At 39.5% G+C, this 72,089-nt stretch overlaps 1 protein-coding gene across 1 annotated transcript; it reads right to left on the bottom strand.

Moving 5' to 3' along the window:
• Window positions 1–28,280: 28,280 nt before the first annotated feature.
• LOC307122722 (uncharacterized protein) lies at window positions 28,281–60,456 on the bottom strand. Its single transcript, XM_079810902.1, has 3 exons — window positions 60,387–60,456; window positions 57,906–58,197; window positions 28,281–29,641 (listed from the first exon to the last, which is right to left on the bottom strand). Exons 2-3 carry the CDS (start codon window positions 58,138–58,140, stop codon window positions 28,731–28,733), a joined length of 1,146 nt encoding a protein of 381 aa, XP_079667028.1. The 5' UTR covers window positions 58,141–58,197; window positions 60,387–60,456; the 3' UTR covers window positions 28,281–28,730.
• Window positions 60,457–72,089: the final 11,633 nt, after the last annotated feature.

Genomic DNA, 72,089 nt, shown 5'->3' with positions numbered 1-72,089 from the left:
AGCACCGAAGGTGCGAAGGCACCTATTGAAACCGTTCCCGTTCCTATTATTATTAGGGGCCAAGCACCGAAGGTGCGAAGGCACCTATTGAAACCGTTCCCGTTCTTATTATTAGGGGCCAAGCACCGAAGGTGCGAAGGCACCTATTGAAACCGTTCCCGTTCTTATTATTATTATTAGGGGCCAAGCACCGAAGGTGCGAAGGCACCTATTGAAACCGTTCCCGTTCCTATTATTATTATTATTCATCTTCTTCTTCTTCCGCCACGAAGTCTATGGCAGCCCATAGAACCGTATGGTAAAAAGTTGTGAAATTTGGCACACTAATAGAGGACAGTCTGAAATGTCACCGTAGCAAATTTGGAGTCTCAAACTCAATCCCTCTAGCGCCACCATCAGTCCAAAATTTGACTCATGTTTATGCTAATAACTTTTGAACCATAAGGGCTAGAAACAAAATTCTTTTTTCCTCTGATCCCTTGGCTCAAGACGAAACGATTGAACCATATGACGTCATTTTCCGTCATAATAATTTTCCCGCCATTTTGAATTTTCCGAAAAACCTACTTTTGCGAACTCGTCCTAGACGGTTCATCCGATTTGTACGAAAATTGAACCAGATTATCTTCAGACCATGCTGACAAAAAATCTTGCAAATCAAGTTGATTCGTCAAATCATTTGCGATAAACGCGCAAACAAATTTTACGTAGCGGTTGCAAAAGCACTCTTAAGGCAATATCTCCGCAACGCTTTATCGTATTCAAACCAAACTTGGTGCATGTCATCACAAGCATGACTTGAGGCAACATGCAGTGTTTCGGCGCAGCGCCACCTACTGGTCCGGAGATACAAAAAATGGCTGTTTTTGCTTATAACTTTTGAACTGTTTGTCCAAAAATCATAAAAGTGGTCTCGTTACATTCAGGACGGCATGCCGAGTCGTCTGATATTCAATTTTACCATATCAGCCATTTTGGCTGTCGGCCATTTTGAATTATGTGCTAAAATGCTATATTTTACAAATGCATTAGTGTATTGTTACTAAACTCGGTATGTGACTTCCACTCCATGCCCTGAAGGTACTCAAAAAGTTTTGGGGCAGTGCCACCTTGTGGTCAAAAGTTATAACAAACTTGACAAAAATGCTAATAACTTTTGATTTAATTAGCTTAGTATAATGAAACTGGTCATAATACATTCATTGGCTCATGCCGATTCAATTGCACCCTATGATGTCATTTTCGGTCATGATAATTTCCTCGCCATATTTAATTTTCCAAAAAACCTACTTTTGCGAACTCGTCCTAGACGGTTTGTCCGATTTGCACAGAAATTGAACCATATCATCTTCAGACTATGCTGACAAAAAATCTTGCAAATCAAGTTGATTTGTCAAATCGTTTTTGATAAACGCGCACACAAATTTTGCGTAGCAGTTGCAAAAACACTCATAAGCCTATATCTCCACAACGCTTTATCGTATTCAAACCAATCTTGGTATATGTCATCACAAGCATGACCTGAGGCAACATGCAGCGTTTCGGCGCAGCGCCACCTACTGGTCCGGAGATACAAAAAATGGCTATTTTTGCTTATAACTTTTGAACTGTTTGTCCAAAATTCATGTCTTCCGCACCATGCTTTGAAGGTACTCAAAAAGTTTTGGGGCAGTGCCACCTTGTGGTCAGAGGTTATAACAAAATTTACAAACATGCTAATAACTTTTGATTAAATTAGCCTAGTTTAATGAAACTGGTCATAATACAGTCATTGGCTCATGCCGAGAACATAGATACTAATTTTGCCATATTTGGTCAAACATCCTGTCCTCAATGTTCTTATTTGATCAAAACCTACTTTTTCAAACTCATCCTAGACTGTTTGTCCAATTTCCACCAAAATCGAATCGTATCATCTTCAGACTGTGTCAACAAAAAGTTAGGAATTTTGCATCAATAGATGAAACCGTTTTTGTAAACCGCAGTGACGAAGTTGAGCCATGATGCCAAAGTGACTCTTGAGGCTGTATCTCTGCAATGCTTTGACATATTGGCATCAAACTTTGCATGTGTCATTGTTCCCTTATTCTGACCACACCACATCCATTTCGTAACTGTGCCACCTATTGGTCAAAAGTGATAAACCATTAACTTATATTATCAGTGACTCTATATATGATATTTCAGCCATTTTGCCAAAGCTTCTTAAACTGTATAATTGTTAATTGCTGCAGTTGGTCTGACACTCTCAGACTACAATGCATTTTCAGCCTTTTGCCTAAAATCATCTTAAAACGTGATTAATTTCTCATTGCTGCAGTTGATCTGACACTGCCAGCCATTTTGGCATGTCTTGTCTTCTTCTTTGCGCTTGGCCCCGGTATTGCTGCTTGCAGCTATATTTCATCTTCTTCTTCTTCTTCCGCCACGAAGTCTATGGCAGCCCATAGAACCGTATGGTAAAAAGTTGTGAAATTTGGCACACTAATAGAGGACAGTCTGAAATGTCACCGTAGCAAATTTGGAGTCTCAAACTCAATCCCTCTAGCGCCACCATCAGTCCAAAATTTGACTCATGTTTATGCTAATAACTTTTGAACCATAAGGGCTAGAAACAAAATTCTTTTTTCCTCTGATCCCTTGGCTCAAGACGAATCGATTGAACCATATGACGTCATTTTCCGTCATAATAATTTTCCCGCCATTTTGAATTTTCCGAAAAACCTACTTTTGCGATCTCGTCCTAGACGGTTCATCCGATTTGTACGAAAATTGAACCAGATTATCTTCAGACCATGCTGACAAAAAATCTTGCAAATCAAGTTGATTCGTCAAATCATTTGCGATAAACGCGCAAACAAATTTTACGTAGCGGTTGCAAAAGCACTCTTAAGGCAATATCTCCGCAACGCTTTATCGTATTCAAACCAAACTTGGTGCATGTCATCACAAGCATGACTTGAGGCAACATGCAGTGTTTCGGCGCAGCGCCACCTACTGGTCCGGAGATACAAAAAATGGCTGTTTTTGCTTATAACTTTTGAACTGTTTGTCCAAAAATCATAAAAGTGGTCTCGTTACATTCAGGACGGCATGCCGAGTCGTCTGATATTCAATTTTACCATATCAGCCATTTTGGCTGTCGGCCATTTTGAATTATGTGCTAAAATGCTATATTTTACAAATGCATTAGTGTATTGTTACTAAACTCGGTATGTGACTTCCACTCCATGCCCTGAAGGTACTCAAAAAGTTTTGGGGCAGTGCCACCTTGTGGTCAAAAGTTATAACAAACTTGACAAAAATGCTAATAACTTTTGATTTAATTAGCTTAGTATAATGAAACTGGTCATAATACATTCATTGGCTCATGCCGATTCAATTGCACCCTATGATGTCATTTTCGGTTGTGATAATTTCCTCGCCATATTTAATTTTCCAAAAAACCTACTTTTGCGAACTCGTCCTAGACGGTTTGTCCGATTTGCACAGAAATTGAACCATATCATCTTCAGACTATGCTGACAAAAAATCTTGCAAATCAAGTTGATTTGTCAAATCGTTTTTGATAAACGTGCACACAAATTTTGCGTAGCAGTTGCAAAAACACTCATAAGCCTATATCTCCACAACGCTTTATCGTATTCAAACCAATCTTGGTATATGTCATCACAAGCATGACCTGAGGCAACATGCAACGTTTCGGCGCAGCGCCACCTACTGGTCCGGAGATACAAAAAATGGCTATTTTTGCTTATAACTTTTGAACTGTTTGTCCAAAATTCATGTCTTCCGCACCATGCTTTGAAGGTACTCAAAAAGTTTTGGGGCAGTGCCACCTTGTGGTCAGAGGTTATAACAAAATTTACAAACATGCTAATAACTTTTGATTAAATTAGCCTAGTTTAATGAAACTGGTCATAATACAGTCATTGGCTCATGCCGAGAACATAGATACTAATTTTGCCATATTTGGTCAAACATCCTGTCCTCAATGTTCTTATTTGATCAAAACCTACTTTTTCAAACTCATCCTAGACTGTTTGTCCAATTTCCACCAAAATCGAATCGTATCATCTTCAGACTGTGTCAACAAAAAGTTAGGAATTTTGCATCAATAGATGAAACCGTTTTTGTAAACCGCAGTGACGAAGTTGAGCCATGATGCCAAAGTGACTCTTGAGGCTGTATCTCTGCAATGCTTTGACATATTGGCATCAAACTTTGCATGTGTCATTGTTCCCTTATTCTGACCACACCACATCCATTTCGTAACTGTGCCACCTATTGGTCAAAAGTGATAAACCATTAACTTATATTATCAGTGACTCTATATATGATATTTCAGCCATTTTGCCAAAGCTTCTTAAACTGTATAATTGTTAATTGCTGCAGTTGGTCTGACACTCTCTGACTACAATGCATTTTCAGCCTTTTGCCTAAAATCATCTTAAAACGTGATTAATTTCTCATTGCTGCAGTTGATCTGACACTGCCAGCCATTTTGGCATGTCTTGTCTTCTTCTTTGCGCTTGGCCCCGGTATTGCTGCTTGCAGCTATATTTATTATTCATCTTCTTCTTCTTCTTCTTCTTCTTCTTCTTCTTCTTCTTCTTCTTCTTCTTCCGCCACGAAGTCTATGGCAGCCCATAGAACCGTATGGTAAAATGTTGTGAAATTTGGCACACTAATAGAGGACAGTCTGACATGTCACCGTAGCAAATTTGGAGTCTCAAACTCAATCCCTCTAGCGCCACCATCAGTCCAAAATTTGACTCATGTTTATGCTAATAACTTTTGAACCATAAGGGCTAGAAACAAAATTCTTTTTTCCTCTGATTCCTTGGCTCAAGACGATTCCATTGCACCATATGACGTCATTTTCCGTCATAAAAATTTTCCCGCCATTTTGAATTTTCCGAAAAACCTACTTTTACGAACTCGTCCTAGACGGTTCATCCGATTTGCACGAAAATTGAACCAGATCATCTTCAGACCATGCTGACAAAAAATCTTGCAAATCAAGTTGATTCGTCAAATCGTTTGCGATAAACGCGCAAACAAATTTTACGTAGCGGTTGCAAAAACACTCTTAAGGCAATATCTCCGCAACGCTTTATCGTATTCAAACCAAACTTGGTACATGTCATCACAAGCATGACTTGAGGCAACATACAGCGTTTCGGCGCAGCGCCACCTACTGGTCCGGAGATACGAAAAATTGCTATTTTTGCTTATAACTTCTGAACCGTTTGTCCAAAAATCATAAAAGTGGTCTCATTACATTCAGGACGGCATGCCGAGTCGTCTGATATTCAATTTTACCATATCGGCCGTTTTGGCTGTCGGCCATTTTGAATTTTGTCAAAAAATGCTATATTTTACAAATGCATTAGTATATTGTTACTAAACTCGGTATGTGACTTCCTTGCTATGCCCTGAAGGTACTCAAAAAGTTTTAGGGCAGTGCCACCTTGTGGTCAAAAGATAGAACAAACTTGACAAAAATGCTAATAACTTTTGATTAAATTAGCCTAGTATATTGAAACTGGTCATAATAGAGTCATTGGCTCATGCCGATTCAATTGCAACCTATGACGTCATTTTCGGTCATGATAATTTCCCCGCCATTTTTAATTTTCCAAAAAACCTACTTTTACGAACTCGTCCTAGACGGTTTGTCCGATTTGCACAGAAATTGAACCAGATCATCTTCAGACCATGCTGACAAAAAATCTTGCAAATCAAGTTGATTTGTCAAATCGTTTTCGATAAACGCGCACACAAATTTTGCGTAGCGGTTGCAAAAACACTCATAAGCCTATATCTCCACAACGCTTTATCTTATTCAAACCAATCTTGGTATATGTCATCACAAGCATGACCTGAGGCAATATGCAGCGTTTCGGCGCAGCGCCACCTACTGGTCCGGAGATACAAAAAATGGCTATTTTTGCTTATAACTTCTGAACCGTTTGTCCAAAAATCATAAAAGTGGTCTCGTTACATTCAGGACGACATGCCGAGTCGTCTGATATTCAATTTTACCATATCGGCCGTTTTGGCTGTCGGCCATTTTGAATTTTGTCAAAAAATGCTATATTTTACAAATGCATTAGTATATTGTTACTAAACTCGGTATGTGACTTCCTTGCTATGCCCTGAAGGTACTCAAAAAGTTTTAGGGCAGTGCCACCTTGTGGTCAAAAGATATAACAAACTTGACAAAAATGCTAATAACTTTTGATTAAATTAGCCTAGTATATTGAAACTGGTCATAATAGAGTCATTGGCTCATGCCGATTCAATTGCAACCTATGACGTCATTTTCGGTCATGATAATTTCCCCGCCATTTTTAATTTTCCAAAAAACCTACTTTTACGAACTCGTCCTAGACGGTTTGTCCGATTTGCACAGAAATTGAACCAGATCATCTTCAGACCATGCTGACAAAAAATCTTGCAAATCAAGTTGATTTGTCAAATCGTTTTCGATAAACGCGCACACAAATTTTGCATAGCGGTTGCAAAAACACTCATAAGCCTATATCTCCACAACGCTTTATCTTATTCAAACCAATCTTGGTATATGTCATCAAAAGCATGACCTGAGGCAACATGCAGCGTTTCGGCGCAGCGCCACCTACTGGTCCGGAGATACAAAAAATGGCTATTTTTGCTTATAACTTGTGAACTGTTTGTCCAAAATTCATGTCTTCCGCACCATGCTTTGAAGGTACTCAAAAAGTTTTGGGGCAGTGCCACCTTGTGGTCAGAGGTTATAACAAAATTTACAAACATGCTAATAAATTTTGATTAAATTAGCCTAGTTTAATGAAACTGGTCATAATACAGTCATTGGCTCATGCCGAGAACATAGATACTAATTTTGCCATATTTGGTCAAACATCCTGTCCTCAATGTTCTTATTTGATCAAAACCTACTTTTTCAAACTCATCCTAGACCGTTTGTCCAATTTCCACCAAAATCGAATCGTATCATCTTCAGACTGTGTCAACAAAAAGTTAGGAATTTTGCATCGATAGATGAAACCGTTTTTGTAAACCGCAGTGACGAAGTTGAGCCATGATGCCAAAATGACTCTTGAGGCTGTATCTCTGCAATGCTTTGACATATTGGCATCAAACTTTGCATGTGTCATTGTTCCCTTATTCTGACCACACCACATCAATTTCGTATCTGTGCCACCTTTTGGTCAAAAGTGATAAACCATTAACTTATATTATCAGTGACTCTATATATGATATTTCAGCCATTTTGCCTAATCTTCTTAAACTGTATAATTGTTCATTGCTGCAGTTGGTCTAACACTCTCAGACTACAATGCATTTTCAGCCTTTTGCCTAAAATCATCTTAAAACGTGATTAATTTCTCATTGCTGCAGTTGATCTGACACTGCCAGCCATTTTGGCATGTCTTGTCTTCTTCTTTGCGCTTGGCCCCGGTATTGCTGCTTGCAGCTATATTTATTATTAGGGGCCAAGCACCGAAGGTGCGAAGGCACCTATTGAAACCGTTCCCGTTCTTATTATTATTATTCATCTTCTTCTTCTTCTTCTTCTTCTTCCGCCACGAAGTCTATGGCAGCCCATAGAACCGTATGGTAAAAAGTTGTGAAATTTGGCACACTAATAGAGGACAGTCTGAAATGTCACCGTAGCAAATTTGGAGTCTCAAACTCAATCCCTCTAGCGCCACCATCAGTGCAAAATTTGACTAATGTTTATGCTGATAACTTTTGAACCATAAGGGCTAGAAACAAAATTCTTTTTTCCTCTGATTCCTTGGCTCAAGACGATTCCATTGCACCATATGACGTCATTTTCCGTCATAAAAATTTTCCCGCCATTTTGAATTTTCCGAAAAACCTACTTTTACAAACTCGTCCTAGACGGTTCATCCGATTTGCACGAAAATTGAACCAGATCATCTTCAGACCATGCTGACAAAAAAATCTTGCAAATCAAGTTGATTCGTCAAATCATTTGCGATAAACGCGCAAACAAATTTTACGTAGCGGTTGCAAAAACACTCTTAAGGCAATATCTCCGCAACGCTTTATCATATTCAAACCAAACTTGGTACATGTCATCACAAGCATGACTTGAGGCAACATACAGCGTTTCGGCACAGCGCCACCTACTGGTCCGGAGATACGAAAAATTGCTATTTTTGCTTATAACTTCTGAACTGTTTGTCCAAAAATCATAAAAGTGGTCTCGTTACATTCAGGACGGAATGTCGAGTCGTCTGATATTCAATTTTACCATATCGGCCATTTTGGCTGTCGGCCATTTTGAATTTTGTAAAAAAATGCTATATTTTACAAATGCATTAGTATATTGTTACTAAACTCGGTATGTGACTTCCTTGCTATGCCCTGAAGGTACTCAAAAAGTTTTAGGGCAGTGCCACCTTGTGGTCAAAAGATATAACAAACTTGACAAAAATGCTAATAACTTTTGATTAAATTAGCCTAGTATATTGAAACTGGTCATAATAGAGTCATTGGCTCATGCCGATTCAATTGCAACCTATGATGTCATTTTCGGTCATGATAATTTCCCCGCCATTTTTAATTTTCCAAAAAACCTACTTTTACAAACTCGTCCTAGACGGTTTGTCCGATTTGCACGAAAATTGAACCAGATCATCTTCAGACCATGCTGACAAAAAATCTTGCAAATCAAGTTGATTTGTCAAATCGTTTTCCATAAACAAGCACACAAATTTTGCGTAGCGGTTGCAAAAACACTCATAAGCCTATATCTCCACAACGCTTTATCGTATTCAAACCAATCTTGGTATATGTCATCACAAGCATGACCTGAAGCAACATGCAGCGTTTCGGCGCAGCGCCACCTACTGGTCCGGAGATACAAAAAATGGCTATTTTTGCTTATAACTTTTGAACTGTTTGTCCAAAAATCATGTCTTCCGCACCATGCTTTGAAGGTACTCAAAACGTTTTGGGGCAGTGCCACCTTGTGGTCAGAGGTTATAACAAAATTTACAAACATGCTAATAACTTTTGATTAAATTAGCCTAGTTTAATGAAACTGGTCATAATACAGTCATTGGCTCATGCCGAGAACAGAGATACTAATTTTTCCATATTTGGTCAAACATCCTGTCCTCAATGTTCTTATTTGATCAAAACCTACTTTTTCAAACTCATCCTAGACCGTTTGTCCAATTTCCACCAAAATCGAATCGTATCATCTTCAGACTGTGTCAACAAAAAGTTAGGGATTTTGCATCAATAGATGAAACGGTTTTTGTAAACCGCAGCGACGAAGTTGAGCCATTATGCCAAAATTACTCTTGAGGCTGTATCTCTGCAATGCTTTGACATATTGGCATCAAACTTTGCATGTGTCATTGTTCCCTTATTCTGACCACACCACATCAATTTCGTATCTGTGCCACCTATTGGTCAAAAGTGATAAACCATTAACTTACATTATCAGTGACTCAATATATGATATTTCAGCCATTTTGCCTAATCTTCTTAAACTGTATAATTGTTAATTGTTGCAGTTGGTCTGACACTCTCAGACTACAATGCATTTTCAGCCTTTTGCTTAAAATCATCTTAAAACGTGATTAATTGCTCATTGCTCCAGTTGATCTGACACTGCCAGCCATTTTGGCATGTCTTGTCTTCTTCTTTGCGCTTGGCCCCGGTATTGCTGCTTGCAGCTATATTTCATCTTCTTCTTCTTCTTCTTCTTCCGCCACGAAGTCTATGGCAGCCCATAGAACCGTATGGTAAAAAGTTATGAAATTTGGCACACTAATAGAGGACAGTCTGAAATGTCACCATAGCAAATTTTGAGTCTCTAACTCAATCCCTCTAGCGCCACCATCAGTCCAAATTTAGACTCATGTTTATGCTAATAACTTTTGAACCATAAGGGCTAGAAACGAAATTCTTTTTTCTTCTGATTCCGTGGCTCAAGACAATTCGATTGCACCCTATGACGTCATTTTCCGTCATAATAATTTTCCCGCCATTTTTAATTAACCGAAAAACCTACTTTTGCGAACTCGTCCTAGACGGTTCATCCGATTTGCACGAAAATTGAACCAGATCATCTTCAGACCATGCTGACAAAAAATCTTGCAAATCAAGTTGATTCGTCAAATCATTTGCGATAAACGCGCAAACAAATTTTACGTAGCGGTTGCAAAAGCACTCTTAAGGCAATATCTCTGCAACGCTTTATCGTATTCAAACCAAACTTGGTACATGTCATCACAAGCATGACTTGAGGCAACATGCAGTGTTTCGGCGCAGCGCCACCTACTGGTCCGGAGATACAAAAAATGGCTGTTTTTGCTTATAACTTTTGAACCGTTTGTCCAAAAATCATAAAAGTGGTCTCGTTAGATTCAGGACGGCATGCCGAGTCGTCTGATATTCAATTTTACCATATCGGCCATTTTGGCTGTCGGCCATTTTGAATTATGTGCTAAAATGCTATATTTTACAAATGCATTAGTGTATTGTTACTAAACTCGGTATGTGACTTCCACTCCATGCCCTGAAGGTACTCAAAAAGTTTTGGGGCAGTGCCACCTTGTGGTCAAAAGTTATAACAAACTTGACAAAAATGCTAATAACTTTTGATTTAATTAGCTTAGTATAATGAAACTGGTCATAATACATTCATTGGCTCATGCCGATTCAATTGCATCCTATGACGTCATTTTCGGTCATGATAATTTCCCCGCCATATTTAATTTTCCAAAAAACCTACTTTTGCGAACTCGTCCTAGACGGTTTGTTCGATTTGCACGAAAATTGAACCAGATCATCTTCAGACCATGCTGACAAAAAATCTTGCAAATCAAGTTGATTCGTCAAATCGTTTTTGATAAACGTGCACACAAATTTTACGTAGCGGTTGCAAAAACACTCATAAGGCAAAATCTCCACAATGCTTTATCGTGTTCAATCCAAACTTGGTACATGTCATCACAAGCATGACTTGAGGCAACTTGCAGCGTTTCGGCGCAGCGCCACCTACTGGTCCAGAGATACAAAAAATGGCTATTTTTGCTTATAACTTTTGAACTGTTTGTCCAAAAATCATAAAAGTTGTCTCGTTAGATTCAGGACGGTATTCAGAGTTGTCTGATATTCAATTTTACCATATCGGCCATTTTGGCTCTCGGCCATTTTGAATTATGTGCTAAAATACTATATTTTACAAACGCATTAGTCTATCGTTACGAAACTTGGTATGGGTCTTCCGCACCATGCTTTGAAGGTACTCAAAAAGTTTTGGGGCAGTGCCACCTTGTGGTCAGAGGTTATAACAAAATTTACAAACATGCTAATAACTTTTGATTAAATTAGCCTAGTTTAATGAAACTGGTCATAATACATTTATTGGCTCATGCCGAGAACATAGATACTAATTTTGCCATATTTGGTCAAACATCCTGTCCTCAATGTTCTTATTTGATCAAAACCTACTTTTTCAAACTCATCCTAGACCGTTTATCCAATTTCCACCAAAATCGAATCGTATCATCTTCAGACTATGTCAACAAAAAGTTAGGGATTTTGTATCAATAGATGAAACCGTTTTTGTAAACCGCAGTGACGAAGTTGAGCCATGATGCCAAAATGACTCTTGAGGCTGTATCTCTGCAATGCTTTGACATATTGGCATCAAACTTTGCATGTGTCATTGTTCCCTTATTCTGACTACACCACATCAATTTCGTAACTGTGCCACCTATTGGTCAAAAGTGATAAACCATTAACTTATATTATCAGTGACTCTATATATGATATTTCAGCCATTTTGCCTAATCTTCTTAAACTGTATAATTGTTAATTGTTGCAGTTGGTCTGACACTCTCAGACTACAATGCATTTTTCAGCCTTTTGCCTAAAATCATCTTAAAACGTGATTAATTGCTCATTGCTCCAGTTGATCTGACACTGCCAGCCATTTTGGCATGTCTTGTCTTCTTCTTTGCGCTTGGCCCCGGTATTGCTGCTTGCAGCTATATTTAGGGGCCAAGCACCGAAGGTGCGAAGGCACCTATTGAAACCGTTCCCGTTCTTATTATTATTATTCATCTTCTTCTTCTTCTTCTTCTTCTTCTTCTTCTTCTTCCGCCACGAAGTCTATGGCAGCCCATAGAACCGTATGGTAAAAAGTTGTGAAATTTGGCACACTAATAGAGGACAGTCTGACATGTCACCGTAGCAAATTTGGAGTCTCAAACTCAATCCCTCTAGCGCCACCATCAGTCCAAAATTTGACTCATGTTTATGCTAATAACTTTTGAACCATAAGGGCTAGAAACAAAATTCTTTTTTCCTCTGATTCCTTGGCTCAAGACGATTCGATTGCAACCTATGACGTCATTTTCCGCCATGGTAATTTTCCCGCCATTTTTAATTAACCGAAAAACCTACTTTTACGAACTCGTCCTAGACGGTTCATCCGATTTGCACGAAAATTTAACCAGATCATCTTCAGACCATGCTGACAAAAAATCTTGCAAATCAAGTTGATTCGTCAAATCATTTGCGATAAACGCGCAAACAAATTTTACGTAGCGGTTGCAAAAACACTCTTAAGGCAATATCTCCGCAACGCTTTATCGTATTCAAACCAAACTTGGTACATGTCATCACAAGCATGACTTGAGGCAACATACAGCGTTTCGGCGCAGTGCCACCTACTGGTCCGGAGATACGAAAAATTGCAATTTTTGCTTATAACTTCTGAACTGTTTGTCCAAAAATCATAAAAGTGGTCTCGTTACATTCAGGACGGCATGCCGAGTCGTCTGATATTCAATTTTACCATATCGGCCATTTTGGCTGTCGGCCATTTTGAATTTTGTCAAAAAATGCTATATTTTACAAATGCATTAGTATATTGTTACTAAACTCGGTATGTGACTTCCTTGCTATGCCCTGAAGGTACTCAAAAAGTTTTAGGGCAGTGCCACCTTGTGGTCAAAAGATATAACAAACTTGACAAAAATGCTAATAACTTTTGATTAAATTAGCCTAGTATATTGAAACTGGTCATAATAGAGTCATTGGCTCATGCCGATTCAATTGCAACCTATGATGTCATTTTCGGTCATGATAATTTCCCCGCCATTTTTAATTTTCCAAAAAACCTACTTTTACGAACTCGTCCTAGACGGTTTGTCCGATTTGCACGAAAATTGAACCAGATCATCTTCAGACCATGCTGACAAAAAATCTTGCAAATCAAGTTGATTTGTCAAATCGTTTTCGATAAACGCGCACACAAATTTTGCGTAGCGGTTGCAAAAACACTCATAAGCCTATATCTCCACAACGCTTTATCGTATTCAAACCAATCTTGGTATATGTCATCAAAAGCATGACTTGAAGCAACATGCAGCGTTTCGGCGCAGCGCCACCTACTGGTCCGGAGATACAAAAAATGGCTATTTTTGCGTATAACTTTTGAACTGTTTGTCCAAAAATCATGTCTTCCGCACCATGCTTTGAAGGTACTCAAAACGTTTTGGGGCAGTGCCACCTTGTGGTCAGAGGTTATAACAAAATTTACAAACATGCTAATAACTTTTGATTAAATTAGCCTAGTTTAATGAAACTGGTCATAATACAGTCATTGGCTCATGCCGAGAACAGAGATACCAATTTTTCCATATTTGGTCAAACATCCTGTCCTCAATGTTCTTATTTGATCAAAACCTACTTTTTCAAACTCATCCTAGACCGTTTGTCCAATTTCCACCAAAATCGAATCGTATCATCTTCAGACTGTGTCAACAAAAAGTTAGGGATTTTGCATCAATAGATGAAACCGTTTTTGTAAACCGCAGCGACGAAGTTGAGCCATTATGCCAAAATTACTCTTGAGGCTGTATCTCTGCAATGCTTTGACATATTGGCATCAAACTTTGCATGTGTCATTGTTCCCTTATTCTGACCACACCACATCAATTTCGTATCTGTGCCACCTATTGGTCAAAAGTGATAAACCATTAACTTACATTATCAGTGACTCAATATATGATATTTCAGCCATTTTGCCTAATCTTCTTAAACTGTATAATTGTTAATTGTTGCAGTTGGTCTGACACTCTCAGACTACAATGCATTTTCAGCCTTTTGCTTAAAATCATCTTAAAACGTGATTAATTGCTCATTGCTCCAGTTGATCTGACACTGCCAGCCATTTTGGCATGTCTTGTCTTCTTCTTTGCGCTTGGCCCCGGTATTGCTGCTTGCAGCTATATTTCATCTTCTTCTTCTTCTTCCGCCACGAAGTCTATGGCAGCCCATAGAACCGTATGGTAAAAAGTTATGAAATTTGGCACACTAATAGAGGACAGTCTGAAATGTCACCATAGCAAATTTTGAGTCTCTAACTCAATCCCTCTAGCGCCACCATCAGTCCAAAATTAGACTCATGTTTATGCTAATAACTTTTGAACCATAAGGGCTAGAAACGAAATTCTTTTTCCCTCTGATTTCTTGGCTCAAGACGATTCGATTGCACCCTATGACGTCATTTTCCGTCATAATAATTTTCCCGCCATTTTTAATTAACCGAAAAACCTACTTTTGCGAACTCGTCCTAGACGGTTCATCCGATTTGCACGAAAATTGAACCAGATCATCTTCAGACCATGCTGACAAAAAATCTTGCAAATCAAGTTGATTCGTCAAATCATTTGCGATAAACGCGCAAACAAATTTTACGTAGCGGTTGCAAAAGCACTCTTAAGGCAATATCTCCGCAACGCTTTATCGTATTCAAACCAAACTTGGTACATGTCATCACAAGCATGACTTGAGGCAACATGCAGTGTCTCGGCGCAGCGCCACCTGCTGGTCCGGAGATACAAAAAATGGCTGTTTTTGCTTATAACTTTTGAACCGTTTGTCCAAAAATCATAAAAGTGGTCTCGTTAGATTCAGGACGGCATGCCAAGTCGTCTGATATTCAATTTTACCATATCGGCCATTTTGGCTGTCGGCCATTTTGAATTATGTGCTAAAATGCTATATTTTACAAATGCATTAGTGTATTGTTACTAAACTCGGTATGTGACTTCCACTCCATGCCCTGAAGGTACTCAAAAAGTTTTGGGGCAGTGCCACCTTGTGGTCAAAAGTTATAACAAACTTGACAAAAATGCTAATAACTTTTGATTTAATTAGCTTAGTATAATGAAACTGGTCATAATAGAGTCATTGGCTCATGCCGATTCAATTGCATCCTATGACGTCATTTTCGGTCATGATAATTTCCCCGCCATATTTAATTTTCCAAAAAACCTACTTTTGCGAACTCGTCCTAGACGGTTTGTCCGATTTGCACGAAAATTGAACCAGATCATCTTCAGACCATGCTGACAAAAAATCTTGCAAATCAAGTTGATTCGTCAAATCGTTTTTGATAAACGTGCACACAAATTTTACGTAGCGGTTGCAAAAACACTCATAAGGCTATATCTCCGCAACGCTTTATCGTATTCAAACCAAACTTGGTACATGTCATCACAAGCATGACTTGAGGCAACATACAGCGTTTCGGCGCAGTGCCACCTACTGGTCCGGAGATACGAAAAATTGCAATTTTTGCTTATAACTTCTGAACTGTTTGTCCAAAAATCATAAAAGTGGTCTCGTTACATTCAGGACGGCATGCCGAGTCGTCTGATATTCAATTTTACCATATCGGCCATTTTGGCTGTCGGCCATTTTGAATTTTGTCAAAAAATGCTATATTTTACAAATGCATTAGTATATTGTTACTAAACTCGGTATGTGACTTCCTTGCTATGCCCTGAAGGTACTCAAAAAGTTTTAGGGCAGTGCCACCTTGTGGTCAAAAGATATAACAAACTTGACAAAAATGCTAATAACTTTTGATTAAATTAGCCTAGTATATTGAAACTGGTCATAATAGAGTCATTGGCTCATGCCGATTCAATTGCAACCTATGATGTCATTTTCGGTCATGATAATTTCCCCGCCATTTTTAATTTTCCAAAAAACCTACTTTTACGAACTCGTCCTAGACGGTTTGTCCGATTTGCACGAAAATTGAACCAGATCATCTTCAGACCATGCTGACAAAAAATCTTGCAAATCAAGTTGATTTGTCAAATCGTTTTCGATAAACGCGCACACAAATTTTGCGTAGCGGTTGCAAAAACACTCATAAGCCTATATCTCCACAACGCTTTATCGTATTCAAACCAATCTTGGTATATGTCATCAAAAGCATGACTTGAAGCAACATGCAGCGTTTCGGCGCAGCGCCACCTACTGGTCCGGAGATACAAAAAATGGCTATTTTTGCGTATAACTTTTGAACTGTTTGTCCAAAAATCATGTCTTCCGCACCATGCTTTGAAGGTACTCAAAACGTTTTGGGGCAGTGCCACCTTGTGGTCAGAGGTTATAACAAAATTTACAAACATGCTAATAACTTTTGATTAAATTAGCCTAGTTTAATGAAACTGGTCATAATACAGTCATTGGCTCATGCCGAGAACAGAGATACCAATTTTTCCATATTTGGTCAAACATCCTGTCCTCAATGTTCTTATTTGATCAAAACCTACTTTTTCAAACTCATCCTAGACCGTTTGTCCAATTTCCACCAAAATCGAATCGTATCATCTTCAGACTGTGTCAACAAAAAGTTAGGGATTTTGCATCAATAGATGAAACCGTTTTTGTAAACCGCAGCGACGAAGTTGAGCCATTATGCCAAAATTACTCTTGAGGCTGTATCTCTGCAATGCTTTGACATATTGGCATCAAACTTTGCATGTGTCATTGTTCCCTTATTCTGACCACACCACATCAATTTCGTATCTGTGCCACCTATTGGTCAAAAGTGATAAACCATTAACTTACATTATCAGTGACTCAATATATGATATTTCAGCCATTTTGCCTAATCTTCTTAAACTGTATAATTGTTAATTGTTGCAGTTGGTCTGACACTCTCAGACTACAATGCATTTTCAGCCTTTTGCTTAAAATCATCTTAAAACGTGATTAATTGCTCATTGCTCCAGTTGATCTGACACTGCCAGCCATTTTGGCATGTCTTGTCTTCTTCTTTGCGCTTGGCCCCGGTATTGCTGCTTGCAGCTATATTTCATCTTCTTCTTCTTCTTCCGCCACGAAGTCTATGGCAGCCCATAGAACCGTATGGTAAAAAGTTATGAAATTTGGCACACTAATAGAGGACAGTCTGAAATGTCACCATAGCAAATTTTGAGTCTCTAACTCAATCCCTCTAGCGCCACCATCAGTCCAAAATTAGACTCATGTTTATGCTAATAACTTTTGAACCATAAGGGCTAGAAACGAAATTCTTTTTCCCTCTGATTTCTTGGCTCAAGACGATTCGATTGCACCCTATGACGTCATTTTCCGTCATAATAATTTTCCCGCCATTTTTAATTAACCGAAAAACCTACTTTTGCGAACTCGTCCTAGACGGTTCATCCGATTTGCACGAAAATTGAACCAGATCATCTTCAGACCATGCTGACAAAAAATCTTGCAAATCAAGTTGATTCGTCAAATCATTTGCGATAAACGCGCAAACAAATTTTACGTAGCGGTTGCAAAAGCACTCTTAAGGCAATATCTCCGCAACGCTTTATCGTATTCAAACCAAACTTGGTACATGTCATCACAAGCATGACTTGAGGCAACATGCAGTGTCTCGGCGCAGCGCCACCTGCTGGTCCGGAGATACAAAAAATGGCTGTTTTTGCTTATAACTTTTGAACCGTTTGTCCAAAAATCATAAAAGTGGTCTCGTTAGATTCAGGACGGCATGCCAAGTCGTCTGATATTCAATTTTACCATATCGGCCATTTTGGCTGTCGGCCATTTTGAATTATGTGCTAAAATGCTATATTTTACAAATGCATTAGTGTATTGTTACTAAACTCGGTATGTGACTTCCACTCCATGCCCTGAAGGTACTCAAAAAGTTTTGGGGCAGTGCCACCTTGTGGTCAAAAGTTATAACAAACTTGACAAAAATGCTAATAACTTTTGATTTAATTAGCTTAGTATAATGAAACTGGTCATAATAGAGTCATTGGCTCATGCCGATTCAATTGCATCCTATGACGTCATTTTCGGTCATGATAATTTCCCCGCCATATTTAATTTTCCAAAAAACCTACTTTTGCGAACTCGTCCTAGACGGTTTGTCCGATTTGCACGAAAATTGAACCAGATCATCTTCAGACCATGCTGACAAAAAATCTTGCAAATCAAGTTGATTCGTCAAATCGTTTTTGATAAACGTGCACACAAATTTTACGTAGCGGTTGCAAAAACACTCATAAGGCTATATCTCCACAATGCTTTATCGTGTTCAATCCAAACTTGGTACATGTCATCACAAGCATGACTTGAGGCAACTTGCAGCGTTTCGGCGCAGCGCCACCTACTGGTCCGGAGATACAAAAAATGGCTATTTTTGCTTATAACTTTTGAACTGTTTGTCCAAAAATCATAAAAGTTGTCTCGTTAGATTCAGGACGGTATTCAGAGTTGTCTGATATTCAATTTTACCATATCGGCCATTTTGGCTCTCGGCCATTTTGAATTATGTGCTAAAATACTATATTTTACAAACGCATTAGTCTATCGTTACGAAACTTGGTATGGGTCTTCCGCACCATGCTTTGAAGGTACTCAAAAAGTTTTGGGGCAGTGCCACCTTGTGGTCAGAGGTTATAACAAAATTTACAAACATGCTAATAACTTTTGATTAAATTAGCCTAGTTTAATGAAACTGGTCATAATACATGTATTGGCTCATGCCGAGAACAGAGATACTAATTTTGCCATATTTGGTCAAACATCCTGTCCTCAATGTTCTTATTTGATCAAAACCTACTTTTTCAAACTCATCCTAGACCGTTTGTCCAATTTCCACCAAAATCGAATCGTATCATCTTCAGACTATGTCAACAAAAAGTTAGGGATTTTGCATCAATAGATGAAACCGTTTTTGTAAACCGCAGTGACGAAGTTGAGCCATGATGCCAAAATGACTCTTGAGGCTGTATCTCTGCAATGCTTTGACATATTGGCATCAAACTTTGCATGTGTCATTGTTCCCTTATTCTGACTACACCACATCAATTTCGTAACTGTGCCACCTATTGGTCAAAAGTGATAAACCATTAACTTATATTATCAGTGACTCTATATATGATATTTCAGCCATTTTGCCTAATCTTCTTAACCTCTTAACAAGCGCCCCATTTTTTAGGAATTCTTTGAAAACGATATACCCAAATCAAAATGTCTGCAGCTCTTAAACCCTATGGTCTATATTCATAAACCTGGTCTTATTTTAAACTAGACACTTGAAATATTGCTACCCAAGAGTCATAATAACTCAAAGTAATATGGGAACAGAGCAATATACATGTAAATATACATGCAAGTGACTCACGTTTTTTGTTTTTTGTTTTCACTTAGGGAAAAAAATATTATAATTTAATGTTAAGAGCCTGAAAATAACTTAAATATAAAACTGAATGTCTAATCATGTCATGATTCAAATATGAGGATGATTCTCTCAGTAATGTAGCTTCTGTGAGCTTTTATGTCAAGAAAAGTCTAGGCGTCATTTCAAAAAGGCCATTTATTTCAGAACATTTGCTATTGTAAAGAGTAGTTTTTCATTCAAATAAATCTGCAATAAACTGCAATATACTACTAATTATAATGGATAAACAGTTACTGAAAAACTAAAGCAACTATTTACAGAGATTACAAAGTGTAAAAAACTCATTTAGCTGATGGGAAGCGTCAGTGAGAGACTGCGCGCTCCACTGCAGTTGCGCCATGGAGAACGCGCAGCCAGCGCAAAAACAGTATTCACCAAAGCCTACTTACTACAAACTGCGCAAGGTAATGCCTTTTGATTGGTTACTAAGTCCATCAATCAAACCTTTGTTGGAAAGGCATTGGCTGGGCACCGAGTGCCTTTATCCAACGAAAACCATGGGCGCAATGATTGACAGCTCACCAAGCCTGTAAGGCACTTCCTCTATATGATGCATCCCAGAAGAGTCTCTGATTGAAGGAGAGAGACGAGGGAGGGTTTAAAATACGTGGGAGAAGCTATTCTAGCAGGGGGAGTTTGCCAGACACGGAATAGAATCGATATTTCATTGAAAATGGACATGATTGATCACGCTAACTCAAAACTCTCTTGCAAACAACGGAGGATTTTTAGTTTTTTCCCTATTTTTTCGTTGTTTTGGATTAAAAAGTGGGATGCATTTTGAAGAATGGACTCTTACACAGAGATGTATGCGGGTGTTTATTGGATTCGTCCGATCTGATCTGAACGACAGGAGATGAAAGATGAGTAACGCTGATATTATGCTAATGTTTACATGGACGGTCCTTTAGCGTTTCATTTAACCCTTTCCTCTCTGGTGTATTTATTGCAAAAACAAGTTCAGAACATGAATCTTGAGTGTTTTAGCTTTCAAATGATGCATAGTTTGTGATAGTTGATTGAATATTTTTTATAAAACAAAAGTAAATAAAAGTACACACCCCCCCACTTCCGTCAACCCCCCCGTCCACGATCCGATGCGGGTTAAGAAGTTAAACTGTATAATTGTTAATTGTTGCAGTTGGTCTGACACTCTTAGACTACAATGCATTTTTCAGCCTTTTGCCTAAAATCATCTTAAAACGTGATTAATTGCTCATTGCTCCAGTTGATCTGACACTGCCAGCCATTTTGGCATGTCTTGTCTTCTTCTTTGCGCTTGGCCCCGGTATTGCTGCTTGCAGCTATATTTCATCTTCTTCTTCTTCTTCCGCCACGAAGTCTATGGCAGCCCATAGAACCGTATGGTAAAAAGTTGTGAAATTTGGCACACTAATAGAGGACAGTCTGAAATGTCACCGTAGCAAATTTGGAGTCTCAAACTCAATCCCTCTAGCGCCACCATCAGTCCAAAATTTGACTCATGTTTATGCTAATAACTTTTGAACCATAAGGGCTAGAAACAAAATTCTTTTTTCCTCTGATTCCTTGGCTCAAGGCGATTCGATTGCAAAAAAAAAAGTATTTTGAACTGTTTGTCCAAAAATCATGTCTTCCGCACCATGCTTTGAAGGTACTCAAAACGTTTTGGGGCAGTGCCACCTTGTGGTCAGAGGTTATAACAAAATTTACAAACATGCTAATAACTTTTGATTAAATTAGCCTAGTTTAATGAAACTGGTCATAATACAGTCATTGGCTCATGCCGAGAACAGAGATACTAATTTTGCCATATTTGGTCAAACATCCTGTCCTCAATGTTCTTATTTGATCAAAACCTACTTTTTCAAACTCATCCTAGACCGTTTGTCCAATTTCCACCAAAATCGAATCGTATCATCTTCAGACTGTGTCAACAAAAAGTTAGGGATTTTGCATCAATAGATGAAACCGTTTTTGTAAACCGCAGTGACGAAGTTGAGCCATGATGCCAAAATGACTCTTGAGGCTGTATCTCTGCAATGCTTTGACATATTGGCATCAAACTTTGCATGTGTCATTGTTCTCTTATTCTGACCACACCACATACATTTCGTAACTGTGCCACCTATTGGTCAAAAGTGATAAACCATTAACTTATATTATCAGTGACTCTATATATGATATTTCAGCCATTTTGCCTAATCTTCTTAAACTGTATAATTGTTCATAGCTGCAGTTGGTCTGACACTCTCAGACTACAATGCATTTTCAGCCTTATGCCTAAAATCATCTTAAAACGTGATTAATTTCTCATTGCTGCAGTTGATCTGACACTGCCAGCCATTTTGGCATGTCTTGTCTTCTTCTTTGCGCTTGGCCCCGGTATTGCTGCTTGCAGCTATATTTATTCATCTTCTTCTTCTTCTTCTTCTTCTTCCGCCACAAAGTCTATGGCAGCCCATAGAACCGTATGGTAAAAAGTTGTGAAATTTGGCACACTAATAGAGGACAGTCTGAAATGTCACCGTAGCAAATTTGGAGTCTCAAACTCAATCCCTCTAGCGCCACCATCAGTCCAAAATTTGACTCATGTTTATGCTAATAACTTTTGAACCATAAGGGCTAGAAACAAAATTCTTTTTTCCTCTGATTCCTTGGCTCAAGACGATTCGATTGCACCCTATGACGTCATTTTCCGTCATAAAAATTTTCCCGCCATTTTGAATTTTCCGAAAAACCTACTTTTACAAACTTGTCCTAGACGGTTCATCCGATTTGCACGAAAATTGAACCAGATCATCTTCAGACCATGTTGACAAAAAATCTTGCAAATCAAGTTGATTCGTCAAATCATTTGCGATAAACGCGCAAACAAATTTTACGTAGCGGTTGCAAAAACACTCTTAAGGCAATATCTCCGCAACGCTTTATCGTATTCAAACCAAACTTGGTATATGTCATCACAAGCATGACTTGAGGCAACATACAGCGTTTCGGCGCAGCGCCACCTACTGGTCTGGAGATACGAAAAATTGCAATTTTTGCTTATAACTTCTGAACTGTTTGTCCAAAAATCATAAAAGTGGTCTCGTTACATTCAGGACGGCATGCCGAGTCGTCTGATATTCAATTTTACCATATCGGCCATTTTGAATTTTGTCAAAAAATGCTATATTTTACAAATGCATTAGTATATTGTTACTAAACTCGGTATGTGACTTCCTTGCTATGCCCTGAAGGTACTCAAAAAGTTTTAGGGCAGTGCCACCTTGTGGTCAAAAGATATAACAAACTTGACAAAAATGCTAATAACTTTTGATTAAATTAGCCTAGTATATTGAAACTGGTCATAATAGAGTCATTGGCTCATGCCGATTCAATTGCAACCTATGATGTCATTTTCGGTCATGATAATTTCCCCGCCATTTTTAATTTTCCAAAAAACCTACTTTTACGAACTCGTCCTAGACGGTTTGTCCGATTTGCACGAAAATTGAACCAGATCATCTTCAGACCATGCTGACAAAAAATCTTGCAAATCAAGTTGATTTGTCAAATCGTTTTCGATAAACGCGCACACAAATTTTGCGTAGCGGTTGCAAAAACACTCATAAGCCTATATCTCCACAACGCTTTATCGTATTCAAACCAATCTTGGTATATGTCATCACAAGCATGACCTGAAGCAACATGCAGCGTTTCGGCGCAGCGCCACCTACTGGTCCGGAGATACAAAAAATTGCTATTTTTGCTTATAACTTTTGAACTGTTTGTCCAAAAATCATGTCTTCCGCACCATGCTTTGAAGGTACTCAAAACGTTTTGGGGCAGTGCCACCTTGTGGTCAGAGGTTATAACAAAATTTACAAACATGCTAATAACTTTTGATTAAATTAGCCTAGTTTAATGAAACTGGTCATAATACAGTCATTGGCTCATGCCGAGAACAGAGATACAAATTTTTCCATATTTGGTCAAACATCCTGTCCTCAATGTTCTTATTTGATCAAAACCTACTTTTTCAAACTCATCCTAGACCGTTTGTCCAATTTCCACCAAAATCGAATCGTATCATCTTCAGACTGTGTCAACAAAAAGTTAGGGATTTTGCATCAATAGATGAAACCGTTTTTGTAAACCGCAGCGACGAAGTTGAGCCATTATGCCAAAATTACTCTTGAGGCTGTATCTCTGCAATGCTTTGACATATTGGCATCAAACTTTGCATGTGTCATTGTTCCCTTATTCTGACCACACCACATCAATTTCGTATCTGTGCCACCTATTGGTCAAAAGTGATAAACCATTAACTTACATTATCAGTGACTCAATATATGATATTTCAGCCATTTTGCCTAATCTTCTTAAACTGTATAATTGTTAATTGTTGCAGTTGGTCTGACACTCTCAGACTACAATGCATTTTCAGCCTTTTGCTTAAAATCATCTTAAAACGTGATTAATTGCTCATTGCTCCAGTTGATCTGACACTGCCAGCCATTTTGGCATGTCTTGTCTTCTTCTTTGCGCTTGGCCCCGGTATTGCTGCTTGCAGCTATATTTAAAATGAATATTCTGCCCAGGGTTAATTTCGTCAGCTCAATACTCCCCCTTCCCCCGCCCCCTAATTATTGGAGCAAATTACATTCAGCAATAACTAAATTTCTGTGGCATGGCAAACGACCTCGCATTAAGCTCACCACTATGCAGCGAGAAAGGCAGGCCGGTGGCCTGTCTCTCCCAAATTTTAAGTTCTATGAGTGGGCGTTTATACTTGGACCTCTCCTATCCTGGTTTCAATCTGATGCTCAAGTGTCTTGGCCAACTTTGGAGGAACGAATGATAGCTCCATACTCTTTTACTATCATTCTGCATGCTAAAATCTCACCCCATCAGTGCCGTTTGAGATTTGGTCCTATGATTAAATATTTGTTATTGGTATGGAGGAGGGTAGAGAAATTGGCTGGTTGCTCTTATGTTTGGGACTCACACTTTCCAATATTTAACAATTAGAGATTGTTGATTGGCGGTTGTCCTATTCGATTTCCTGATTGGGAAAAAAAAAAACGTTTGGTTCCACGTGGTGATATTTATGGGGAGGAGGGTCTACTCACTTTTCAGAACATTTGTATTAAGCATAGTATACCACGTACCTCCATTTTCTTTTATTTGCAGTTGAGATCGACTTTAAAAAGCAATGGTGCCCCTTTACAGGCCCCTCTCACACCCCACCCACTTCGAAAATTGTTTCACTCTGTCGGGAGTACAAGGGGTTTCGTCTCGAGACTCTAATGGTTCTTACTGAGGTATGCTTATAGACCTCTGGCGTTGGACACCGTGTGGAGGAGAGATATTCCAGATTTGGCACCCACATTTGATTGGGATAAAGTGTCGATCAGTATGGGTTTAGCTTCCAGGAACCCTGATCATCAGCAAATACATTATAATTATGTACATAAGGTTTATTTAACCCCTAGGAAGCTTCATATGATGAAGGTTATCGACGATCCTACATGTACTTTATGTTCTTTCAAAGTGATTGGCAGTAACTTCCACATGTTTTGGGAATGTACCCCAGTGGCCGATTTTTGGAAGATGATTACCTCTAACCTCTCTAGGTTGTTTAAAGGGGTGGTAAACCACGATTTCACTATTCTAACTTTAACTAGCGTGTAATGTTGCTGCTTGAGCATAAACAACATCTGCAAAGTTACAACGTTCAAAGTTTAAAGCAAAGGGAGATATTTGCTTTTAAAGAAATCAGTTTCTAAGAACTACAGCAAACGGCCAGTAGGCGACTACAGACATTCCTCCAGGGTTGGTGACATCACCAGGCTCAATATTTACAACCCCTCCTCCGAGAATATTAAATAGGGGGGGGTCATTTTGTATCGCGGCGCTGTTGTGGTATAGTTAGGCTGGAGTGTTGTTGCCGCGATGCCGAGGAAACGCTGTTATATTCATCTGGATTGCAGGTCTGGGGTACTTGCTTTGTCCTGCCTTCATAGGGACAGGGGTGCGTTGCAGAGCGTTTAACATACAGCATGTTATATGCACGTGTGTATGAGACAGAAGGGAACAGGCGCGTGCGGGGCTCCCGCAGCACATCTCACAGAGGAAAACATCCACCGTCTTCGCGATTTCAATGCCGGATTTGCACAACGTCAGCTGCGTGAAAAAAACACTGCCAGTGCGTGGATGCACGACGCGCGCGCTGCACATTTCACGGAGGACAACTTCCACAAACTTCGCGAGTTCAATGCAGGATATGCACAACGGCTTGTCCTGAAAGCTGGATTTACAAACAGAAGCTGTTTACGGGCCACAACCTGTAAGTCTGATTTATTTTTCATCGATGTGTTTTCCTGTAATAGGTTGTAGCAAGGAAGTAAACAGATGACAACACTGTTCTGCAAACCAGTCTGTTAAATGCTCATTCATACTTAACGTTATCTGACGAACACCTAACGTTACAAACACTAACGTTAAAATCTCAACAGCGAACCTGGCATTAGTGTAAATGATTCTTTGATTTGAGCTTTTATGTATTGTTTATCTACAGGCTTGCTAAACATGGTTCTGTGTGTGATTTGGCTAACTTACTAGTTAAAGCCAGTGCTTAGTGTTCGATTTGGGTTAGTTCTTGCGACAGATATTTGGCTATAATCGTTCTAAAAATACAAAAGTTAAAGTGCCATTCAGTAGCGATTATAGATCCGCAGTCTTTACTCTTGAGGACTGGACAGGTTCTGCTCGATCATCTTCACTCAAATGTTCTGGGTCTGATTCGGGCTCATATGGTTTTATTGACGCCGTTGTTTCTAATACTGACCAAAGCACAGCCTCCGGTAAAGGTAAGGGGCGTGACGTTTCCGACAAACGTGCACTAGGCGGTTAGCTAATCACAACACACATGGCCAGCTAACCAATCAGAGCCCATCGCGTATTTTTGAGGGACTGGCTTCATACAACCCGGAAAGCATCAGACCGTTTTACAAGGAGGGACAGAGCAGTGTAGAATAAAGGTCAAATATATGAAAAATAAGGCTTTTTTTTTTTTTAAACGAAGCATGAACACATGTTACAGTGCACCCCACAAACACAGTCAAGCCTTCAAAAGAATGTGTTTTACCACCCCTTTAAGATTAGATTGCCCTGTACGCTTGCTACACTCATTTTGAATGATCTTTCAAGGTTGGGTTTGACATTGGATAAGAGAAGAGCATTGCTCGCTGGACTTACGGCTGAAAAAAAAACGAATTGCCACACGTTGGAAACCTCCACACTCTCTTTTCGAGCCTGGGTTTTAACATATATGGATATTGTTTACTTGGAGTTGTCGACAGCTAGAGTCCACGGTGCAAAAGAGTCAGCCATAGAGGCTTGGCATTCACTGCTAACCACTCTTCGTGGGCTTCAGATTTAATTTGTAACTGAGATTGGGAGATCTGGATCCAGGGTGTGGGTGGGTTATACCTGGGGGTTTTATTTTTTTATATTTATTTTAATTAAAATGTTTCTATTTTAATTTTCTATTTTATATATATATATATATATAATTTTTTTTTATTCTTATATTTTGTTAATCATATACTCTATTATATATGCTTATATATAGGTATGTATGTGAATATATATATTTATACTCTAATTTTGTGGCTTGTGTATACCTGTATGTATTGTTTCTCTAAAAAGAATATGTATAAAAAAAAAATTTTGATCACAAAAGAAAATAGAGGTCTTCGCGGAGCCCCCGAGACCCGTGGACCCGACCCGGGACCCATACGGGTTCGGGTCTATATTTCAAATGGTCAGCCGGGTCCGGGTCCGGTCCCAATCTATTACTTCGGATCCCGGTCTGTTTAACATTTGTGTTTAATACCAGAGTCGATCCGGACTCGAAGAACACTGCCCGTGATCAGAGTCAGTCAGCACTGCTTGTGTGTTTTTTGTAACTTGCAATTTGTAAAATTAGGATAAGAAAAGTGTGAGCCGGGAAATAAGGTTTAAAAAAAGAAAGCAACGAGCGATCTCTCTCTCTTAGCCATTGCAAGCGCACGGTAATAATGGATACCTTCATGAGTGATGTGCGAAAAAAGCTAAAAAACAACGAACATAAAGAAGTTAAACCCACGACACCTCTTCTGTCTGGGCATCCTTCGTGCATTTTGTGGACAAGCATGAGAAAAAAGCAAGTGCTGTCAAATGTATTACGTGTGACGCACTGTTGAAGTTTGATTTGAACTTATATTTAAATAATATATTTCAAATCAGCAACAAAATCTCAGGTGAATTGTCCCAAATGTTTTCTATGACACTCAAATTGCGTAAAAAAGCTCATATTTCAGGTTGCTCCAGCCACTGCGCATGTGCAGTCTCAAGCGCGTGTCATGTTTCTATGGCAACCCGAGCTTCCGCAGTGACAGGCTCACAGAGATAATAGCAAATATATAATGCTGACGTCAGCGGCCACCGAACTAGCAATCGTTATTATAGTTCAAAAAGGCAAACAGTCAAAGTTATTAACTCGAGTCGAAATGCAAATCTGCAAAGATGCTTTTGTCATCCGTCACCGTGACATAAAGTGGACTTTTACAGCTGAAATGATGAGTGAATTAAGCATGCTTGGAATAACAAGAGAGGAATAACATGGATTTAACTTTTTGGCAAAGATGTAATGCATCACAATCAAGTAACGTTACAAGGAAGGGAGACGACGGCTAGGTAAGACAAAAAGTTATATTTTTCATAACTTGTTTATTGACTTGTTAATATCAGTTTATTGACTTGTTAATATCAGTTTATTGTGGAATATGTGACAATCGGGTCCAGTCGGGTCTGTGTCTTCGCGCCGGGTTCGGTTCCAGCTTTTAAATAATAGACGGGTCCAGGTTGGTTCCAGGTACTAAATTGTTGGCATTTCTCGGATCTGCACGGGTCAGGTCCAGCTTTTGAAATAATAGACGGGTTCGGGTCGGTTCCGTTTAGTACATTATGGGTCTCTTCAGGTTCGGGTATGAATTTTTGGACCCGTGAAGACCTCTAGTGTGAACGCAGCATAAGGTAATTGAATACCGTAACAATAATCAGCACATTATACAGTCTCCCAAACATGAGGCATTTCCTGTCTGTGAAATTAATTCCACAATGATGACTTATGAAACCAGTTCTCTCATACATGAGTACTCATGTGGTACTCCAGGGCTTTTTTATAACTAAAATTTTTCCCACAGTGTCCACATGTGTACGGCTTCTCTCCAGTGTGAACTCTCATGTGCCTGTTAAGGCTTTCTTTTCGGGTGAAACTTTTTCCACACTGTTGGCATGTGTAGGGCTGCTCCCCAGAGTGAAGTCTCATGTGACTGTTAAGGTTTACTTTTTTAGCAAAACTCTTTCCACACTGTTGGCAGGTGAACGGCTTCTCTCCAGTGTGAACTCTCATGTGGACTTGAAAGTTTTCATGTTGATCAAAACACTTTCCACAGTGTTGGCAGGTGAACGGCTTCTCTCCAGTGTGAATTAGCATGTGGACTTTAAGGGTTCCTTTAAGGTTGAAACTTCTTCCACACTGTTGGCAGGTGTAAGGCTTCTCTCCAGTGTGAATTCTCATGTGTCTGTTAAGGCTTCCATTTTCAGCAAAACTCTTTCCACACTGAGGGCAGATGTAAGGCTTCTCCCCAGAGTGAAATCTCATGTGTCTGTTAAGGTTTACTTTTCTAGCAAAACTCTTTCCACAGTGTTGGCAGGTGTAAGGCTTCTCTCCAGTGTGAACTCTCATGTGTCTTTTAAGGCTTGCTCCTGGAGCGAAACTCTTTCCACAGTGTTGGCAGGTGTAAGGCTTCTCTCCAGTGTGAATTAGTATGTGTCTGTCAAGGTTTCTTTTTAGAGTGAATTTGTTTCCACACTGTTGGCAGGTGAAATTACTTCTAGTTTCCTTATTTTTAGCCTTTTTTTGTGACAAAGTCTTTTCAGGCTGTGAGCAACTAAAAGGTTTTTCTCCAGTTATTAAATCATGATTCTTAAATTGATCTTTCTCTTCGATTTCATTCAGTACTTCACTCTCCTCTTTCAGCACCGTCAGGTCTAAGGTGAAAAGAGACAAATGCAAATTAACAACAGTTTAATGGCACAAAGCAACAAACAAAACATTTAGACATGTAAAGTATCAAAAACAACATACAACTAGATCCTATTCACATCGGCATCACGCCAGGGTGTGGGTGGTGGTGTGGGGTTGGGGAGATAGCACACACATTGCTAGTGCGGAGGGCCCAGAAGTTTATGGAGGGACATTGATATAGAGTACACACGTTTTCTGAAGCTGATCATGAAATTACTGACATAATCTAACACATTTGTTTTCTGACACCATGTCCTAACTACACACGCCGCGACACGCGATAAACACGCAATCTTTTCCATGTTAATTAGAGTTTTTCTCTTAACCAGCCGCGACACGCGATGAATCTATTTTAGAAACGGTTTCTATGTGTCTGCGACGTCGCGGCTGGAATAACAACACAAAACATGGCAAGGATAATCTCAGGTAGTGTATATGTGTTTTATTTAATGTCAAAAGCATGTAATGTGACTTTGAATATCATTAAGTACTCCCAGCTTTGTTAGTCGTACTAAAAGCAACAAGGGATAATTCACCTCAGATCTTGAAATTAAACAAATTGAAACAAGAACGTTCAAACTGTGAACAAACAAGTATATTCTATGACAAAGATTGTTTTAGTAACTCAGTAAGTATTTTAGTAATGTTTAAATGGTGTAATATTTGTGAATTTGATTATGTACTTTTTCCTTCCTTTTTCCATTTCCTTACCCGTCAAGATTAATCTCTGGTGCCGTGCACTTGCCGCGAGAGCCCGCCCACACGCTGTTCTGATTGCCTGTGGTTTTTGATTGATTTATTGCATCTCGCAGTCGCGTCACGTCTGGTGAGGACAGACATGTTGCTTATCGCTGGAATCTTATCGCTTCGCGTGTAGTTAGGACACGGTGTTAGAGTCCTCAATGCCGAATATTTTCTCTTTCAGTGGTCCTCTCACAGGATGGCCAAAGACCAGCTCTGATGGGCTGAACTTCAGAGACTCCTGCACCATTTCACAGATTGAGAATAAAAGCAAAGGAACTCCTTCATCCCACTCAGACCATGTCTCGAGGCAGTATATCCTAATCATTGCTTTTAAGGTCTGATGGAACCTTTCAACTGACCCCTGGCTCTCTGGGTGATAAGCACTGGATATACGATGTGTAATATTGAGCGATTTAAAGACTTGAGCACACAATTAAGATAGAAAATAAGCCCCCTGATCAATCTGGACGTGATCAGTCTCAGTAGAATAAAAATGGTAAAGAACTTTGTTAAAGGGTAACTAAACCCCTGCTCAGAGCTTAAATTTTAAAAAATGCTGGAAAAGTGGGCAGAGCCCAGCGGAGACAGAGGGGACGAACCGAGGGCGGGGCTGAGCGGAGGGTGTGCACCTGAGACCCGCAGTGACGGGTTGATTGACAGCTGTCAGACTCGCGAGTCGCAAAGATGGAGAATGACTGGAGTGACACCAGCTTTGCAACAGAGCGGTCATTTCTCCTACCTTCACCTGAAGTGGAGGAGGGTGAATTGTCAGTAGACACAGACCCAGAGCCTTATCAATGCGAGCCACTGGCTCAAACTGCGTTAACTCCCGATGCCGACGATGCTAGTGAAACAGCAGAGCTGTTCAGACCTAAAAGCCTATTATAAACAGATTTTCTCAAATAAGTTAATACTATATACGCCAGCACGTAACGGTATTGTTGTTCGTACCGCGTCCACGGCAACCACTTGCGTGTCAGGGTTTGAAAGCGCGTCTCATGTATGAAAATTATCTATACACATGACAGGCAGCAATAATATCGCAAGAAAAGCCTGATGTGTACTGACAACTGCATTATTTAACCGTATTTTCTTCAATACAATGTTAAAGCAAGTGTCAAGTCAGTTTCATTCATAATGTTTCTACTTCATGTAACATGACAGTTCATACTGGAGTGAAGCCGTTCTCCTCATGTGATTGGGGGAATCATTTCTGAGGGCGTGGTGAGCTCGTGCCAGGGGCGCGGATAGTGAGCCGTTGGAAGTACCATCCTACTTCACGATGTACCACAACATCCAACAGGAAAATTCAACTGCAGTAGCCACCGTTCAACCTTAAGAGGGCAGCACTTTGGCGGTTTTACACCATATTTTATAGAATTAAAACACTTTATACTCAAATGTCCAAACATTTACTGGAATCAATGAACAGCATTAATAAAGCCCCAGTATTACAGATCATTAACTAAAAAAAGTTGGTTTAGGGTTTAGTTACCCTTTAAGCTTTATCAACTGCTCGGGATGTGATTTTTTCGTTGTGGAATTGCTTCCGGGTATCTGGTAGCTGTGCACATAATAGTCAATAAAAACCGGTTACCAAATAGTGGCATGGATTAATAATGATGCTGAAACAGAATGGGTTAACATGGAACAGTGCTCTAGAGACAAACTTCCAATACACAAGGACATTGACTCACAATCAATCTGTCCCAACTACTATTTCTCCTGCATTTTATGCATGTCCTTTATATTAGCCTAGTTATGATTCTTTAGTTATGTTAGTGCAACTTCAAATGCTGATATCCAAAGATGATATATCATTGCTTTAATGTCTTCAAATCCCCATCTTGCTTGGTATCAAAAGAAACCTTTAATTTTTGATTAAAATGTATCATAATATTTCTGCCATACCTTTGTGTAAAAACTGCACAAATTCTCCATGCCACCATAAACATGCAGATAGGGATAAGATAGAACAAGACTTTCTGCTGGTCATCTTTGATTGGTCACCTCACCAAATGGGTGTAAACTGATGGGGCCTTTAAAAGAACAACTTTCTGGGACTTTAGCTTATTAACTGTATTCCCCAGAGTTAGATAAGTCCATACATACCATTCTCATCTCTGTGCGTGCCATAACTCTGTCTGACGCACCCACCGTTAGCCTAGCTATTGCAGTTGTTCCCGTGCTCCATGTATCCCCTGTAATGTTAGTATTGTGTTGTCACAAACACACTCTGACTGTCACAGTAACAAATGAGCGGTGCCAGAGGTAATTCGGCGTCTTGTCTATCAGCTTCCAAAGTTTGGAACTCCTTGTCTGTGTATTCTGGCTCAAAACGATATGGTTCTGGATTTTGGTTTGATACAAAGTAAAAATCCTCTGACAATTCCTCAAAGTCAGCCATGCAACAGTCACGTTCGCTATCTTCCTAGTCACGTTGGTTTTGTTGTAACAGCGGGGCTTCTCCGGTCCTGTGAGAAAATCACTCCGCCCTCCGCAGAAGTAGAGCAGTGCTGCGCCTTCTGAGAATATAGTCCCCAGTGTGTATACGTTTATAATATGGCTGTGTCTCATGTAACCTTGTTATTTGTACACGCTGTGACTATACACATCACAACATGTAAATAGGAAATTGTTGGCGTTATTTTGTCACTTATTGAGCAGTAGGCTAGCTGGAGCCATTTACCTCCAGTCTTTGTGCTAAGCTAGGCTAGCGGTGGGTGCGTCAGACAGAGTTATGGGATGTACGGAGATGAGAATGGTATGTATGGACTTATCTAACTCTGGGGGATACAGTGAAAAAGCTAAAGTCCCAAAAAAGTGGAGTGTTCCTTTAACAAAAGAAGAGATTGTGCTGGACCAACAAACAAATATCCTAAGACTGCTGCAACATCGGGAGGTCCAGGTGCAGCCTTTGGACATTGAGGAGGGTTTATTGCCACTGCGAGACCTTACCCAACTGCTCAGTCTGGAGCAAAGGATGCAGCTCAACCCAGACTACAAGCAAACATTGGTGAGACTTTCTTTCTTTATTTCTAGTTCTTATTTATTTTATAATTCCTAGGACATTCAATGCTTGGGTCACTTTTTCCAAAACTCTTCATACAGTTCTCCTTACCAGCTTGGCACAGCAATAAAGTTAGAGTTTTGATGCCTGTAGTTAGAGTTTTGATGCCTGTAGTTAGAGTTTTGGTCATGTCAAGAGAAAACAATTAATATAATTTGAAAGATGTAGTCATTGAAATTGTGCCAAAGTAATGATAAATTATCCACAGTTTAGCCCACATTGACCGTTGTTGTGTTCACTGTGAAGAGGTTTGAGAAAACTGTAAATAATTACTTGCAAAATTACACAGATACTGAAAGTATGCAAAATGACACCCGCATATATCAAAAGTGGTGTTGCATGTTTGGGTTTGAGGAAACAACTATGACCTTTGGTGGAGGAGAAAACATGGAAAACAGGGCAGGTTTACTACCAGAGTAGACCGAAGCGCTGATACAGGGGACGATGCAATACATACGACCTGCCTGTCTCAATTAGAGCAGCTGATTCTTTGGCTGGTTTCAAAAAACTGCTGAAGACAGCTTTTCCGTCGGAATCTGACCAAATAATACTAGCACTTACCTATTCTGTTCCATTTGTCTTATTCTGAAAAAAAAAAAACTACTGTGCTAAACTAACTGAGACTTTTTACAGCACTTGTATACTGTTGCTCTCTTGTTGGATTGATTACTTCTATTGTTCTCATTTGTAAGTCGCTTTGGATAAAAGCATCTGCTAAATGATTAAATGTAAAGTGTAAATGTATTCATAATTTTTATATTATTGTTTTTTTAAATTGGTTTCAGGTAAACTGGTTTGGGCTTATTGGTGGGGCGGATGTGCGTGACTGCACCTGGCGCATAATGAAGAGGGCAGAGGTGGAAAGAGTAACAACATTTTCTACTCAAGTAAAAGTACTATAACTTCAATAACATTTTACTTAAGTACAAGTAAAAGTACCGGTCTAAATATTTACTCAAGTAAAAGTAAAAAGTAGTTCATTTTAAATGATACTTTTTTTAACAGCGGGGTGGGGGACTCTCCTGTGTAGGGTTGTAATAGAATGAGATTTTCAAGATATGAAAACATCAGTTTCACAGCATCACGGTATTAATTATTTAATAAATAAACTGTATTATTAAATTATGGTTATTATAGTTAAATTAATGAAAACTTTTTTTGGGGGGTTGAACAAATGCTATTTAACAAACTTGAAACCATTTGTTTGTTTTGTTTAAAATTTTGCCAAATTAACAAAATGTTAGACATTATTATGAATTAGATTAACAACTTTAAGAATAATAGAGTCCTATGAATTTTTTTCTTTTTATGATTTAATACAAATACATTACCAAACGGTGGTAATCAAATAAAATGTAACAAACTTTAATCCTTTCATTTTTATCCTTTCAATTTTACTAAATTAAACCATGGATTTAAAAATATATTCTTAAATAATGTTTAAATTATGTGTTATTATTAATGTTGTTATTATTATTTTATTTTTTTTGACAAGTATTCTATTTTAGGCCTACAATAGTAATATATTTCTGTCACAATTTCATAGTTAAACCAAACGTTTATTTTGACGGGTTTATTTTGACCTATTTTCAGAGTGTATTTGACAATGGTTTTTAATCAAATAAAATGATGAAAATGTTCATTAGGGGGTCTCAGATCAGCTCTGGAAATGTTCATGTCCAAATATGGTTTGTGGGACGTTAAAAACACCTCGAGCATCGCGTACTTGAGTATGTAGGCTAGTAGACGAAACGGCGCTGCTCATTCACACAGAGAGAGAACAAGCAGATCATATATTTAAATAGCAGTGTTTTGAGCTTTAATATTCATAGTCCACGTTGCGATTTAATTTATTGTACAGCTCTACTTTTGATGTATTCATCCATCCGTTTGCGTGTTTTACGTGACATCTGCGTTATACTGTAAATTAAATTGTCATGTCTGGATTCCCTCTGCATCACAAAAATCATTCGGCCTTAAGTTATAAACGTACCTTTATCCGCACAGAGGGTGTTCCCGAACATGTTCTATGTGTTTCCTCCTTTGCATCAACATTTTTTGCTAATTTGATATCCTCCAGGAAAACACCCGGCTATTTAAGTATTTAAACAGGAGGGTTAAATTAATTATCAATGGCTCATTCAGGTCATATGTGTCATAAATGCATATATTGCTAGAACTTGGGATTTCATCATTTCTCTCTGTTCAAACTCATTTCTTCTTCACTTCCTTCCTTTCTGCAACGCGTGTGAATGTGTGGCGTGTGTTTGTGTTATATATTAGTTTTATGTGTTTGAGTAATCAATAAAGTTTTGTTTGTATTCAAAGATAAGTGTTCTTGTGTTATGTGCTTACGAATTTAATGTCTTGAACTGCCGATCTATGTTACTTGGCTATTTAAACCGTGTTTCACTATTGTTCGGATATTAATATCCGCTGCAGAGTTGATAGACGGCCCGTTCAAATGATTCATTTGCTCGGCCATAAAATAGACTCTCTCTCTCTAAATTCCCTATGAATGAATGAATTCATTCATTTGAGCTAATTACAACTGTTTCCCTTTAACAGAGTCCCCTTTAAGTCAGGGGTGTCCAAAGTCTGGCCCGCGGGCCAAATGCGGCCCAGCGATGAATTTCAAACGGCCCGCAGCTTGTCTATTAAAATATATTATATGTGGCCCGCCACTGATCCTTTACAAATCGTGCAGTTTCACGATGTCAACGCAAGGTAGCAGTACTAGATTGTAGGCCAGGGAAACAGTGCCAAAAGCGGAACGAAACAGCGCTACTTGTGCTCTGCGCAACTCGCGAGCTCGGACTCTGAACCTCTATGCTCTGAGTAAATAGGCTTGTTTGAGATGCGCCTCGCCACGCCTGCAGTTCAGCCGAGACTAGGCGGCTGCAGCGAGGGGAGGAGTGAAAAAAAGTGCAGGCAAGACGGACAGTTCTCTCTTCTCGTAGTGGATCAGACACCTGCGAGATCAAAGGCGGATATCGCGGGATTCACACTCGTGCGCTTTGTTGCTGATGAACTGGATGTAATTTAAGTTCTGTTACTTTTATATGAAAATAAATATTATGAACAAGACACCCAAAGTTTTTGTTAGTTATTTCCATTCGAAAGATGTGTTTATCAATCATTATATATATATATAATAAATATGACAACAATCACATAACCAACAGAGAGATCGCCTTTGTTAGAGAGTTTGGGAATATTCACACATAAAAACATGATATCAGAGTTTTAAAATCAAACATTTTAAAAAAGAACCATACATCACGGTTGTTTAAACCAATAAGCAGTGTCGTCAGCAAGTCGTTTCCTATCATGCTTTTGCTCCGTGCAGTCGGTGGAGAGCAACTGCGCTCAACTGCAGAATCCGACACATCCGCCTTTCGCTCGCGAGAGTTTTTTGACATACGTCAGCATGGCATCAGAGCAAGGCGGACCGCCCTCGGACACATTTCTAACCGGCATGCATCTCGCGCTGATCACTGGTGATCGGTTCTGCGCAGATTTTGCTCATCTCAAACAAGCCTAATGTGTTTACCTGCTGAGTGTCTCGATCACATGACCACTAAACAGCCCGTGAGAAGTGTTTGAGTTCGGCGCTGAGGCCTCCGGTACGAGCTGCGAATCTCTCTGTGATTTGATTTAATTTAAATCCAGTTAAACAGCACTGACTTAATCAACAACACTAACCAGGGTTCCCACTCTTTCATGAACACCAGATTCAAGGACTTTCAAGGACTTTTTCAAACACCATTTATTTTATTTCAAGCACCTATCAGATTCATAACCCAGCATATGTAGCATCACGAAAGACCTCTTAAAGTAGGCTACTTAAAGGAACACGCCGACTTTTTGGGACTTTAGCTTATTCACTGTATCCCCCAGAGTTAGATAAGTCCATACATTCTCATCTCCATGTCTGGTTGTGTCTCAACTCTGTCTGACGCACCGACCGCTAGCCTAGCTTAGCACAAAGACTGGAGGTAAACGGCTCCAGCTAGCCTACTGCTCAATAAGTGACAAAATAATGGCAACATTTTCCTATTTACATGTTGTGATGTGTATAGTTACATCGTGTACTAAGGGCGACAGAAAATGAAAAGTTGTTATTTTCTAGGCCGATATGGCTAGGAACTATACTCTCATTCCTGCGTAAAAATCAAAGAGCTTTGAGCTGTACCATGGGTGCAGCGGCGCAATGATATTACACAGAGCCTGAAAATAGTCCCAGCACGCTCTCTGTGCAAGCAGGTCGTCACATTGGTTATGTTGATGGAAGTTAGCCTATTTTCAGGCGCTGCGTGATCTCATTGCTCCGCTCCACCCATGGTACGGCAGCAAAGTTCCTTGATTTTTACACAGGAATGAGAGTATAGTTCCTATTATAGCTAGCCATATCGGCCTAGAAAATCACATTTTCATTTTCAGCAAGTGTATGTACTGCTCTCCATCGGTTCAAGTTTTTTTTTCCCGCTACCCCTCCACCCCCCAAACATAAGCAACGTTTCGTTCTGTCTTTGATAGACAATTTTTTAAATAACACCATTCTAAACAAAATTTATTTCAAATTTAATTCAAGCACTTCTCAAGGACCTATATTTGTTTTCAAGTACTTTCCAGGCCTTGAATCCATGTGTCTGAAATTCAAGTACTTTCAAGAAGCGTGGGAACCCTGACTAACGTGCAAATCAGCCGATTCAGTTAAAATACTTTTCAAACAACAATTCACCAACATTTATCATGTGTTCACTGTGGTAACACCTGTAATCATGGTCATTTGTCAGAAATGTAGGTTAATTTCAAATTTTATTTAATTTGTAATGTAGACATGTATTAAATAGTAATAGTAATAAAGTAATAAAAGCCAAATTGCAGACTATTTTTGACATAAACTTGCTGTTTTGTGCATTTGTATTTATATGTTTATAGACTAAATACCCTAAAGCCATTCTAGATATAGAATTTTTTTTTTTTACTTTTTGCCTTGTGTGCACTGCAAAAAATGCTGTCAATTAGTATTTTTGGCTTGTTTCTAGTATAAATATATCTAAAAATTCTTAAATCAAGATGAATTTACTAGATAAGTTCAATTACATTAGATATTTTTTCTTATTTTCTGGAAAATAAAATGAAATTGAAGTGAGTTTTTGGTTAAAACAAGCAAATATATCTGCCAATGGGGTGAGAAAAATAATGTTTCTGTTTGGAACCAAGTAAGAAAAGTATTTTTTGTAGTATGGTTTTACCTGTGGTGATCTAAATAGAGCACTTGTTAAATTTAAATAAGAATAGAACTATTTAAGAATTCTTAAATAAGAATAAATAAATGTATTAGAGAATACATTTCTCTAAGAATAGAGAAGGAATATTCAAACTCAGTAATAATATTTACATTTCACCCATTAAAACTTTTTGGTTGATGAAAGTTTTGCAGATATTGTTAAATATCTATACATTTCCTGTGTCCTATCTCAAGCTACTCTACTGTCAGCTCAAGCTTTTGTCAAATCTGTCATGTTTCCAAGAAACACAACATTGTTTTTATATATATATATATATATATATATATATATATATATATATATATATATATATATATATATATATATATATATATATATATATATATATATATATATATATATATATAAAATAGAAAAGCCCCATAAAAATTCCAGAAATATACATGTATACAAAAATTATATAAAAGTGAAATAAAAATAAAATAGTTTACTCATACGACGTGCTGGCTGTTAGGAAGAGCCTCAGCATTTAATAAAAACTGGCTTTGATCGGTTTACTATTTTATATGTTCTTCAATATGTTTCATGTGGTTTCATGTGCGAGGAACGCCGGACAAATGGACGTCTATCTGAGTCTAAAAATCTACGGGCAGCATGTGACCTGAAGCTGGTCTCTAATTGGTTTCTTAAAGATCCTTCTCCTGAGGCAGGTCACTGTGTCCCTGGCGAATCAGAATTGGATGCGTGTTATTTTATCCAATCTGATTGGTTCTCGTCACCTGTCATTCAACTTTCCGTTCTTGGCCACTAAAGCGAAAGTGCGCGGGCGACATCGTCACTCCGACTCCGCCAAAACCTTGTTAGGATGATCACTTTTGTAGAGATGGCAGCAGTTAAACCAAATTCTTTCACAACATGTTCGTTGGAAGAAAAAATAGGATAAAGGATCCCGGACCAACGCGATCTACAAATCCAGCAGCCGGCCAGTGACAGGACGCAGCTGCACTCCGAGCTTCACACGCTTGTTATGAGAAACGGAGGCGGCTGGCAGGATGTGTTGTTAGCAATGCCCTTTATTGCTTTCCCTGTCTTTTATTTCAAAGTGTCGTTACTGAAGTTTTGTGGACAACAACGGGGGTAAGAGACCTCAAAAATCTAACTGAATTATGCAAACGTCATGACACTACTGAGATGACTGACTTTAATCAGAGAGTCATTGAGAAATTTGCTGGCCAGAAAGAAAGGAGAGCAAAATGTATGTTCAAGTAGTCAACATGCTAGTCTGTTGTTGCAGTTTTCTTTTGTTTTTCCTTTCCTCATTCAATTATAAGTGGGAAATGAATGTGTAAAAAGATAAAAGAAGACACTGTTTTCTCTTTAATGCTTGAATTTAGTCAACATGCATCTTGAAGTTGCCAATGATGATACTGATTGTCTCTACTCGAAATTGATCTCTTCCATCATGTAGCACATCTGGATCTGCACTCTCATCTGCCATTGTTTTGTTTTTTTTGCGCGCTGGACGTCACGCTTGTAACACTGAGAAACTCAAGACACATTCATGGCTCCCCTTTCAAATACTTCAAAGCAATCATGCTGCGCTACCACAAAGTCCTGCAGAGATGAAATAAGACGAGTTGCTGTAAATATATCTGTGTCGTGCCTCTGTTATTGCTGCATAGACCAGCAGGGGCCACAGGACTCGGGGCAGGATGGAATGCTGGTAGATCCAAGCTTTAAATCTACCAGGCAGACTGGACTAGTCAACCTTGGTGAGCCAAGCCCCAAGTTCTTTGTTGGAGTTCTGGATGGCGGCAGTCTTTAAACCTCATCCTTGCCCAGGTGATGAGTCTCTCAAGTCCTTGTAGGATCCACCTGCTCCCTGGGACCGATGTTGTTGTGATGGTATTTTCAACCTCTTTTCATGGGCTACCATCGCCTCCTTAGGTGAAGTTTGTTTGGCATTTCTAATCATAAACAGCCATGTTAAAGCCTGCAGAAATGTTTTTCATTGACGTTATGGCAGTCCACCCTGCTTAATATTTTTTAGAGAATGTTGCCTTTGTCATTGTGCACAAAACTTCATGTCAATACATGTGTCTTAAAAGCCCTTGTTACATTCATCCTTCAACGATTCAATGAACACTTATGTTTCAAAAATCGAACAGGATTTTTTCACAAAAGTGACAGCCTGTTCTCTCATTCGTGAATACTCATGTGGTACTCCAGCGCTTTTTTATACCTAACACTTTTCTCAATGTCCACATGTACACAGCTTCTATCCAGTGTGAACTCTCATGTGCCTGTTAAGGGTTCCTTTATCAGTAAAACTCTTTCCACACTGTTGACATGTGTAAGGCTTCTCTCCAGTGTGAACTCTCATGTGCTTTTTGAGGTGTCCTTTTAGAGTGAATCTTTTTCCACACTGTTGGCAGACGAAAGGGCTCTCTCCAGTGTGAATTCTCATGTGGACTTTAAGGTTTCCTTTATAACTAAAACTCTTTCCACACTGAGGGCACGTGTTAGGCTTCTCTCCAGTGTGAACTCTCATATGTCTTTTAAGGCTTGCTCCTGGAGCGAAACTCTTTCCACAGTGTTGGCAGGTACAAGGTTTCTCTCCAGTGTGAATTCGCATGTGCCTGTTAAGGCTTCCATTTTCAGCAAAACTCTTTCCACACTGAGGGCAGATGTAAGGCTTCTCCCCAGAGTGAAATCTCATGTGTCTGTTAAGGTTTACTTTTCTAGCAAAACTCTTTCCACACTGTTGGCAGGTGTAAGGCTTCTCTCCAGTGTGAACTCTCATGTGTCTTTTAAGGCTTGCTCCTGGAGCGAAACTCTTTCCACAGTGTTGGCAGGTACAAGGCTTCGCTCCAGTGTGAATTCTCATGTGTCTGTTAAGGCTTTTTCTTAGAGTAAATCTGTTTCCACACTGTTGGCAGGTGAAATTACTTCTAGTTCCCTTATTTTTAGACTTTTTCGTGACAAAGTCTTTTCAGCCTGTGAGCAACTAAAAGTTTTTTCTCCTGTTATGAAATAATTATTCTTATGTTTAACTTTCTCTTCCATTTCATTCAGTACTTCACTCTCCTCTTTCAGCACCGTCAGGTCTAAGGTGAAAAGAGACAAATGCAAATTAACACCAGTTTAATGGCACAGAGCAACAGACCACAAAACATTTAGACATGTAAAGTATTAAAACCAACATACAACTAGATCCTATTCCCATGGGAACTTGAGAGACTCCTGCACCGTTTCACAGATTGAGAATAAAAGCAAAGGAACCCCTTCGTCCCACTCAGACCATGGGTGCGTCTCAATCAGCTCCCTAGTTCAGTAGTCAGGGCACTGATCAGGGAGTCAGCCCATTGACTTATGTCCTGATCAGTGCCCTGACTACTGAACCAGGGAGCTGATTGAGACGCATGCCATGTCTCGAGGCAATATTTCCTAATCATTGCTTTTCAGGTCTGATGGAACCTTTCCAATGACCCCTGACTCTCTGGGTGATAAGCACTGGATATACGATGTGTAATATTGAGCGATTTAAAAAACTTGAGCACACAATTTAGATAGAAAAATAAGCCCCCTGATCAGTCTAGACAATTCTTGGTAGACCAAAAGTTTTAAAGACCTTTGTTAAAGCTTTATCAACTGCTCGGGATGTGATTTTTTCGGAGTGGAATTGCTTCCAGGTATCTGGTAGCTGTGCACATAATCGTCAATAAAAACCATGGATTAACAATGATGCTGAAACAGAATGGGTTAACATGGAACAGTGCTCTGTACCAAATGCCCCATTGTCAACACTAGCCTTTATGACACCCCAATCTCAGAAAAATATTGAAATAAAAAATATATGGGTTAAGCAAACTCTGGAGAGTTTGGACAAGAGTTAAAAAAAGAAGCCATGTCTATAGTAGATAACCCTGAGTTTCTACCCTGCAGGTGGGATGGTACTTTTAGATGGACTGAGAAGGGTCTTATCATAATTGATCAGTTATTTAAGGGAAGTACATTGCATTCATTCTCTGATCTTAAAGAAACATTTATGTTATCATTGAGTAATTTCTTTCGGCATCTGCAAATAAGAAACTATATTACAACTCATAAAGACAAGGACAGAATTATGGAAGCCCCAACTGATACGGAATAGTATTTTACTGATATAGAGAAGCAATGTCTTTTACATAAAAGTCATATCTCGCACATGTATATCAGAATATTACTTGACTCCACATATAATACACTACATATAAAGAAAAAGTGGGAGTCTGAACTAAATTAAATTGAGGATGAGACATGGGGAAGTATATGTGCAGAATGTCATAAGGGAATCAATAGTCACAACTGGAAAGAGTTTGACTAGAAAACAAAAATGAGATTTTTTAGAACACCATTGGCGAAATCAAAATTTGTCAATGGTCCAGAAGCAGAGAAATGCTGGAGGGTGTGGGAAGTTAGGAGACCACACGCATATATTCTGGGATTGTCTGAAAATATCCACATTTTGGCAACGGGCTGAGGCTGAGATCATGAAAATTCTGCATAGACGTGTCTTCTACTCTCCTGTTTTTCTAGCTTGAAGGGACACCCCAAGACTGGTGAAGTAAAAACAAGAGATATTTTGCATGTACTCTAATTAAGTGCACAAAAAACTATAACAATGAATTGGATGAAGCCACATTCTCCAACAATGGCCCAGTGGAAAATTGAATATTATCTGCACGATTTTCAAACTGGTCGGATCACTGCATGACTATCTGAGGTATCATTCAGTCACTGCTGTGTTCACACTGACAGATGGATCGGCGACAGGAGGTTTCACACTGCATGACTGTACAAGAGGAACAATCCCCAAAACTCTCTCCGGTGCGCAAACTACATTTCACAAGCAAACACACGCCGGGCTCTCAAGTTTCACGCATTGGGTGTGAGAGATGCGCATTTCAACCTGCTCACATGCCACACCTTGCATTTCTCACGCAGAGAAATTTCCAGGATAACGCCCACCAAGTTGCACCCCTATTAGAGGAATTAAGTGAGTCCCCCATTCAGTTCAGAGGGCCCTGCCACACACAGCCAATCAGAAAATAGCATTGCTGTATCCAGGTAAGATTTAGATATTCCCGCAACAACAACATTTACATTCTGATTCCAACGACATATTCTGTGATTCACGGGCTCGTTCAACACGACATTGATTCAGATGCTCACTGAAGTAGCTACAGACTGATCGACATCGAGGATATGGGAGAAGACCATATCCTACGAGAACAGTTACAGGGCTCGACATTAATGCTTGTCTGCTTGTCCGGGACAAGTTTATTTTTTGAAGGGGCAAGTGAAAGATAATTTTACTTGGCCGACCAGACAATATCCTGATTAAAACGTTGATGATAAAAAATAACTAGGGAATCACCAAAATGCAAGAATGATTCTACATTAATTTAGTGTAAGTGGCGATCAATAGTGGATAATATATAATGTATAATGAATTAACGGTAACAATTTTGCGCTGTTGATGCTCGCGCAGCCCCTCAAGGAGAAATCACAACAAGCGAGCGCCTCTCACACAAAGAAACTACAGTTAACATACACAGCTAAAATTACAAATTGAGGAGTTTATATATTTTTAACATATGATACAGTTAATCAACATCACTCAACCAAGAGTGCTGTTTTCCTGAATACCATCACAACCTAAATGGACACTAGTTGTTTATGGAACAGTCATATGAAATCAGTTAACATTAAAGCTACACTGTGTAACTTTTTTAGTTTATTCTTAGCTATAAACACTTAGTTCTTTCTAAAATATATGTGCTCATTAATGTATATTTACTTCTTTCAAGTAATAAAGTATTCTCGTAAATTTATAATATGCCATTGTAAATACATACGGGTGAGGGGTTCGAATGCGGACGAGGTCGAACTGGAAGCCATGTTAATCTTGGACTAAATCGGCCACCGTAGAAGTTAAAACGAAATCGGAATTGAGAGGAACAGAAACTAATATTCACCGGATGGTCATATACATTTTCACCGCTAGATGGGGGAAAATATCACAGTGTAGCTTTAAGTCACTAACATTTTAGATGCATTATAGACTGTTTTTGTTCTTTTTAAGCAACAAAAATTGTTCCAAACAAAGATCACAGCAGAACCGTAACACATCTCATAGCAACAGTGTGTTACTGAATGATTCAGTGTTTGAATGAATCGGTTGAATCAAAGATTCAATGAACTATTCAAAATCAACTGCGGCTGAATCTGAAATTGCCCCCTAAACCCTCAATCATAATTTTTTTAGTCCACTAATACAGTTCACTTGAAGGAGTGAATGAAAACGAGTGTGTGAAGTCGGACCGACGCTGTGTGTACATAAACTGTACACTCGATAGAAAGAGGGCACTGAATAATGTCCACTTTGGTTTTGGACAACACTACAAATGAATGTCCCCTCAAACAGTTCCCAATTTAAGAGTATATGGGGGCGTTTTCAGATTCAGCCCCTCTCATTCTTGAATAAACCAGCCATTTGAATGAATCGTTTGAATGAATCAATGACTCACTCATTAAGACAGTCACCTGCTGCCACCTACAGGTGGTTTAGTTTCATGTTTTCTTTCCAACATTTCTTATTTGTATATACAAAAATATTTAAAACAAATCTCAAAACATTTTTCAGAGTAATTTTTAAAATTAATTGGCAACAGCCCTATAGTGTCTTAATCTAATTTAATTTATCGATCAAATTTAAAGGTCCCATGGCATGGCATTTTTCGATTATTTTATGTTTCCTGAGGTGTACTTATATTGTTAGTATGATTTTTACATCATAAAATGTCATAATTTAGAAATAAAAGGCATTTTTTCAATACTGATGTTTGCCCTGTGGCTTAATGCCCTGTTTCAAGAGGCGTGTCTGCTGTGAGACTTCAGTAAAAACGCCCACTGTTGTGATTGGCTGACATCTTTGCATTTTAAATGAGCGGAGGGGGCGTGGTTTAACGAGGTCTACGAGGCACGAGCTGCTGCCAGAGAGACGGATGGACCTGAGTTCACTTCTCATCAGTTCTCAGCATGTGTCAGTTCAGTGAACTGTTGTAGTTACAGCATATTCTTCAGGTTATTAGTCTATTTCTAGTCGGAGGGACTGTCACTCATGTCAGAAAGTTAGTAACTTTAGTAAATTATGGATCAGTGCTGACTGGAGACGCGAACCGTTTAGAACGTTTCAGTCCGATTTGGTGAACTGATTCGGTTCACTAAAAAGAACCGGTTCAAAAGAATGATTTGTTCGCGAACCGGACATCACGGAGACGGAGCGATTGCTAACAAAGTTATTTATAGTAACTACTGAGTTATGAGAGCGCTGTCTGTCAGCGCGAGTTTATTGTGTTTGTATCTGAGAGTTCTGAATAAACACGAGTCCCAGTCACACTGAGTCCGTCTTCATCATTATTACCAACTTTGTAACGCATGCAAAGTACCATTACAGCTGTCGAGATGAACGAGTTACGAGTAAGTGTTGATAATAGCATTATTTTTAGACATGTTCCTATCATATGAAAAGCGTCAGTGACGCGCATTGAGTACACAGCGCAAACAAAGACACAACAGCAGTAATCGAATGTAATCCAGTTTATTGTGGGGAAAGCTGCCTAGCCCGGATATGCTCACGCTTAACGTTACCCCCCTTCTGCTTAATCTCGTGCCGCGTTTGGTGCCTCCGCTGTGGGCCAGATGCAGTACTGGGGGTCGGGATGTTGAAGGCCGACTGGTCAGCCCGAGCTTCGGCGTGTGTTAGGTTTATCTCTAAAGATGTTACTCTGCTGATGTTGAGCAGAAACGACTGTATGCCCATTTTAGAACATATAGACGCGACGAGGATGTACAAAAACATTGCCTCACAAGATAGAAAACACGAAAACACCGTTCTGTCTGGAGAGAGAGAAGCTGCAGTGTGTGCACTAGGGATGGGAAGATTCCCCGATTCGCTCTGTGCATCGGCTTAAAAAGTTAACGATGCAATGCATCGGTTTAAAAAGTGTGCATCGGATACAAATTGGCATTTGTATCGCGATGCATCGTTTCTAACATGTTTGCATCGGTAAAACCAGATTTATTTCTTTATAATTATTAGTAGACATACTATACTTTCATAATTTAGAAAGTGAAAAATATTTTGAGATTGTTTTCTCCCCTCTAAACTGTTTCTCAAGCACGTCTCTCTTCACTGTTGCGTGAATATGACGTAGCCTATCACAACACTACAGAGACCAGGGTAACAGAGCATAGATTAACATGGCAGAGGTAGATCAGCTGCATCCTCCATCAAGTAATTACAAATTTGGGTTTTATAAGAAAGCTGGAAATCTTAATAAAACCCATGCAATTTGTAAAATATGTCGTGCCACTATATAATATATAGGCAGCACGACGAATCTGACAACACACTTGAAGCGCAGACATGGTGTGAGTTTGGAGACGCCGGCCTCCTCCTCCTCTCCCTCGGATTTAGCTGAACCTGTTACTGCTAGCGGGACGCCGGTTGAGCAAACGATCAAAACTTTTAGATCGCAGCTGCCTTACAGTTCTGCTTGTTCCAAGGCAATAACCGACGCAATCGCCTTTTTATCTGTAAAGACATTCAGCCTTACAGCGTTACAGAGAACGAGGGCCAATATCTCCTCCACGTCTTGGAGCCGAGGTACCACATACCAGATAGGAAGCTTTTTTTTACATTTGAATACAGTTATGAAATAACTGTGAAAGTTTTTTTTTTTTTTTGGTACTTCTTATTATTTTTGGTTATGTCAAAATAGCACCTGTTTTTTGTTCACTGAGTAATTGTCTGCTGAAAGCACATTCATCTGCTAGCAAGTTATGGAACAGTTCTTCAGTTTATCTCTGATTAGCATCCTTAAATTTTTTCACTGTTAAATGTTTGAGCTGTTAAAAGTTTAAGTGGAGACAGAACAGAAAAAAAAACTTTAGTTTTTTTTCATCTTTTTTTGCACTACCAAAGCCTATTTGTGTAAGGGTCATGCACTACAAATCAGAAGGCACTTAAGTTAATTTATGATTTGTTGTCTGAAACAAAGAAATAAAAGTATCTGTAACATACTGAAATGCATATCATCATATTTGTTTCATTGCATCATACAGCATCGAATCGAAATCGGATCGCACTGCATCGTAACAGGGGTGTATCGTATCGTATCGTATCGCTAGCTGCTTCATGTATCTTTAATGTATCGTATCGTTGGCTATGCATCGAGATGCGCATCGCATCGGCCTCAGTTATGGAGATGCACATCCCTAGTGTGCACGAATAATAAATAATTAGCTACACATAAGAAATCACTGATCACAGATCAGAAGGAACTGAAAAAAGACTTCTGTTTTCATTTGTACATCCAAACACTGAGAAACTGCCAGCATTCACTCGTTCACAAGGAATGATCTCTCGAGCGTTTGCATGGGCGTGCCAGATTCTCTGGGTGGAGGAAAGGGAGGAAACCGTTCCTGCTTGGACGTCAAACCAGGAGACTTCAGGATTGGCTCGTCTGGCCTGTCATTTTCTCAAAGGCAGAGAAAGACAGCCAGAACTCAGGTTTACACCGATCAACATTTCTATCCACTTGGGGACAATATTCAGGCTAGGGGAACTCATATTAATGTTGAAAAACCTCATAAAATGAAAATTTCATGCCATGGGACCTTTAAGAATATACAATGAAAGCTGAAGCATAGCCGATATTCAATAAGATTATGGAAAAATGCCCTTCATAAAAGGTAAAAAATATGAATATTGAAGAATATTGCTTTAGAATAAATTATATTTGCAATACAAAGAAAAAGGAAAGAAAAGGGAAGAAAAAAGCTAAAAATATTCCAAATTATTATGGAATATTAATTTGTCATTTGCCTCTTCTCTGTTTTATTGCATTTGTCTATTTAAAATAGACAAATGCAATAATTAATATTATGCATTATCTGGATAAAAAATTATGAAATAGCCAAGGCCAAAGGTTTTACATTTCACACACACACACACACACACACACACACACACGGGCTGTCAAAATTGCTCAAAAATGACGTTCGAATATTCTCTCTAAAAAAAGCACGAATATTCGAACTATTCGAACATCTGGTTGCCCATTTTATCAATGACGCGCATTACGTCAATAACAGGACAAATAAATACAAAGAGACATAACTACTTATATAGGTAGTCTATTTAAGTTTAAACATATTTGACAACGTATAACCTACACAAAAACAAGTAAATCACTAATGGCTAAAGACCACAGACCTCACTCTGTTTCGCCCTCACCCTCTCTGCGCATAACGGTTTAAATGAACACACACACATTTTGAGACTGATCAAGAGTTTTGTGCAAGCAATTTAAGGTCGCGACTCTTGTCCCAAATATAGCAGGCTTCATTCAGTGACTGAAACAAATATTAATATAAGTTTTACAGCATATTATTGAACGCTCCGAGCGAGCTGTGCTGTGGTAAACATGGAACTTTTCCTTGACATGAAACGGTAAATAATCAAACCAGTGGAAGCAGTGCATTTATCCTTCATTCATGCAATATCTATTCAGTCAGTACCTCGGTTCCATTGCTTGACAGAACTCCCTGAAGCCTGCCCCATCCACGACACTGATCGCTCTCACGTCCTTACAAATGAACAAAATTTCTCCGTTATGGCCTCTTGTCGTGGTGCAGACAGAGAGCTTGTGGCGGGCGATGCAAAGTAAGGCTGGTCCAGTTTGCACATACAAATTAGTTGCTTATATTTACAAAACGAGCCTACAAAAGCATAAAAAAGCCTGTTTAATAAAGAAAAGTTCACGAAACTAAGTGAAAACTCACTAAAGTGTTTAGTGAAATTAGGAAACATTTAGATATCATACATTGAGTTGTATAAGTTAACGTTACATTTCTACATACATTTTGTTCTCATGTCACAAGTAATATCAAGGTTTATTTTGATCTGTTTTACATGATTCTTTTGTAGTGTGGTTTTCGGTGAAGTGTACTAAAATAAATATCGTCACCTGTGTTAGCCCACTTCTTCTCGACGCTTTTTCCTGATAGTTTATAGAACAATTACTCCGAGTCGCCATCTGTCGTTTCAAAGAAAAGCACAACGGCGAGCGCGTCAAATATAAACACCTCGTCCGTTTGGGGAGGAGCACGCGCAGTCAGCGGAGGCTCGCGCTGCGGAGACAGGCCAAAGTATACACAAGGCTTCAGGCGCACTAGCGCCCACTCGCAAAGCAGACAGCCACGCCTCTACTACCGCGGGCGTTTTTTTCCCACATTTTTTGTATTTATTCGAATATTAATTTTCACCTTCGAAATTCATTTTTTAAAAACTATTCGAATATATATTCGAATTTAGAATATTCGTTGACAGCCCTAACACACACACACACACACACACACACACACACACACACACACACACACACACACACACACACACACACACACACACACACACACACACACACACACACACACACACACACACACACACACACACACACACACACACACACACACACACACACACACACAGAAATGCTGAATTAAATATTTTATTTGCACAAATTAACGCGTAATTTTTCAGATCAAGTCAAGTCAAGTTTATTTATATAACGCTTTTTACAATGCAGATTGTTTCAAAGCAGCTTCACAGTGTTAAACAGGAAAATAATGCAACAGAATTTGATTCGGCCGTACAGCCGCTCCGGAGAAAACAGTGATGTCATCAGCTCATTTCAATTATCATACAGTGACAATGCGGCAGATCAGTAATTAGATCAGTAATTTAGTTGATATAGTTAATTTAGTAATTCAATTTTAAACTAAATATCCAAATAAATGTAGTGTCCCCAACTGAGCAAGCCAAGCCAAAGGTGACAGTGGCAAGGAACCAAAACCCCATCAGGAGCATAATGGAGAAAAATAAACCTTGGGAGAAACCAGGCTCAGTCGGGGTGCCAGTTCTTCTCTGGCCAATTAACAAACAGCGTATGATTATTATTCTGGCAACTTTACAGGTCAGAGGTCATAATGGATCGGAATATTCCAAAGATCGGAGTCATCACGCTGGAGACGGGTTTATTGAGGATGCCGTGCCGATGATGCAGTTTCAGGGGGAGCCTAATTGACACAGTCTCTGCAGACACTTCAGGGTCATGTGTTGGTCATGTCTAGCCGCAGGCCCACCATCTGATCTGGATCCGGCTGACAGCATTAAATCTCGGGATCAACAGAGAGACTAACATTAGCGTAGATGCCATTCTTCTGATGATGTAATGAGTACATCAGGTGTTATGGGAAGTGTTCCCGGTTCCGGCTGACCTAGTTAATGCAGCCTAACAATCATTTAATTGATTTAAATAATATAAATTAAAAATGTTTTATGTGTATGCCATAGTAAAGAGAGTTTTTAGTCTAGATTTAGTTTTTAGTCAAGATCAGAACCCTGTCTCCACCCAAACCCCCGTCAACGCCAAAATCTCACTCTGAACTAGCGATTTGTTCATTTTGAACGAATCTTTAATATGACTCGAGAACAATGAGTTGTCTCAGAGAGCGATTCATTTTGTGTTGACTGCGCATGCGGAACTTCCCATATGTTCTGTACAGGAAACAGAATTGATTAGTTCATCTCTCGAGTCTTCGGGTTTGAGTCATTCGTTCATCAAGTCCCAGCCCATAGGCAAGGCTATGCAGTAGGGCTGTAACGATTGGACCAAAAATAAAAACCTTGATTAATTGAACATTTTACCTCGATAACGATTATTTTGCTTTTGTTTCTAATGAAAAAGTGTGTTTCTGCACTCCTCTCTGCACGCGATCTTCATGTGATGTGCGAGTTTCTGTCTGAGTGTTCGGAAGCAGGTGAAAGTGATCTGCCTTCAGGGCTCACGCGCGTTGTCAGAGACGCGATACGGCTCGGCTCTCTGTGTCACAGAAAAAAGCTCATGAGCACAGAACGGATAAGTTTTCCGTATTGTTGTTTTTGAATAGTGCACAATCGCTTTAAATGTTCAAACTGGCAAGCCTTTAAACACATTTATTTGACTAACTTTATGAGGGCAAAAGCGATCTTGCTTCGGGACTTGCGTGCGCCGTCTGTGTGTGTGTGTGCGTGGCAGCGCATAGACTATAAGAACGGCAATTAACTGACCTGTATAAACTATGTAAAACATGCAGTTACTATAGTGATTCTGGGCATCTATAAACAAAGATAACTGCTCCTGCATCTCTGTGCGTAGGGTTCTTGCAGGTTTCAGTAAGTCAAATTTAAGACCTTTTTAAAACATTTTAAGACCATAAAGATTGAAATGTAAGACCTATACGACGCATTACCAAAATTATTTAAATCAAAGAAAAAAAAACAAAAAAAACATTTTATTCCAATGAATTCAGTCATTGAAAAAGCATTAATTTAATTTACAGATAAAGCAATGACATTAGTAACCTTCCACAGCCAACAACGTGCCAAATGCCCAAAACCTTAGGCGAAAAATGAAAATAGGCTAAAACAAACTTGCCCTCAAATAGAATAGATATAGACAAAACAGCATATTAATAGCCTAATAGAGATTGAACAGGCTACTCCAAACTAGTGATGCACGATTTGGGGAAGATATCTAATTGCGATTATTCTGGTTAAAATGCTTTATTTATTTTTTTTACAAATGAAAAGTGTATGCATATAACATTTTATATATTAATGTTTATATATTAATGAGACTAATAATAATTATTATATTCAATAAATACAAATATTTAACAAAATTATAAATATTACTATTACAATAACATTTTAATTATTTAAAAATATTAGAGTATTTCAGAATAAATATAACAATAATAATAATAATAATACTAAAAATAACATTTATATTTTACAGAAAACTTATTTTACAAAAAAACTGCTGGGTTACCTGTTAATATGCAGACAGCCTATGACTAAAAATCATTAGAAAGGTCTAAAGATTATTGTAAAAAAAAAAAAAAAAATCCTGTGCTTTTTATCTGTGATATCAATTTCTTAAAGTCTTTGTATTTAATATGAAATATGAGCCTCTTATGCATCTACTGTGGGGGAAAAACTGTACATTGGAGAAAAACATATGGATTGTCATTTACATTTATTTAGAGAGAAGTATAATTTTTCTTATTTGTTACGCAAAACATACTGGAAGCCAGAGGGCGCCCTCGAGCAGAAACTCCCCATTTGCCTCAGAGAAGTAATCATAAGCCCTAATGTGAAGCTAAGCTAGCGAAGTAGGATAAACAGAAGATAGAAAAGCTTTGACTGATGAAACGAAGACAACAAACACGACTGCATCAAGATCTGGGGCCTGTACCATGATGGTAGTTTAACAAACTCAGGTTTACAGGATTAGTTTCGAGTTGACAAAACCAAACCAATCTATTCAGGCTTTGTTGGTCCCATGATGCTGATCATCAACTTTCTCTGTCAACTCAGGCTTTGATCCTGAGTTTAGGGGTTTAGCTGTGACATCAGCAGTGAACAGCCAATCACAGGCTGTGGATCAGTGAAACTGAGATTCACTTCTTGAGGGAGAAGCAGTGTGATTCACTTCACTCATATACATGATTGAAAAATATTAAGAATTTAAACAAATTTACACAGAAGAAAAGAGCTGTCGAGGACAACTTTAAGAAAAATCGTATACGCCAATGCAAGTAAAAGTTATGAAGTTAGTTTAGTTGATATATAGAGAGAATTGAACATTTATGCTCACATGTAATTTTTTTATAGATTTAGTTATTGAATTTAAAGCTTATTTGTATGACCTTTATATAGGCTATTTAGTTTAATATTAACAAAATGCCTATTAATGATTGATTAACTCAAATTATACATGTGTAATTGATTAAGGGTATAATAATTACACAAATTATATTTAAATAATTCAAAATTATTATTATTTTAAATAAGCATTGTTAAAAGCCAGAGGCTTAAGTCTTTAGCCATTAGCTATGTAGTGACCTTTAATTTGGAGTAGAAACAGAAGGAGTGTCTTTATTGCATCAGAGGTGTGTCACTTTGCTCACAGCTGATTGGTCCAATTTCAGTTTGAGATCTCTTATCCAGAACATAACCTGCCCTGGAGCAGGTTAGCTGTGGAGCATAAGTTACTATGGAGATGAACACTGCTAAAAGCCAAACCACTTTAATGGTACCTAAAACCCAGGATTGGCACAAACTAAGCTTAAACATATCTGGCTAGCTAGCTAAACCGGCTTCATGGTATAGGCCCCTGGTGTATTTGAGTTCTTCAAGCCTTCACTATTTTCATAATAATAAAGGTGTGCAGTGCTGATTGAGTGCAGACTTTATCACTGTATAGAATAGTATAAAACAATGCTTGTCTGCCTCATTCTGTCCAACAAAATACAACGTTAATAATCGTAGACGTATTTCGGGGGCAGGTATTGCATTTATCACAGGATTTGTAGTTAGACGCTAGAGCTCCGCTTTGTAGTCTACGATTTGATACTTTTTTTGCTACTGTGTAACGTTAATAACTTTCTGCGGCTAGCATTTCTGAAAATGAACGAGGATAAAACCTTTTTTTTTAGACCTAACTAAATGAAATTTAAGACCTTTGATGAAAATTTTAAAGACGTTCTACGGCCTTAAAATGTCTAAAATTCATTTTTTTTCATTTAAGACCCCGCGGGAACCCTGTGTGTGCCTGCAAACTGCACTTGATGTGACTGACAGGGCGGAGTCACGTGACTAAAACCAGAATAACCGACATTTGGAAAAATACGTCTGTTAGAGGTTCTGAAATTCGGTTTCGATTAATCGTACAGCCCTACTACATGCCAGTGTGAACAATCTTACAGAGATGTTTGCAACTATCACATTATTTTCAATCTTAACATTCACTAACCTTTCACAATTCCGAACAGGTTGGGATGACCAAAATCTTATTTCATGACAGTAATGGTGCGTTCACACCGGACGTGAATGACGCGATTCGCGCGAGTGATTTACATGTTAAGTCAGTGCAATGACGCGAATAGACGCCTCTGCGGCATGAATGGCACAAATTGATCGTTTGACGCGTGATTCACGCGAATCGCCCAAGTTGAAAAATCTGAACTGTGGCGGATATTCGCGCTGCGCTAAACAATCAGGAGCTTGATCTAGTAGTGACAACAATAAGGAGAAAATCTGGTTTATATTAATCATATATTAATATCTGGTTCAGACAAGTGTGCATATGATTATCACTGTGATAACATTAAATTACATGAAACACAACCCAGTCTTTTTGTTAAATGCAAGTTTATGTTTGATCAATAATACAAAAGTGTAAGTAAAAGGTATAAGAAGCTATACATGAAAAAGCAAACAATTCAGTCAAACATTCAAAGTCAGTGCTAGTAGTCTAACGTTACAACTGCAACGTATAGTTATAGCCTAAAAATAAAAAAGTAATGAAACTGCAACGTATAGTTATAGCCTAAAAATAAAAAAGTAATGAAACTTCACTTTGCCCTCAGCCTAAACGATTTGCCAGGGAACAAATTATAGATACATGAGACCAAAGATTGGCTGTTACATCTACAAAAGACGAATTATAGCTGGAGACACTACAGAGACATCAGAGCCAGCAGCAGAAGGACTGGCCGAGGAAAGGCTGCTCTCTCCCGGGTTAATGAGCGCTGCTGATCCGCTGGAGCTCACAACTCCGAAAACGGCAGATAAAATTTTCAAATAGGCACTCTTTTTATAAATAAACCACAGATTTGAGCTTTAAACAACTACATTATCGCCTGAAAAAGTCTTAAAACTACGTTTTGTCACACATTAACAGTAGTATTTTAACAAAAAAGACGTGTAAACACAGCCCATGTCAGCCATTTCTCAACGAGAGGAGCCGCTGGCAGAAGTCCCTCCCATGAGACGAACTCACGTCTGTTGTGAAGTGAATGTCACACACTGTTTACTCACGTCCGTTGTGAACGCATCATAATAGTTTCATGAGTAATTTCATATTTTTAAATAACATTTTTTAATTACAATATAGATTTTAAAAATGTTAAAAAAAATTAAATTACAAACAATGACAAAAACAGTGCTTTATTTTCAGCTACAGTTTGAAATAATCAAATGTTTAAAAAAACGTCATAGTCTTCACTCTGTAAATTAACTATACACTGATTCTTAATAAATATATTAAAGTTATTCAGTCAAGCATGGGGCGGTTTTCTATTTTCTTTTGTTGTTGGATGAACATTGATCACACAGAATATTAGGGCCGGCCCTTTAAGAGCTGCACGGGCCAAATTCATTGTAACACATCCGTATTCTCACTCAACTCTGTATACGTTCACTAAAGACATATCCGACTGTGTTTAGCTGAATACTGACCAGACATGCATTTTTACATCTTTTTGACCATTCAAACCCAATAATCCGTGAAACTGTCGTCGAGATTGCGTGCTATCGGAGTGAAAGGCGTGTGCTTCAGGTCAGAGCCTGGCAGCTTTATTTTCTCCTGCATGCGTTTCTGTTACTTTCTCTGTCATGCGCTGCGCATTTATATTCCTCTTCTGCTTCCAATGTTTAGTGAAGGGGGGAAGCAGAGCTCACACACACTCACGTCTTGACTCCTGCTGTCACACATCAACGCAAATTAAGAAGTACCGGTAAATCGTGCAACACTAGTCCCGACAGCAAATGATCATGCGCCAATGACAGCACCTGCTGATGAAAAATTGAAGGAACCACAACCTGATGAACAACATTCCACTCGTAGTATTATTTTTATGCCATCTCCGCATCCGTAGTCCATCTTTTACCAAAAATTATACATTAGGTGCGTTTATATGGAGCACTGTAATCAGTTTAAAAGTCCAATTCGAATGAAAATGCTCCACATAAACACCTCAGTCGGAATAAAAATGGCCAAACCGAATGAAATTGTAATGGGTTTAAGAGGAGTGGGATAAACCTTTTCATGAACCGATCAAACGAAAAATTCCACCATGTAAACGGCTTGATCCGATTACTGTGAGTGTACGTCTTTCTGTGACGTGATATACAGCGCGCGCCTCCTCAACTGAAGAGCGCACCGCGCTCACACCAGGCTAATGTTGACAAGAGAGGAAAGTTCATTTTTCTGAGGTATTAAAATTTTTTAGTTCATAAGTTATGAACATGATGTTGGAATAATGACACAGACATAGCCTGGCTACACCATCTTGACAGTGTTTGTCCTATAGGCTTCAACTGCGCCTGACAGAAGAATTTATTTTTCTGAGGTGATTCTTACACTTTACAACAAATAATTAATAGCTTTTATAAAACTGTATAAGTCCTGGTGGCGGTTGAGAGTTGCAAGTGCAACGGGGAACATGCAAGCTGCTGGAGAGGACGTGTCGACATTTCTCTGTTTCTCATAAGTTATATAGCTTATATAAAAAAAGTTCAACAACTGCTTCAAATTGGTTAAGTAACATTACCCACAGTCTTTAATTACTTTTGTTAATATTTATACCTCTGTGATTATAGTATCTTTCCTTAATCATCTGAAATATTTATGCATCTAGCCTAACGTTAGTAATGATGCTGAGCACATCTTGAATGCTTTCATTCATGTTTCACCATTATCCTATGTTTTTATTAATAATTTGGGTGCATTTTATTGTTAATTTTGTGTTTTTCAAATTAAATTAATTGAATTCATTTTGAGTCTGCATTCATCATTCACAGCTGTTGAAATAGCCATTGTATAGGACATAAATTAGGTTAAACTACTGCATGTCCGCCCACAGAAAAATAAATAAATATAAAAATTACCAACTCAGAACTATTGCTCCACGAACGTCGCAGTTATTACTTTAAGCTTCAAGTTTTCACTTGAATCATCAAATCATGGAGGCCCCACCTTGCAACTTACAGGACTTAAAGGATCTGCTGCTAACATATTGGTGCTAGATATCACAGCACACCTTCAGGGGTCTAGTGGAGTCCATGCCTCGACGGGTCAGGGCTGTTTTGGCAGCAAAAAGGGGGACCAACACAATATTAGCTCATAATTCAGCTTTGAGAATGAGACCAACCTGTTTGTTCCTCAGTTTCTTCATCTTTCACTCTCAATTCGTCTCCAATCTTCACTTCTTCACTCTCCTCTTTCTCTGTGTGTTCCTCAGATTCTTCCTGTTTCAAACTGAATACATTTTCAATCTTTATGTCTTCACTCTCCTCTTTCTCTGTGTGTTCCTCAGATTCTTCCTGTTTCAAACTGAATACATTTTCAATCTTTATGTCTTCTCTCTCCTCTTTAATAAACTCCATCTTTATAAGTGTCACGTGGATCTCAGTCGCTTCTCCAGGAGTTTTTCAGTGTCTGTCCTGTTTAAGGTGAGAATAATAACAGAAAGAAAAATAAATCCACACTAAATCTCTCCTAGTTCAGTAGTTCAGCGCACTAGCAAAAGAATGATAGTTTGTTATATTATTATCGAACTTTCAAAATGACAGAATTCAACAGGTAAGTTGCTTTCACATTTTGTATTAAAACAATTGTAATACAATTGAAATATAACAATTGAAATAAAATGAAAAAAAGTTTAATTTAAATTTAAAGGGCATCACAAACATGTTAAAATCATTTCACACTTTTTTGAAAATGAGCCAATTTGGCTTTTGAGCTACTCCATTTAGTTTGATGAATATAACATTTCCCTAATAACACAAACAAATCAATAATATATTTATTTGTTGCTGAGGTGGGCGAGCGAGAGGCGTGGGAGGAGTGAGTGATTTCATTTCAAGTGTTTGTTCTTTAAATAAGCTGGGGGTTTTTGTTTGTTAGTTATTTGATGCTATAAAAACGGGGGTGTGACGTCATGATTGACAGCTGAGATTGACGGCTTCTCTGAGTGGAGGTTTTTTTCAGGATTTTTGGGAGTAAAGTGGAGCTTTAGCCTTAATTTCTACATTTCCATAACTGTTTATTTCACACCAATATAATGAATTGTTCTGCATCTGTGAGAGTTTGGGCGGGCTTTTGATAATCACGTCTCTCCTTCCTGCTCTCTACTGCGCAGACTCCGGTCCCAGATGACGTTTTAAAAAGATTATTATTATTGTTAAATGCCAAGGTCCAAAGCAAAATTGCAAAGGTTACTTACAATTAAATAATACGGTCCCAAATCTGCGCAAGATGTCAGTGCCATATTCGGACATCTGGAGGCTTCACTTACTTCAGCGGAAGCGGATGAAGTCACGTCGTCCATATTTTTTTAAAGTCTAGGCTAGGGTCTGAACTAATGTTGGAAGAATTTTTAAACAGCTCTGCAATGGAGGAGGGTTTACGTAACTGGGTTGAATATTCATAGTTAGGTTATTATACAAACTAGAGTATTTATGTTACAATAACTGTTACATTTGCATATTATATTTAATGAAAACAACAAATTAAAAGTGTTGAGAAGCAGCTGAGGGCTGTCATGTTTTATAATTTACTTTATTTACCTCAGGAATGTTTACTATGCAGCTGCGCTTGGGAAAGAAAGCGCACGAGATGAGACGCTACAAACCCCATTGATTAAGAATAGCCTACATTTATACATTAACAAATTATACATAGTTAACCAAATCAAAATGTATTTTCATATTGAGGTGCATAGACAGGTGCAGCTTCAAATCTGTTCATAGTCAGGTGTATTTAAACTAATAAAACTAATGAACAATGTTTTGATTATATGTTTAGATTCATACTATGTGTGTTTTGTAAATGTATATGCTTATTATATGGTTTTAAATTTGAGAGTAAAGTAACTTACAATATTAATGTATCACTTCAGCTGATATCCCTACTGTGCTCATGTTTGAAAGAATGAAATTAGCCGCTCCTTCTGTTACTCATGAGTTTATTCTGTTACTTTACTCACACAGCGCTGATAAATGTTAGATAAAGCAATGCAGTGTTACGTTTAATAATAATACATCATTAATTTAAACACTTATGCTGCCTTCACGTGCTATCGGAAATTTCCTAATTCCCACTTTAGAAGTCGTGATTACGAGCTTGTTGCATTCAAGTGCTTTGTTGTCGGAGTGAACAGGAATCATGGTGGACACCAGGTTATTCTTGCCTATTTATTGGGAAAATCTTATTAAAACCATCATCATTTGTAGTCTCCATGCACCGACCACCATAAACATTCCACATAGTCCGCTTTCTGCTGATTCTGTAATTTCAGTCAAATGCAGGCTATTTTCGCTGTGTACCAAACATACAATACACTTCATATGATTACTCACATGTAAATATGTACTACGTTAATGTCAAGACAAGACGACCAAGCTGTTTTGGTCCTGCACTGGACACAGCAGTCCAGTTCTCCCCGCCACCATGTTTAAAGCTTATGACATGCCCATCTCGGGAATTGGGGTATCAAAATTCTTTCCGAACTTCCCAGTGGTAAACACGACATCAGAGGGCGTTCATGTGCAATTTTTACCTAGGAAACTCGTATTTACGATAATTCCGATAGCACGTGAAGGCAGCATAAAACACAGCTTAAAACACAAACCTTTCTCCAGCCGAATCTCAACAGATGCTGGATCAGGCGCGGCCTTATGGCGTCACATCACCGCTCCAAAATAAAAGTCCCGATTACACGCAGCAGTATCTAAAATCACAAAAAAAAAAACATTTAAAAAAATAAAATAAAAATAAATAAAAAGATGACAACATTCAGATTTGAATGTATTAGTGAAATACATTTAAAAACACAATAGTAAGTTAATAATACAGTTCACTTTAAGAATTAAAAAAAATAAGAGTTAAAGCAATAACACAATGCAGCCACTTCATTTTTGTGTTTCTTAAAGGGATAGTTCACCCAAAAATTTAAATTATCCCATGATTTACACACACTCAAGTCATCCTAGGTGTATATGACATTCTTCTTTCAGACGAATACAATCAGAGTTATATTTAAAAAAGTCCTGGCTATAATGAGCTTTATCAGCTTTATAATAGCAGTAATAGTTGCTCTGTTTTTGAAGTCCATAAAAACGCATCTGTCAGTCAAATAACTGCTCCACACGTCTCTGGGGGGTTAATAAAGGCCTTCTGAAGCGAAGCGATGCGTTTGTGTAAGAAGAATATCCATATTTAAAACTTTGTAAAGTAATGTTTCTGTGCTCTCTCCTTTGTGACAGTATTAGATTAGATTAGATTAGATTCAACTTTATTGTCATTACACAAGTACAAGTACAAGGCAACGAAATGCAGTTTAGGTCTAACCAGAAGTGCAATAGCAGCAAGTGCAGGATATATACAATGGTTGCGTAAGTGCAGGACATAAAAATGTTCTGAATATATATAAATATGTATAAGTAGAGAGATGGTTATTACTATAAGTAGAACTGAATTTACAGATGAATATATACAGTGAATAAATATACAGATGGCTATTACTATAAACAGAATTTACAGGTGAATATGTACTATGAATAAATATACAGATGGCTATTACTATAAACAGAATTTACAGGTGACTATGTACTATGAATAAATATACAGACGGTTATTACTTGAACAGAATTTTACAGTTAGAGGTATACAGTAATATGTTAGGCTAATATGAGGAATATAGCAGTGGATTAAGTTAGTACAATAAATTATGGACAGAGCTATCCGAAAGAAAGTGTAAAAGTGCAGTGGAAAGTGGTTGCATATTCCAGTTAGAAGTACGGTGCAAAATGCAAATGTAAACATTGTTACTGTAAATACAGTCGGCAGTGCAGATGAGCATTATCCAGTTACGGTATGGTGGTGCAGAATGCATAAGTAAACAGTTGTTACTGTAATAAACAGTCAGTAGTGCAAATAACAAAGTGAAGGCAGATGTGAGGTAGGAGAGTTATCAGTTTATGAGGGAAGTGGATCAACGGGGGTTTGAGTTCAATAAAGAGACAGCTCTGGGGAAAAAACTGTTCTTTAGTCTGCTGGTCCTGGTCCGGAGGATCCTGAAACGCCTGCCGGAGGGCAGGAGAGAAAACAGTCTGTGGGCTGGGTGAGAGGAGTCCTTGAGGATGCTGCGAGCTCGATGCAGACAGCGTTTCCTCTGGATGTGTTCGATGGCAGGCAGTGGAGTTCCTGTGATGCGCTGGGCAGTTTTCACCACCCGCTGCAGTGCCTTGCGCTCCGCAACAGAGCAGCTCCCATACCACACTGCCACACAGTTGGTCAGGATGCTTTCTATTGCGCAGCGGTAGAAGTTCACCAGGATAGCCGAGGAGAGCTGATTCTTCCTCAGTGTCCTCAGGAAGAAGAGGCGCTGGTGAGCCTTCTTGACCAGGCTGGAGGTGTTGGTCGTCCACGACATGTCCGCCGAGATGTGGATCCCCAGGAACTTGAAACTGGAGACACGCTCAACAGCCATTCCATTGATGTGGATGGTGTCGTGTGTGCCTCTTGACTCCTTCCTGAAGTCCACGATGAGCTCCTTCGTTTTGGTGGTGTTGAGGAGCAGGTTATTATCAGCGCACCATGTGGCCAGGTGCTGGATCTCTTCCCTGTAGGCAGTCTCATCGTTGTTGCTGATGAGACCAATCACCGTAGTGTCGTCCGCAAACTTGACGATGGAATTAGTTCCATACACAGGCTTGCAGTCGGAGGTGAAGAGGGAGTAGAGAAACGGACTTAGCACACAGCCCTGTGGTACACCAGTGTTGAGTGTGATGGATGTGGAGCAGGTGGATCCTGATCGAACATTCTGGGGTCTGTCAGTTAGGAAGTCCAAAATCCAGTTACACATTGAAGTGTTGATGCCCAGGTCTCCAAGTTTGGCAATTAACTTGGATGGGATGACAGTGTTGAATGCTGAGCTGAAGTCAACAAACAGCATGCGTGCATAAGTGTTTTTACTGTCCAGATGGGTGAGCACAGAGTGCAGTGCCATGGAAACGGCATCCTCTGTGCTCCTATTGCTGCGGTAGGCAAACTGGTGTGAGTCCAATGTGGATGGTATAGAGTCTTTTAGGTGTTCCAGGACCAGCCGCTCAAAGCACTTCATAATGATGGGTGTGAGTGCTACAGGGCGGTAGTCATTAGGGCACCTCGGGCTGGAGTGTTTCGGCACTGGCACAATGGAAGTGCGTTTAAAGCATGATGGTACAGCTGCTTGGGCGAGAGACAGGTTGAAAATGTCTGTAAAAACCCCAGCGAGCTGCTCCGCACATGCCCTGAGCACACGTCCAGGGATGTTGTCTGGTCCAGCAGCCTTGTGCGCGCTGATCCGGCTCAGTGCCTTGCAGACATCTGTGGTGGAGAGTGTGATTGGTGGGTGGTCAGCTGAGGGTTTGAGCTTGGTGGCAGTTTCTCTGTTGTCTCTTTCAAAACGAGCATAAAAGTAATTTAGCTCATTCAGGAAGTTGACATCAGTGGCTGCGGGGGTGGAGTGGGGGGGTTTGTAGTCACTGATGGCCTGGATGCCCTGCCACATGCGTCGAGGGTCAGAGTTGGAAAAGTGACCCTCAATCTTAAGCTTGTAGCAGTGCTTGGCCTTTTTGATGCCCCTCTTCAGGTTTGCCCTGGATGCGCTGTAGGCTTGTGCATCTCCTGATCTGAAGGCAGTATTGCGTGACTTCAGCAGGAGTCGTACTTCCCTGTTCATCCAAGGCTTCTGATTTGGGTATGTGGTGATCTGTTTCTGGGTTGTAACACTGTCGATGGTGGTATTGATATGATCCAATACTGAGGAGGTGTAGGAGTCAATGTCCGTGTGAGCGCCACTGGTGGCTTGAGAAGCAAACATACTCCAGTCTGTGTTTAGAAACCTTTCCTGGAGTGTGGAGTCTGCCCCCGCAGGCCACACCTTGATGGTTTTCATTGATGGCTTCACGCGGTTGATGAGGGGTGAATATTTGGGTCTGAGAAACAAAGAGAGGTGGTCTGACTGTCCCAGGTGGGGGAGGGGTGTCGCAACGTAAGCTCCGGCCATGTTTGTGTAGACATGGTCTAAGGTTTTGTTTCCTCTGGTGTGGCAGGAAACATGCTGGTGAAACTTGGGTAGCACTGACTTTAAGTTTGAGTGATTAAAGTCACCTGCAACAATAAACGCAGCTTCCGGGTGATCAGTCTGTTGTTTACTGATGGCTGCGTGAAGTTCTTTCATAGCAAGCTTGGCATCAGCATCGGGTGGAATATAAGCTGCTGTGATAATAGTGGAGGTGAACTCCCGCGGTAGATAAAACGGTCTACATTTAACCATGAGAAACTCCAGGTTAGCTGAACAATGACTCCCAACAATAGCAGAGTTTGTGCACCAAGCTTTGTTAATATAAATGCACAATCCACCCCCTCTGCTCTTCCCAGAGCCATCTAATGTTCTATCCGCCCGGAGTGTGTGGCGTCCCGCTAGCTCGATAGCGGTGTCCGGTATTCCGCTGTTTAACCAGGTTTCCGTGAATATTAGGACGTTACAGTTCAAAAGTTTCTTACTGTGTGTGATGCTGAGTCGAATCTCCTCCATTTTGTTCACTAGCGACCGTACATTGGCAAGGAAAATGCTGGGTAAAGAGAGCCGATGAGGAGTAAGCGTTAGCTTAGCACGCGTTCCTCCACGTCTCCCTCGCCTTTGTTTACGATCACGCCGCCGTCTGCGTGCACTTCCGCCCGGCCGGGTAGAGTGCAGAGTCACCGGTGTCTTAGCGATCTCAGGAAGGAGTTGTAGATTGTCCATAAAACTGTCGGAAATTCGCAAACCAATATCCAAAAGCTCAGCGCGGGTGTACGATGTAAAGGCACAACTGTTCTGTGCGAACAGACCCGAGAAGAACAGGAAAAATACCGCAAAATTGCAGAATCTGGAGAGACGCTGAGCCTCGCGATCTACTCGCGCCGCCATCTTGGTACAAACCTTGGTACAAATCAAATATAGGACTAATATAACCAGTAAAAGAGTGAATATAAATACAAAATACAGGGCCCGTCATTAAGCCTTGTCGTGTGCTTGTCCAGATTTTTGTGTGTGGTGTAAATATTAATTATTCTGAAGCAATATTGTCATCAGTGTGCTGTCAGCTTTAGCATACTTAAATCTGAATATTTTAGATATTTACACCGAGGGCATTTGTTTTACCTTTATAAAGGGCATTTCCCCTAATCTTATTTTATTATAATAATCAGACTGTTACCATCAAACTAAATCATTTACATTGAAAAATTACAACTGCATCAAATAATGTTATGAGATTCTTTAACTATTTTTTGAAGATTCAAAAAAGAAATGTTGGGGGGAAATTATACTTTTAAATTTGAAATTCAACCGCCAGTAGGTGGTGGCACGTGACCATCTTAATCATAGAAATGTATACGTAGAATACGCCATTTTCGAACGGTCAAAACCTGTCGTGAATGCGTTTTTGTGAACATTCAAAATGGCGGTGCGTCGACGTGCCTGGAGCGGGCGAATGAGGCATCTAGGTATACATATCTATTCTCTTAATCAGCCAGTCATCAAGTCATTCATTTGAACGGCTGACTCATTCAAGAATGAGGCCAATGTTCACGAATGGGTCATTGGGCCAAGTACTCAAAGTTTGTAGGTCCGGTGATTCTGCAAGTCCGCTGGAAATGGCACAGCAGTGTCCTGGATAGCGTCACTCAGAAATCAGGGCCAGAAGGGGATCGACTGGATCCCACAACTCCAAAAACATCAGATCACATTTTCAAATAGGTGCTACTTTTATAAATAAACCACAGATCTGAGCTTTAAACAACTATCCGAAAAACTCTTAAAACTATTTTGTGACACAATAACAGTCATTGTAAATTACGTGGGTTTTCTCATCTGACAGTGACACTTGCTGGTTGGTGTGAGATGCATTCTGGGATACCCGAGTTGTAGACAATCAATGGTCATACTAAGGGTCATACGCTTAATGATCAATCCATCGTGTGACCTTCAACACGACGCGTGTCCCATTTGGTTGGGAGCTTGGAGTTTATTGATATTAAATGAATGATCTGTGCAGCAGTGTCACAAAAACACATTGCATCAAGGAAGAGGATAAATTAGAGTACGATTAACATCGAGATGAATGTTAAAGTGTGGCTTAAATAATTTTTGCCATCCTGACTGTAATATGTGGATGTAGAGGTCAATCTATGGTTGATGTAGCAATACAGTTAGTGAGATAAAGAGTGTGGTGGCCAGTGACTGCAGTGGTGATGAAATACTGATGAGGTGAGCAGATTCTGCTTCTGAAGGATGTGAAATATTGTGGATGTATTTCCAGTGCCCATGGCCAGTAAGTAATTATTTTGTCTTGTATATTTGTAGATGGGTAAAAAGCCTGATGTTTTTGTATTTATCTGCATATGTTGAGACAGCTGAATAAAGGTACAAACAAAAATCAGAATCCACACAGCTTCTCCCCACCAAGGCATTGTTTCACAGTTCTGGTTTTGGATGTCACACTGATTGACCTTTCAACAGATAATTGACTGACAAGTCAAATATCCAATCAAATCAGTGTGTAGAAAAGTCTATGGCAAGCTGTTTGGACTTTTAATCATGCTCAGAATATGACTTTTTGGATCATTCGTCATTCACTAGGTAAAATTGATAATTCTTTATATCAGGAATGGAATTTCTAGTTTTTTTAATTATTGATATGAACAGTGACATCACTTGCAGATTCTTGCAGATCAATTCTTGATTTCTGAAATATCTGAAATCAACTTCCAGAAATACCAAATTAAACATGTTTGATTTACAGATATCAAGAATTTATGTTTCATTTAGTGGAAATTGATTTTAGATAACAGGAATGTATAGTTAAAAAAAAAAAAAAAGGTCTCAAAAATGAAATTTAAACTAATTCCAAAGCATAAAAATAACATATTTATTGATATCTAACTGAATTATTGCGTGTAAAAATGTAATAATATTTTAGTAAATAATTCCACAAGCTTACTTTTAGCTTGAAGGTGGAATGCATCACATATCTAAAATATTGTTAAACAATAAACAAGGGAAAAAATCGCGAATATATTTTAATATATTATAATATATTTGGCCTACTGTCACTAGTTGGATTATAGGAAAACCATTGATATTCATTATCTCATTGAATCATACTCATACGCTGATAAAAATCATACCTGTAAAAATTTATTTCTAGAAGTTTATGACAAGGCCAGACAAATTGTGTGTGTGTGAGTGTGTGTGGGCATGTTTTTGTGAAATATCAGGACACAAATGTGTATAATGACATGGGTATGACATAGGTATTACAAAAAGAGGGTGAAATATGAGGACGTTACCCATGTCCTCACTTTTCAAAATGCTTATAAATCACAGAATGAAATTTTTTCACATTAAGTAAACTGCACAGTCTCCGGTGATGGGTAGGTTTAGGGGCAGGGGCAGTGTGTGTGTGTGTGTGTGTGTGTGTGTGTGTGTGTGTGTGTGTGTGATGGGTAGGTTTAGGGGTAGGGGCAGTGTAAGGGGATAGAAAATACGGTTTGTACGGTATAAAAATAAAAACCATTACGCCTATGGAATGTCCTCACATTTCACAAAAACAAACATATTCTAGTGTCAAGTTTTCTGTGTCTGTGAGGATTGTATGAACAAATGGATTTCAGATATTAATAAATTGGAGAGCAATTGATGGTAAGATAGACTGCATTTATAATGTGGGAAATTGGTATCTTAGCTGGCAAGAAATACATTTTTGATTCATAACAACAACAATCAAAATGGCTGAGGCGGAGGGAGATGACCGCGATAGACGGGTAATTAAAAACGCACCCAAAGCTTGTAAAGCGGACATCTGGCCACATTTCGGATTCTACGAAGTTAATGGGAAACTAGACAAGACTTACGCGGTGTGTAAAACCTGCCACACTAAAATCAAGCACGTTGGCAATACAACTAACTTCACGAACCATGTTGATCGTTGGCATCCTGATTTGGCTTCAACAACAATAACACAAAAAGTCGACACATCCCAGCCAAGAATTGACGAGTCGCTAGTGTCAACGTTGCCACACAACTCAGAGAGAGCAAAGAGGATCACACGATCGGTGGCATGTTTCATAGCGAAGGATCTACGACCCTATTCTGTGGTAGAAAATGCGGGGTTTCGCCACATGCTTAAAACAATTGAGCCCCGGTATAAGCTACCGACAAGAGCTACCTTCACTGATTCTGCGCTTCCAGCATTGTACAAAGAAACCAAAGCAAAGGTAATGGAATCAATGTGTAAAGCCAGTCGTGTAGCCATTACAAGTGACGCCTGGACTTCAGTCGCAACAGAGTCCTATGTAACCATAACTGCACATTATATTAGCGAGGATTGGCAGATTGTATCACATGTGCTGCAGACGAGAGCAGTTTATGAGAGCCACACTGGTGCTCATATGGCGAGGCTACTCTTGGATGTTGTGGAGGAATGGCAGCTAACAGATAAAAGTGTTGTGCTGGTGACGGACAACGCCGCTAACATGATACGTGCTGCTGAAATTGGGAAGTTCCCTCATGTTAAATGCTTTGCGCATACGTTGAACCTCGCTGCGCAGTGCGCGCTTCAACTACCGTCGGTCTCCAGGCTTCTGGGCAGAGTCCGACGTATCTCAACATACTTCCACTGCAGCACAAAGGCAAAGCACCTGTTTGAAGAAAACCAGAGAGTTGTTCTTAAACTGACAAGTCCACTTAAACTGATAACTGATGTCGCCAAAAGGTGGAATAGTGCTCATGATATGATGGAGAGGTTTTTGCAACTGCAAGCTGCAGTGCATGCCACCCTGTTGTCGCCTGCCCTAAATGTAGATGAAAGTGACATCGTCACACTCAGCAGAGCAGATCTGGCTAACGTGGAGGAAGTAGTGAAGACATTAAAACCAGTGAAGGATGCCACTGTTTTTATGTCAGAGGAGAGCAGTCCTACAGTCAGCCTCATTGCACCAGTATATGCCCAACTCCTCCAGAGCATGTCAGACACTACTGGAGACCAATCGATGATCCGAGATGTGAAGAATGCCATCAAAACAGATCTCCTTAAGAGGTACAACAGTGAGGCAGAGAAGAAGTTACTTCATACATCCTCTGCCCTGGATCCTCGCTTTAAGGGGTTACCTTTCCTGACAGAAGAGGAGAGATTGGATCTCTCCGCAGGAGTGACTTCAGAGGCTGCATCCCTGGAGGTAATTACATTTTTGCTTGTAAAACTTGTAATGGAATAACTTTTAATTAAATTGTAATAATAACGATGTAATGTTAAAGGGTTAGTTCACCAAAAAATGAAAATTCTGTCATTACTTACTTACCCTCATGTCGTTCGACACCCGTAAGACCTCCGTTCATCTTCGGAACAGAAATGAAGATATTTTAGTTGAAATCTGATGGCTCTGAAAGGCCTCCATTGGCACAATGCACGGTTCACTCTCAAGACCCTTAAAAGGTACTAAAGACGTCGTTACTCACTACAGTGGTTCTAAAATAACTATGAATCGGCGAGAATAGTTTTTGTGCGCCAAAAAACCCTAAATAACGACTCATATAGTGATGACGATTTCAAAACAAGGCATCATGAAGCTTCGAAGCGTTATGAATCAGTGAGTCGAATCAGCAGTTTGGATCGCCAAATTTCAGCAGTTTGGAGGTTTGACACACGATCCGAATCATGATTCGAGAGATGCCGAGTGTGCCCGCGAGAGAGACAGAGTGAGAGAGTGAGACTTCAGAGAGAGAAGCCATGATCTGCATGAGCTCTTAGATTTCTTTCTTTGTTTGCCATTTTGAGATAAGAGATATATCAAAAATCTACAAAATCTAGGAGAATAACATGTACAGCAGTGAACTCTGATGAAAAGAACTCAGAAATTACTGAATTATTTTAGTCTTTAAACCAAAATAACCGACGCAGAGGATCAGAGAATCAAACTTCTAGCAACAGACCTGCTGGAAAAATTGGAGGGAAATTTAAAACAGGAGGAGATCCAGCTATTGACAGAGGGAGAAGCAGTGAGTACAGCCCAAACTGCACTGGAAACCTTTTTTTGGCTTATTTGCTCGTTTTCCCCTTATATATTGGCATAAAATTGACCTTTTTTATATTTTTATGAGCTAAAAAGCTAAAGCTATGGCTAGCTCACACTCTGGCATTCCTCAATGTAGCAATTTAAATGAGCCAGAGAGAATCAGCCAATCAGAGCAGCAGCTACCATCCCCCCACAGTGATATGCAGATGAGCTCCCCCCTCCTCATACAGTATCCCTCTGAGGTCAAAACTGACTCTGCAAGGAAGAACTATAAGCAGAAACTCCTCACAAACAGCCCAGAGACTCTGTTCGCAGATTTGTTTAAAACTGGAGAAATCTGCAACCTCATCTTCTTCTCTGATCACCCCAGCGCCTGGCATAAAGCCATCATCAGCCATTACCCCTCTGTAAAGAAGGAAGGCATCTGTAATAGCTGGAAAGTCAAGATCAGAGAACCCCATGACCCCGACAGCACAGTGATGACCGTGAACATATATAAAAACGGCACAGTCATGGTACAGGGGAATCTGGTGTTATTCCAGGCCGACTACAGAGAAATCGGGGAAACTGTTAAACGTGAGAAAGCTCTACTGTGTGAAAGTCTGTCCTCTGAGCAGGAGAAGAGCACATCAGATCTCAGACCCACCCCTGCAGAGAACGCCTCATCCTCCCTCAGATCCATACCCCTGCTCCAGGAGCACTTCACCAAGCTGGAGATGGAGATGGTGGAGCTCAGAGAAACTGTGCTCAAACAGCAGCAGACACACACATGTGCAGCTCATGCTGAACTCCAGCATCTAACACACAGACTGTCAGCCCTCACACAGCAGATGAGGACGCTCCAGACAGAGAAGGACAGCCATCAGAGCGAGCTGACCGCACTGAGACTCCAGCTCCAGGACAGAGAGCAGGCCACACTAGAGATGAGGCAGCAGCTGAGAGAGATGCAGGAGGAGAGAGAGCAGCAGAGCAGTGAGATCCAGGCCCTGAGAGAGCAGCTGAGAGAGCTCCTCCTGGCCAGAGAAGAGCCAGAGCAGATCCACAGAGCTCAAACACTGCCCTCCACCCCATAGGATCAGCACACACCGGTCAGCACAGAGAGACCCGACCCGGACAGCTCACAGCCATCACAGCGCCCCCTGTCAGACTCCTCAGCACAACAGCTCCAGCACTCGTCCCAGACCAGCACAGAGGAACCTCAAATTGCACTACTCATCGATTCAAACGGAAAATTCATCGACATAAAGAAACTTTTCCCCCGACACAAAGCTGTTAAATTCTGGTGTCCCACCACTGACAAAGCCCTGGAGCTCCTGACAGAATCTCAGCTAGGCCGGCCCAGCCACATCATAATCCACACGGGCACCAGCGACCTGCGGAGCCAACAGGACCTGGTGTCCGACTCCCTCAGAGCGGTCGTGGAGAAAGCCAGAAAAACCTTCCCCAACTCAAAAATCATCCTGTCCACTCTGCTTCAGAGGACAGATTTCCATCCCAACACTATCCATAAAATAAATTCCAGCATCTCCAGACACTGTGCCCTCCTGCCTAATGTCCACTTGGCCCACCATCCAGACCTGGACACTGACTGCCTATACGACCACGTCCACCTGTATAAGAGTCTGGTACATATCCTTGCAAAGAGACTCAAAGATGTGGCTCTAAACAGGACCAGCCAGACCAGCCCCAGCAGGTGGAGCAGAACCAGCCCTAACCCAGCCAAGCCAACGAGACACATTTCAGGAAACTACATCCCGGCCAACACCTCATCCAGAGCCCCGGCCAGAGCTCCTCCCAGAACACCACACAGAGCTCCAGCGCCCGGACCGGATCCATACGGACAAAGACGGCCCTACAACAGCCCCACAGCTCCAGCGCCCGGACCGGATCCATACGGTCAGAGACGGCCCTACAACAGCCCCACAGCTCCAGCAGCTGAAGCCCGTCCACAGCAGAGCCCGGCCCAGCCCAGCAGACCGAGCTACGCCCAAGCGGTCAGCGGAGGAGTGAACAGTCCTAACGCTGAACTCCACGACATCCAACACCCGCTGAGTATCATCTGCTCACACCTACTAACACACAGAGGACGGTGGTAAAAAAAAACAAAAAAAAAAACACACAAAAAAACCAACAAACATACCACAACACACACATTAGTACTGTACATGTACATTTAAAATCAATTTGTTAATGCTTTAAGTTCATCTAACACTACTCCTATCATTCATTG

This window comes from Gobio gobio (assembly GCF_949357685.1).
Source record: "Gobio gobio genome assembly, chromosome: 1".
Taxonomy (NCBI): Eukaryota; Metazoa; Chordata; class Actinopteri; order Cypriniformes; family Gobionidae; genus Gobio; species Gobio gobio.
The sequence above is the reverse complement of the archived record's forward strand: the minus strand, read 5'-3'. Positions and strand labels throughout refer to the sequence as shown.

Excerpts from the sequence above, each read along its gene's own strand:
- LOC307122722 (XM_079810902.1), bottom strand. The coding sequence starts at position 58,140 with ATGGAGTTTATTAAAGAGGAGAGAGAAGACATAAAGATTGAAAATGTA. Across the intron at positions 29,642-57,905 it reads AGAAACTGAGGAACAAACAG|ACCTGACGGTGCTGAAAGAG; the intron begins GTTGGTCTCATT and ends TTTTCACCTTAG.